General features: G+C 43.5%; 1 protein-coding gene across 1 annotated transcript; it reads left to right on the forward strand.

Annotated features, from left to right (window-relative positions):
* The first annotated feature begins 23,789 nt into the window (after positions 1–23,789).
* LOC147627417 (putative cytochrome c oxidase subunit 5C-1) lies at positions 23,790–43,513 on the forward strand. The gene is made up of 2 exons (XM_086816052.1): positions 23,790–23,953; positions 43,144–43,513. The coding sequence occupies exons 1-2, from the start codon at positions 23,860–23,862 to the stop codon at positions 43,245–43,247; spliced, it is 198 nt and encodes a 65-aa protein (XP_086672178.1). The 5' UTR covers positions 23,790–23,859; the 3' UTR covers positions 43,248–43,513.
* Positions 43,514–72,089: the final 28,576 nt, after the last annotated feature.

The raw sequence follows: 72,089 nt of genomic DNA on the forward strand, positions 1-72,089 counted from the left end.
TCTGAAAAAGGGCTTTGGCTCCTCCGACCTAACTCGTGTTTTGCACTATGAAGGAATTTGGGCTTCCACTTGGTTGTTGTGCACCCTTAGGCTTGATCCTACGTGATCTCAAGAGGGATTCGGCTCCTCCAACCTATCCCATGCTCTGCATTCTCGAGAAGTGGGGGCTTCTGCTTTGCTACATCTACCCAAGATGTGATCCTTGATGATCTAAAGGGGATTCAGATCCGAGGGCCTGATCGGTTTATCGTGAGATGAGAAGTGGTGGCTCCATTGCCACAAGGCGCATCATGGCCTTAGCAAATGTTGCTTGCGGGCATCTTGCCGCATACATCTTCCCAAAAGATTGGCTTGGCGACTTGCGTTCTGCTCTTTGAATCCTAGGCACCATACTTGTGTCACAACGTCCCATTCCGCACATCTAGTTTCTTAGCATAAGCAAACCCGACCCCATAACCGGCGTTGTCTCTGCGCATGCATGGCTCCTTTGCTTGCATCTTTCCCTTTCTCGGGCGGGTAGCTACTTTCCTTCTACGAGGCTTCTTGTCTGAACGAGATTGAGCTGGGGGTAGCTGTTAACGAAGCTTTTGGGACCCATTTGTATATACTCTTTGGTATATAAAGAGGAGCCTTGGAGACCACACTGCCTGTTTCCACTCTTGACATTGAAGCGTTAGAGGCAAACAATCAAAGATGGTTTTGCCACTTGACTTTGTGATTTCTAGCATTTTGTTTAGAGTTAATGACTTAGGTGCGGGATTTTGAGCAGTCAGACCGAGAGCGGGTTCTTGCGTTGTAACTCGCCTGGTTGCCCAGTCAATATTGCACTTGGTGGCTAACATCCATTTGCGCCCTAAGTTTACAGTCCCCTCCATGGTACCAGTAGGCATAACCAAAAAGCTTTGAATTACGGTCCCCTTGTCATAGGCAACCGGAGTGTGCAGAATTCCTGAGACAGGGGTTTTCTTCTTGTTGATTCCTTTAACTTGGATAGCATTCTTTGATAAAGGTGGTTTTCCAAGTTGACACCACACGCCATATGATAGCAAATTGTGTTGAGCTCCTGTGTCCAATAATGCATTATACAGCACCTCCCCGTAAGGACTCTGTAACTCAATTGGGTATCTTAGAGGCAGGTCAGATTCCAATGAACCCTCCTCTGCCTCCTGGAAAAATGCTTGCGTAATCCCCAAGTTGGCTTCTCGTTGGCACCTAGCACGCTGTTGACATTCTTTGGCTTCAATTCTTGCTTGTATCTTCTTAAGCTCAGCTTGTTCTTTAGCTACCTTCTTTTGATGGATTGCATATGTAACTCCTCTTGGCTCAAGGGGTCATAGTATCTTTTGAATTTACTCCCATTGAGGAATCCAATAGTTTCAACTCCATCGAGAGTCTCCACCCGAATGGTACCTTGCGGGGTAATTTCACATACTCTATACGGTCCCTTACCAGCATATTTGAGCTTCTTCTTTTCGTTACGCACTCCATACATCAAGACTTTATCCCCAACCTTGATGTCCTTGTCTTTCAAGTGGCGATCAAACCATTTTTTCCTTCTATCCTTCTCCACCACAAGGGCATCGTACACAACCAATTATCTTTCTTTGTTTAGCCACTGAAGGATATACAGATGCTCTACTAAGGGATTACCATCCCAACCCTCTTGAGTAGCAACACGAAGACTAGGAATGACAAATTCCCACGGCATGACTGCTTCTTGGCCATATACCATTTTGAATGGTGTGCAGTTAATAGCCACTTTGTACGCAGTACGATAGGCCCATAGAGCTGTTGTAAGCTTTAGATCCCAATCCGTGCGATGAGCCTCAACAGTTTTTGTCAGAACAGATATTAAGGTCTTGTTGGTACTCTGGGCTTGGCCATTCGCTTATAGATAATAAGGGGTAGATTTATGATGGGATATCATGAAATTTGTTGTGAGCTCCTTAATCACTTCATTTATAAAATGCGTACCATTGTCGCTCACAAGTTCAAAAGGACAACCAAAGCGTGTGATTATATTTTCAAAGAGGAACTTGGCTGTTGTCCTCGCATCTGCCTTATGTGTCACTTTCGCTTCAGCCCATTTGGTCATATAGTCAGTGGTGGCCACAATAATATAGCGAGATTGTGTGTTGCGGGCCACTGGGCTAATTGGACCTACAAAGTCTAAACCCCACTTTTCAAATGGTTGGTTTACTTTAATTGGGTGTAGGGGCATCTGATCTTTCCGCTAGGGTTTCTTGTAGTGTTGGCATTCATCTCGCAACCTTTCACAAAAAGTGATGCATCTTGGAACATAGTGGGCCACCAATACCCTGATTGTAAGATCTTTCATGCAGTTAAGTCAATTGAGAAGTGACCACCGGCTATGCCCATATGTGCCTCTTACAAAATGTATAGATACTCATCCTCTCGGGCACAACGCCTAAGAACGTCATCCTTTCCTCTTTTATATAGAGTCTCGGCTATCGGGCAATAGGGTTCTCATTCCTTGATCAGCTTTCGAGCTAGATCTTTACGAAGTTCCTTGGGTGGAAAGCCATTAACCAAAAAGTTAACAATCTTCTCACTCCATTCAGGCAGCATTGTCTCTACCATGAACAGGGGAAGTGTCATGTAAGTCATCATCAACTCCCGTAGGAGCTTCACCATTAGGTATGCGAGACAAATGATCAGCCATGACATGTTTTTTGCCAGGTCTCATAACAACAGTGAAATCAAACTCAAGAAGAATCAATAGCCATCATGTGATTCTTCTTGTGGAGCATGGTTTGTTTACCAAATAATACAACAATGCTTGATGATCCACATAGAAAACAAACTTGGTGGCAAAGAGGTAATAACGAAATTTCCTTACTGCATATATCATTGCCAACCCTTCTCGCTTCGTAGTGGTGTAGTTCATCTCAGCCTCATTCAACTGGCTAGCAAAGCTAATAGGATAGTCTAGTTTGTGTTCTCCAGGTTGAGTTAACACACACCCAATAGCAAAGTTTGATGCATCAATATGCACATGGAAGATTAAATCCCAGTTAGGCATTCTCAAGATTGGAGCACTCGCCAAGGCCTTCTTTAATAGCTCATAGGTACGGTCACAATCTTCGGTCCAAATAAACTCGATGAGAAGCTTATACAACGGTCGAGCTATATCAGCGAAGAATAAAATAAACCTTCGATAATAACCAACATGGCCCATAAAGCGCTGGACTCCCTTATAGTTGGTGGGTGGGGGCAATTCCAGAATGACCTTGATTTTACTCTCGTCGGTGGAAATCCCATTTTTGGACACTTTATGCCCTAGAATAACTCCGTGTTTAACCCAGAATTGGCATTTGAAAGGATTCAATGAGATGCAATATTTAAATATTTTTCGTAAACACATCAAGTGCTCGTCCCAAGAGGAATGAACACAAAGATCATCTAAGAAAGCTTCACAAAAGTCCCTTAGATATTCCTTAAAGGCTGTGTTTATCAATCGTTGGAATGTTGCAGGTGCATTGGTCAAGCCAAAGGCAATGACGCGAAAGGCAAACACTCCAAACTCCATGATAAATGCTGTTTTAGCTTGGTCCTCTACTGCAATTGTGATCTGATTGTAACCAGAGTACCCATCTAAAAAACTATATGCCTCCTTGCCTCTGCAACTCTTTCAAGCACATGTTCAGAGTACGGCAAGGGGTAATGATCCCTTCTGGTGGCTGCATTAACCTTTTTGAGATCAACGCACACTCTGAGTTTCCCATTCTTCTTTGGTAGGATGACTATCGGAGAAACCCATTCTGAGTGCTCAATAGGGTATATGAATCCACATTTTATAAGCTTTTCAATTTCTTCTTGTACAATCTTTGCATACTTAGGATTCATTAGGTAGGGATGTTGCTGGACTGGTTTAGCAGCGCTAATCATTGGAATCGTGTGTTGCACCACCGAGGGTGGAACACCCTTCATATCATGATATGTCCACGCAAATATGTCTTTGAATTCCTTAAGAAGCTTCTTGAGTGTAGCTTCCTCCGTCTGGGTGAGGTCTTGAGCAATAAAAACTGGGTTAGACTCCTCACCTGGATCTGCTAGTTCTATCTCCTTAACTACCGTCGGGCCATCGTAGACACCGCTACTCCCATTGGTAGGTGTTCGTTGGGCTTTTGTGTAGACGACTTTACGTTCCCCTGTGGTAAATGATTTGAAATGCTCGGGTGCGGGGTGTAAGTCTACCGGTTCCTGTTGTGCCAGGTTTTTTTCTTTTAATTCCGCATCCTTTTGTTGCTGAGCTAACTCTTGGTTTTGCCGCCTTCTCGCAGTACGACTTAGTTTCAGTTTCTCTTCGATTTCTAATTGGATGACGTCATGAGGTTGCGGAATACACCACATGACACTTTGGAGGTATTGTCCCCAATTATCCGCTAACTTCCGAGATGAGCATCAATAGCTCCTACATAACTAAGCCATTCTACAGTGGATCTCTCTTTGTTTATTGTAGTTCGTACATTAACTCGATAGCGTTGTCGCTTATGTCTCGTTTTCTTCTTGCCAAGTTTTTGATTTTTGTTTCTATCAGATTTAGACTCACTTGGTCGATCTTCACTTGTGTCCCCCTCACTCTCGGTACAGGAGGTCACCGTCCAAGGCCTTGAGCACCTTGCTTCCACACTTGGGTGAATATTTGATTCATCCCCCCCATCAGGCTCAGAGTCAGTTTCTTCTTGAGATTCAGATGACTCAGAGTTGCATTGGTCAGAGTCGCTACTGTCGGTGTCAAGGGAGTTTGCCACTAACGGTGCCATATCTTGCCCCTCAGGCGTTACCCAACTTGTGCCTCTATTTCCCCATGTGTCTATGGTTGCCACAGTCTATTTGCTTGTGGGGGAAGGGTGAAGGCTTTATCCCACATGCTCACTTCACTCCTTGGGGGGTGGGCTACATATAGAGCTCCACTTCCCTTAAGCTCTCACTTGAAAGAAAGCTATGGAGGCTCACTCTCCTATATATATATATCAAAAGACCGAGACGACCGAGGCCGGGGTCGGGGTCGATTGGGGGTTTTTTCTTTTTAAAATTTTTTTCTCCAAATACAAAATTTCTTTCTTCTCACGGTTTTTTTTAATTGATTTTTTTTAACACTAGTTCTGTAATTGGACACTTAAGTGTCCTGAGACACTAAAGTGTCCTGAAAAGTTCTTGAATTTTTGTGGGCAATCTATTAAGAGTTTTGAAATGCTTAACATCCACAGATGTTCCTCAAGACCCAAAAAAATCCTTGAGATTTTTTAAATTGCACTTTTCTTAGCTTTTGCAAGGCAATATTTTAATTTTCTTAGACATGATTTTTGCTAATAAAATGCATGATTTTTGCTGATAAAATGCATGATTTTTGCTGTTTTCAAAAATTAGCAGTAATTTGGACATAACTGTTAGAAGGGACATAGTTTTATCATCATGAAACTTGGCTTGATGGAAAGTCCATGATGTAAACTAAATCCTGGAATCATCAAACGACAACTATTGAATAAATTTTTGACTCGCTCTAATATTGAAATGACGTTTTTTATACAGGTGGAGCATGAATTTTTCTCCTTCCATATGCAAGCTAATAATGTAAAACTTGAGGTACTCCCATGTTATATAGGGTAAATACTACTTTGTTTTGAATTTTTCAAAACTTTAGAGCCACTTTTTGGGCCTCTTCTCATACATGGCCTTTTGCGCAACCTGTTTTTAATACATAAAATGTCTAATTATGAGCCTAATTTTGATTTTCATCAAAGGGGAAAGCTGTGTAAGTGCATTATTTGTTGTAACTATAGGTGTAGACTACTTGTGCAAGCATAGTTATGATTAGTTTTTGATAAAAGATGATCAAATTTTGTATTTTTATTTTTTACAGTTTTTTTAGAACTAGGCGATAAGAACCTACTTAAGTGGAGGCTAAGTTAGTGTCATACACATCAAATTATGGCTTATTTATCTCATCTCAAGCATGAAAACCAATAATCAACATTCTCATTGATAGGGCTACATTATTTTTTAGTGGCGTGATTGAGTTTTGATAATACGCATTACTTTTGCTGATTTTATGCAACTTTTTTGGAAAAAATTCTAGGAAAGGAAAATGATTTTTTTGGTGAACTTCTACCTCCTTGGACTGATGTATGCTATCAAAATATCTTGGGAAAAATGCTATTGATATCATTGGATTTTTTTTTTGAGAGAATGATGCTTGCATATTTGGAAAAATCCTGAAAAATGTTCATTTTCAAGACATGCTACTTTGTTGCTTATGTACTTCCAAATAAAAAGGCATTTTATATGTTTAGCATTTTTTACATAAGCATAGGGTTATGTTCTACATGCCCAATGAAGCATTTTGGTTTTTAAAGACTACATTAGGAGTTTGATTTTTTTTTGCAACCCCCAAAAAAGGACACTTAAGTGTCCTTTTTTGGTACCAAACTAGTGTTAAAGTTTTTTTTTGTTGGGAACAAAAAGTTTTCTAGGGTTTGCTAGGGCTTGATTTCTAGGACTTGGGCCTGGCCGTGGGGCCTTGCTGCTCACACACAGCGCGGACTTGGGGATTCAGAAATCCCCTCGTCCGTGTTCACGCACACGCGCACAGCGCAGAAAACCAAAAAACAGAGCGCGCACGCACTGTGCGCGGAACAGAGAAATAACCAGTGAAACCAGAATTGCGAAAAATAAATTGCAGAAAGCAAAAAATGTCAACACCATACACACAGTCGCCTTTCCTACAGTATAAATTTCACTTCACGCAGAAGCCCGAGCTACAAACTAGAGCTTGGTGCAGGGCATTTCCCCGACAGCGGCGCCAAAAATGTGCGCTTTTACCGCACGAGTCGGATCTGGGGACTTGCCGAACACCATATGCGATCCACGAATGGCTGCAAGCATACAACCAGAAACTAGCAAGCTCAAACAGAAAGCAAAGGTGTGTCACTCACCGCTCAAACCGCTGTCGTGAAGGATTCTCGCGTCGCAGTAGTGAAGAAGGAGCCGCCGTCGCCGCTCTATCGCCTCGCCACCGCCGTGCTGCCACACAGTGCTCGATCGCTCTCTCTTCTCTCTCTCTCTCTCTCTCTCTCTCTCTCTCTCTCTCTCACGCAGGAGAAGGGGACCGAGAAGATAAGGCAAGAGCACACTTTGTATTCAACACATTGAGAATGAGAGTTTTAGGGTTACATTTGACTCTTATATGAAACCTAACCATTCACACATGGGCGTCCACACATGGCCGGCCGATCCTAACCCTTATCCTGCTGATATTCAAGGTGCGCCTCTCATCGGCGATCACGCAATCCCTTTATCCTTTACATATGGTGCCGACAAGCCCGGCCCATGACTCAGAATACTTAAATTAATTACATCACGTAAAACATAGTACGTCTCAATGTCCGTCACATAGGTTAACACAACTACTTTACATGGTATAGATGGTCAATTAACCTCTAGTGTTCCTTGTCGACTGTGAAAGCACTTGAGGCATCAAAGTTAGCCTTATCTTTGGGTTTTAAAGAAAAAACCATTATCTTGATTTACCTTCCATTGAGGCCAAAGGCACTTAACTTCTTATCATTATAACCCGCTAATTTGGTTGAACATCTCCATATGCAATATAGGGTCAGTAGTTCCATCAAACTCGGATATCAACTTGGAAATGTGGAATGAATTTACTCTCTCTAGTGGTCTAGGTGTTGGAAAAAGTGTTGATATAGGTGTAAGTCATGTAGTAGTGAGCATCCTCTCTATTTTTGCAGCTAGTATAAACCTCCTGGTGGAAGTTTTTAGTATGGATATGGCATTATAGTAGTATGCAAGGGGTATTGTATGTCTAGTAGGTGTACACAACAGATGCCCATGAATGGTTAAGTATAATAGTAGGGGTAGTGTATGTTTAGTAGGGGTTGAGACTTCGTCATGTGGGCTTCATAAATTTATGTAAAGTGCATTTTAACATATTCCAACTCATTCATCATCTTTGATTCAAAAATATTTGTTGACTTCATAAATATTGCTCTTTGCAATTCTTGCTATCGATATATATAGATGAGTCATTCATTACTTTGCTTAACCTATAATCCTAAGGGATTATTTTAAGCCCATAATCATGGATGGAATAATTATACTTCTCAAAAATTCTTAGTCTTTTGATCTTCACCTCTATCAAGATTGCGGCACCATTGTGGAAAGATTAGGAAGCTTTTCACACCAAGCAAACCCAATTTTAAATCTACTTGGTTTAGCAATGAATCATAAATCCAAATAAACAATAAAGTAAACCAATAATTGATCACTCTTAAACAATAAAGTAAACCAACAGTTGATCACTCTTAAGCAATGGCTTATGAGACCAAGCATAGTTATCTTGTCTCTAGCAAAAGATGCTACATGAGAGTAGTGAAATGAAACTTGCACAAAGAATAAACATATGACAAGAGTGTTGGTACCACAAAGGTTCACTACTATCTCTCCAAAAAGGAGTACACCACATAGGATACAATAAGACATGTCTACCCACATAGGGCAAGGGGGTATTTATACAACTAGAGAAAAGAAGGCACCTAGAGCAAGTTGCCATGCCACTTGCATCCACTTGCTATGCCTAGTGGTCCTAGTCCACATACTACTTGAGTTCCTAATGTTACCCAATTGAACTATGATTAATAAAATCATAGTCTGTCTCCAAGTATAAAATCCACCATCCTAAGGTAGTGTGCCTACAAAACTAATGTAGATCACATCTTTCAACACCCTCTCTTGATCTAGATGCATACCTCGCAGGGTGTGTAGACCAAGATACTCGCACAAAGTGAAAAAATAAAGACAGGTTGCGCACTAGCTATCACAAAAAATAATTTATCCCACGACCTAATACTAAGGCCTTAGGCCCATTTCTAGAACAAGCTTTCTACAAGGTTTGCTTCATGCCTTGTAGTTTCTTCCTTCTTGTCTTTAGCTTCATTTTCCTCATCTCTCTTCTTCTTGTAGCAATCCTTGATTGCATGGCCCTTCTTTTTGCAGTAGAAATAAGACCTTGGAGTCTTGAACAAGCTTTCTACAAGGTTTGCTTCATGCCTTGTAGTTTCTTCCTTCTTGCCTTTAGCTTCATTTTCCTCATCTCTCTTCTTCTTATAGCAATCCTTGATTACATAGCCCTTCTTTTTGCATTAGAAATAAGACCTTGGAGTCCTAAACTTTTTCTTTTAACCATCCATCACAAAAGCTATCTCTCTTGTGTTTTGAGGGGTTGTTGTATCATTGACAGGAGAAGTAGTTGAAGTAGAGGCTTTCCTTCCTTCCAATCTTGTATACTCTATAATGAGTGAAGACGACACTGTGACAAGGGTTAGACTGGGTTGATTTGCAATGACACTAACACATTGCTCATATGCTACAAGCATACTTGCAAGCAAAATGAAAACAACTGCTACACTGACACATTGCTCATATGCTACAAGCATACTTGCAAGCAAAATGAAAACAACTGCTTCTTCTTAAACTACCACACCGGCTCCAGTAAGCTGGTCTATTAGGCACCTTATGTCATGAATATGAGAAGCCAATCTCTTTCTCCAATCTATACAATTTCTTCCTTAAGAAGAGATGAGATGCAGCATTGACTTGACCAAAAATTACTCTTAACCTTAACCAAGCATCATTAGAGGCAGGGGAGGAACTAACTTGATGTATTTGGTTATCACTTAAACCATTGATGATGTATGAGAGAGCTTTTGCATCATTGCTCTCCCATTTCACATTGGGTTTCCTTTCAGTCCCATTTATATTTCCCCAAAGCTCTCTATCTGTCAAAGCCATTTTCATCTTGATGGCCCGTGTGATACATAGATCCATCAAATCTATCTCCATTTTTAAAATACCCATTCCCATTTCATCTTGATGGCCCATGTGATACATAGATCCATCAAATCTATCTCCCTTTTTAAAATACCCATTCCCATTTCTCCCCATTGCTACAAAATGAAAGAGTATCCTCTCTGAGTAGGAAAAAAATCCTTTATAGATGAGGGTTTGTACAACAAGAGATATACTCAATAAATGCTAGAAAGCACCCTCCCCATACAAATGCATGTTCTTACTCAGGAATTTTGAGAAACCTAATTTCCTTACTGCTTTGGTAATAATGGGGTTTCTTGCTCACTTGAGTTTTGATTTTTTTTAATTTTTGGTTTAATGTCCAACTTTTACACTCAAGAAACCTCTCTTTCACTCGGGGAAAAAAAAAAGGATGTACCTCTCTTATGTGACTCAAATGTGGGTGTTGCCTTCATAAAATAATATTATGAAGGCAACACCCACACTTGGTTCCCAAGTCCACCTCATCCAAATCCTAACCAAGATTCCCTTTTTTACTTGGGACCTAAAGCGTGTCTACATTAAATGCGACCACCTAAAAGTCTTACAACTTGTGGCTCAAATTACAAGTGGATTAAGCTAGATTAATCTACGTAATTTACACTGATGCAAAAATACAGAAAACTTGCAAACACAAAAATTAATCTGGTTTGCTAATCCTACCCCAAATCATTGTTTCTAACCCAAATTCTTTGTGTAAGGAGACAAATTGGAATAAACCCTATGTCTCAAAACCAATTTCAAGATCTGTTTCACCACGTGCTAGTGTAAATCATTAATGAGCTTAACCTTATTGGATATATTCCTGAGAATGCATGACGTCTTTAGTTAACCTTGGAATACGATTGTCTTAGGTCTAGGATCAAACCATCTTAATGTTTGACCCCTGGCTGTGTGTGTGTTGACCTCTAGGACATAGCTTTTACCCCTTGTCGAAAGGATGTAAGAACACATTTTAGTTCAGGAGCGAAGATCAAAAGAAATTTAAATTTAAAAAAAAAAGCCTACAATAAATGGCAATACAAGTCTATGATGTGCTTTAATGTTGGCCTATCGCCTTATTGATACTTGGTAGGCGAGGAGTATTCTACTTCAGACCGATGCCGTGGTTGGTAGGGGGTAGCCTTGCCTAAGGTGAACTAATAGATTCCTGGATAATGCCTTGTGTTAAACATGGTACCAGGATCGATGTTAGTTTTGCCTTAGGAAGGTCGCCATTGTGTGTAAAAATTGTCACGTGCCAAAAAAAAAAAGGCAAAAAGCTCCTGTAACTCTGATGTTTCTTGTTTCCCTAGGCTTGTGGTATTAACTTGTTCTTAGAATAGACACAGTGTGGTCATCTGTTTATTTATTAAGCTTGGTTATTTTCCTTGACTTAGACCAGTTATAAACCTTGATTAACCTTTGACACCTTGCTAACTCTTGATTTACTTTCAATAATTTTAAACTCCTGTTAATTTACTACACTAGCTCACTCATGTGACCCTTCAACTAAGTTCTCATAGCAACATCCATTGTGGTCTAACATGCTTGAATTTATACACTTTATATCTTTTGAATTCCAGCATACCTTCACTCTACTTCCCTGTTTTGCAGACGGTCTACCACAACAACCCTCTCGAGCTTACCATACCATAGCTTCCGAGGACGGAATCTACATCAGGAAGGGGGGCATGTTAACCCATGGCGGACATTGAGACGTACTATGTTTTACGTCATTAATTTAAATATTCTGAGTCATGGGCCGGGCTTGTCGGCACCATAGGTTAAGGATGAAGGGATTGGGTGATCGTCGATGAGAGGCGCACCTTGAATATCAGTAGGATAAGGGTTAGGGTCGGCCGGCCATGTATGGGCGCCCAAGTGTGAACGGCCAAGTCACCTATAAGAGTCAAATGTAACCCTAAAATCCTCATTCTCATGTGTTGTGAATACAAGAGTGCTCTTGCCTTATCTCCTTGGTTTCCTTCTCCTGCGTGTGTGTGAGAGAGAGAGAGAGAGAGAGAGTGAGAGAGCGATCGAGCGCACTGTGTAGCGGCACGGCGGTGGCGGCGAGGCGGTAGAGCGGCGACGGCGGCTCCTCCTTCACAGCTGCGACGCGGGAATCCTTCAAGGCGGCAGTTAAGCGGTGAGTGACACACCTTTTGCATTCTGTTTTGAGCTTCCTTCCCTGGTTGTATGCTTGCAGCCATTCGTGGCTCGCATACGGTGTCCGGCAAGTCCCCAGCACGTCAACAGCGTGCTAGGAGACAACGAGAAGCCAACTTGGGAATTACGCAAGTATTTTTCGAGGAAGCAGAAGAGGATGCACTGGAATCTGACCCACCTCTAAGATACCCAATTGAGTTACAGAGTCCTTACGGGGAGGTGCTGTATAATGCATTATTGGATACAGGAGCTCAACACAATTTGCTATCATATGGCGTGTGGTGTCAACTGGGAAAACCACCTTTATCCAAGAGTTCTATCCAAGTTCAAGGAATCAACAAGAAGAAAACCCCTGTCTCAGGAATTCTGCACACTCCGGTTGCTTATGTCAAGGGAACCATAATTCAAAGCTTTTTGGTTATGCCTGCTGGTACCATGGAAGGGACTGTAATCTTAGGGCGCAAATGGATGATGGCCACTAAGTGCAATATCGATTGGGCAACCAGACAAGTCACAATGCAAGAACCAACACTAGGTCTGACCGCTCAAAATCCCGCACCTAAGTCATCCACTCAAATATTAGATAACGAAAAATCACAAAGTCCAGTGGCAAAACCATCTTCGATTGTTGGCCACCCCTCTAACGCTTCAACGCCAAGAGTGGAAACAGGCAAGGTGGTCCCTAAAGCTTCGCTTACTATGCCAAAGAGTACATACAAATGGGTCCCCAAAGCTTCGTTAACAGCTACTTCCCCTGCTCAATCTCGTTCAGCCACCAAGAAGCCTCGTAAAAGGAAAGCAGCTACCCACCCGAGAAAGGGCAATGTAACATCACGATGGATCCCTAAAAAATTATTAGTAGCCCAAGGGTACTACGAGGGGAATGACCAGATTTGGGTCCCTAAACATAAGTTGAATCCCTCTACATCACCTGTAAAACCTTGCAAACCAATTGTTGCCACCCCAATGACAATTCAAGACCGTGGTAAGGGAAAGGTAATAGAGTGCTCCGCACCACTTCTTCCAGAGTTAGTTTGGATTCCCAAACGATATCGATCATTACCACCTAGCTCAGGAAGGGGGGAGCCACATGAAGCTTCTAGCTCCTCATGCCAGGCACACACTCATATAGAAGTTTCTACATACTCTACACCTACTCTTGTCAACACCCAACAAAAAACCGATGAGTCTACGTCTCCCCTTGTAATAGTATCATCGGAAACCATTTCCTCCATTCGTCAATGGGAGCGTACACTACCATCTCTGCAATTGGGGATGTAGCCACAAGGGTCATAAAAAGCTATCTGCCCACATCACAACCGATGACCCACTGGACAAATTGGTTCCAAGAGGCTGCAACATCATTGCAAATAATATGATCTACCCAAGGAAAGGGGGAGCATGTACTCACGCTCGACATTCTAATGCTTCCTCCTTAACCTTCTCCCCTGACCATGTAATTGCCAAATTCAAGGGGATGTATATATATAGCTTCATACATTTTTTTTTTAAAACAAAGAAAAGAAAAACAAAAAATAGTAAAAAGAGCAAGAGCACAAAAACAAGAGAAATATCCGTATACAATCAAGAACTAGATTGACCTGTCATAAACCTGCTGATGCTATATCTGTGTTTGCAGATATGGCAGATGCCCGATCATCATACACTTCATCCACTCCTACCTTTGGTGAGAGGTATCATCTGTACCTTTCTCAGATATTCCACATGTGCTATCCTGTAATTGAAACTGAATGGGATCATATAGATGTACTAGCCAGAGAAGAAAATGTTGAGGAATTAGAATGGCTAATTCGCCTATTGACCATGACTGACCCCTACTCCGTAGAGGACATATCCCCGATAGCCCAATGCTTTCCTTTTCCACAAGATGACTATCCTCGCATGGTTACATTTTTGATGAGTTTATGTGGATGGGAAAATGAAAAGGAAATATCTGACAATGATGAATGGACGGATGAAACTCATGGCACTACTGAGGTTGAGTTTATTTATTTGGATGATGCAGATAGAGGCTTAGCCTTAGGGCTAGAGCCAGGACTCTACAACATCCTCTTACCGTATCCTCAGTAGTAGTGTGGTGACTGGTAGGTAGGTTAGAGTTTTCAAGTTTTTTCTAGTTTGGATTCCTTAAACGAGTCTTTAATTTTTCACACTGATGTGCCTCTCGAGGTATAGTGCTTGTTAGTTGATTGTACAGGTTAAAAAGTTTGAGGTGGGTTCGCTTTCAAGTCTTGAGACTGTCGCAACGTTCATCAAAATATATCTACATCAAATTGGAAGCTGTCTCGTCAAATCAAGGAGATCTCCAAAATACAGGTGTAATTCTTCCATACCCACTCTCTTCCGTTTTTTCTGTTCAATTAATTGCATGAACTATAATGCATGACCACATAGAATTGTCAATGTAATACTTAGTTTGTGAAGTTGCTTGACGTGCTAGTGTAAACCATTAATGAGCTTAACCTTATTGGATATATTCCTGAGAATGCATGACGTCTTTAGTTAACCTTGGAATACGATTGTCTTAGGTCTAGGATCAAACCATCTTAATGTTTGACCCCTGGCTGTGTGTGTGTTGACCTCTAGGACATAGCTTTTACCCCTTGTCGAAAGGATGTAAGAACACATTTTAGTTCAGGAGCGAAGATCAAAAGAAATTTAAATTTAAAAAAAAAAGCCTACAATAAATGGCAATACAAGTCTATGATGTGCTTTAATGTTGGCCTATCGCCTTATTGATACTTGGTAGGCGAGGAGTATTCTACTCCAGACCGATGCCTTGGTTGGTAGGGGGTAGCCTTGCCTAAGGTGAACTAATAGATTCCTGGATAATGCCTTGTGTTAAACATGGTACCAGGATCGATGTTAGTTTTGCCTTAGGAAGGTCGCCATTGTGTGTAAAATTTGTCACGTGCCCAAAAAAAAAAAAGGCACAAAGCTCCTGTAACTCTGATATTTCTTGTTTCCCTAGGCTTGTGGTATTAACTTGTTCTTAGAATAGACACAGTGTGGTCATCTGTTTATTTATTAAGCTTGGTTATTTTCCTTGACTTAGACCAGTTATAAACCTTGATTAACCTTTGACACCTTGCTAACTCTTGATTTACTTTCAATAATTTTAAACTCCTGTTAATTTACTACACTAGCTCACTCATGTGACCCTTCAACTAAGTTCTCATAGCAACATCCATTGTGGTCTAACATGCTTGAATTTATACACTTTATATCTTTTGAATTCCAGCATACCTTCACTCTACTTCCCTGTTTTGCAGACGGTCTACCACAACAACCCTCTCGAGCTTACCATACCATAGCTTCCGAGGACGGAATCTACATCAGGAAGGGGGGCATGTTAACCCATGGCGGACATTGAGACGTACTATGTTTTACGTCATTAATTTAAATATTCTGAGTCATGGGCCGGGCTTGTCGGCACCATAGGTTAAGGATGAAGGGATTGGGTGATCGCCGATGAGAGGCGCACCTTGAATATCAGTAGGATAAGGGTTAGGGTCGGCCGGCCATGTATGGGCGCCCAAGTGTGAACGGCCAAGTCACCTATAAGAGTCAAATGTAACCCTAAAATCCTCATTCTCATGTGTTGTGAATACAAGAGTGCTCTTGCCTTATCTCCTTGGTTTCCTTCTCCTGCGTGTGAGAGAGAGAGAGAGAGAGAGAGAGTGAGAGAGCGATCAAGCGCACTGTGTAGCGGCACGGCGGCGGCGGCGAGGCGGTAGAGCGGTGACGGCGGCTCCTCCTTCACAGCTGCGACGCGGGAATCCTTCAAGGCGGCAGTTAAGCGGTGAGTGACACACCTTTTGCATTCTGTTTTGAGCTTCCTTCCCTGGTTGTATGCTTGCAGCCATTCGTGGCTCGCATACGGTGTCCGGCAAGTCCCCAGCTACGACCTATGCGGCAAAAGCGCACAGCACCCATTTCATGCACTTCTTTATCTTCATTACCTTGTTGCTCTGATATTAGGAAAGCCACATCTGCCTCTTCTTCACTAGAAGCAGTAGTCGATGAATCCATCTCCGATTCAGAAGTACTGGTGGTAGTTTCCTCTTCACTCGAATCCTGTGGCCTCTCCCACACATCATTCAAAGATCTCCTACTATGCATCTCAAAAGATTTTTTATTACCCCACTTATTATGCAAAGAAATGGTCCCATACCTCTAGTCTTGTACTGCACCCACCACTCGCAACCAGGGTCGTCCAAGAATAATTGGAAAAGCACCAAGACCCGCAGGCATCACATGAAAATCTACAGTAGCTTTGACATTAAAAGCTTTAATTTCCAACTCCTTCACCATACCAAGACATTTTACCTTTTGATGATTAGCCATCCTGATTCAAAAACCAGAAACCCCATGCACCCTCAAGCCTGACTGCTCCACACATGATTGGGTAATCCTATTAGGACGCCTTGGATGTGGCCATCCAATCCTCAATAAAGTTCCTTGAATGTGGCCATCCAATCCTCAATAAAGTTCCTTGAATGTGGCCATCCAATTCTCAATAAAGTTTATTGAGGATTGGATGTGGCCATCCAATCCTCAATAAAGTTCCTTGACATGATCAGGATTTTCTTACAACTTTAAGGATGAGAAGGGAGTCATGCAGTGGCACAAGTATGATGAGTCTTCTGTATAGGGCCTCACCTTCAACCTTAATCTCATGCCTACACTATGCTAAATCTATGGGATTTTTGCTAAAATCTAGTTTTTGGAGGCTTTCCAATCCTCAATAAAGTTCTTGGACATGATCAGAATTTGCTTACAACTTCAAGGATGAGAAGGGAGTCATGTAGTGGCACAAGTACAATGAGTCTCATGTGCAGGGCCTCACCTTCAACCTTAATCTTGGGCCTACATTGTGCCAAATCTATGGGCTTTTTGCTAGAATCCAATTTTTGGAGCTTTTGAGGAGATGTTTTCTTTTGGATTCATCCTCCCGGGCTACTCGCAAAAACAATGCAACGTGGTCAGCAGAGAAAATGCATTTGCTCTTTTTGGCAAAGAGTTGGTGCTTCCTTAGAATCTCAAGAACTTTTCGGACATGAGTCTCATGGTCAGCTGCATTCCTTGAGTAAATCAGAATGTCATCAAAGAAAACTAGAACAAAATCATCCAAGTATTCTCTGAGGATGTCCTGCATTAGGCGATTGAATGTAGCTGGGGCATTAGTTAATCCGAATGGCATGACAGTAAATTCATAATGCCCATAGCGAGTATTGATGGATGTTTTCAGTATATCTTGATCATTGATCCTGATCTGGTAATACCCGGATTTGAGATCTATCTTTGTGAAGATCTGGGCTCCATTTAGCCTGTCCAAAAGCTCATCAATTCTTGGGATAGGATACTTATTCTTAACTGTCAGCAGACAGCAGCTGATTTAGACCTCTGTAGTCCACACAGAGTCTAAGCATTCCATCTTTCTTTTTCTGAAAGAGAACTGGCGCACCCCAAGGTGAAACACTGGGTCTTACAAACCCTTGTTCTAACACAGCTGTCTAAGCTGTTCCTTGAGTTTGATGGCTTCAGGAACTGGAATTTTGTACGTGCGCAGAGCTAATGGGGCTGAGCTCCGGGGGTCAATTCAATCACATGATCTACTTCCCATATTAGAGGCATTTCAGTTAGCTCTGCCTGCTGGGAATAGATCATCAAATTCATTTAACCATTCTGGTTCTTTAGCCTTAAGCTTTGAGTCTACTGGGTTCATTTTGATAGCATAAATTTGCTGCTTCTTTCCAAGGATGGAAGTAGATATAGGCAGAGGGTTTGTTAACTCTTTACCAAGGATGGAAGTAGATATAGGCAGAGGGTTTGTTAACTCTTTTCCAATCGCCTAAACCCTGCCTCTAGCCTTACTTGTATTCATATTACGTTTGTTAACTCTTCTGAAGGACGGAAGTAGATATAGGTAGGGGGTTTGTTAACTCTTTTCCATACACCTAAAATCCCTACCTCTAGCCTCAGTTGTATTCATATTATGTTTAGGCCATGGTGGGCCACATTTATATTAAATGCTACCACAACTATAAACCTTATATATATAGGTAGAGATAGGAGTTGGGCACCCACTTAAGTTGGGTGGCTAGGCAAAGCCCTCTTGTATATATATAACTTTTGATAAATAAATGTGAATGGGAGAATTCTATCATTTCTCAAGTGCAAAGATTTCTTCTTCTCTTGAGCTTTTTCCTTTTTTCTTTCTTGATTGTAGTGTGCATGCTTGCATGTGTTGATGGTGTGTATGGAATGTGTATGCTTGCTTGCATGTGTTGATGGTGTGTATTGAATGTGTATGCTTGCTTGCTTAAGTGAGAGAGTGATGAGCATGATTGTAGAAGAGGGTGGTTCAAGCTTCCTCACTTAACCATTACCTTTAGGAAGGAATTCTTAGTTGATTAGAGAGAAGAGGAAGGGGTGAAACAAGAGGGCTTGACACATCTCTTGGCTTCTTTAGCCTCTCCAAAGGGACTTTCATAATCCAAGACAAGTGGTCTAACCACTAGCACTATGATTCATTGACAGAGAGCAAAAAGGTTCTTGACATGAACATATGTGTAGCTTCTCACCATTTTGTGTCCAAGTTGCTTGAATTGGTAAAGGTGAGTTATTAAGCTATGCTCGACACCAATCTTAGAGAATCCTATTGTAAACGCCCAGATAGCATCGATGTTTCTTATCGTTTCCAAGGTTATGTGATTTCTAAACCCAATCTCTATTGGTTCTATAATTGGCCCTGGTAGGTCTGATTAATGCCAAGACAACATTGATGTTTCTTCTCGTTTCTAAGGTTATGTGAATTCTAAACCCGATTTCTGTTGGTTTTATAATTGGCTCAGGAGCCATTGCAACCAAGTGCTTCTATTCTTGAAGGTACCACGTATCCATAGGCTGGCACCCCAAAAGATGATTCTCTTGGTTATTCACAGTGGTACATAGTTAGAATGCATCATTGGGTATCCATATACTAGTTCTCCCATGAGCTGTTGATGCACTTAAGACCCTATTGTATTATCTCCCAACTCTCGTGGTTCCTCGTCCTAAACTGAATTGGTAGCGCTAGTTCAACTAGGGTCATCAACTTGGTTCTATCGACTCTCGCCTAATGGTTCCATCCCTATGGAAGCTAAATGTTCTCTCCCACACATTACTTGTCTCCTCGCTAGAATCACGCAACCTTTCAGAACCCTCTGCACACAGGTCATGGAGAGCCCGGATGGTTCATTCACCACTCACAGCTCGACGAAGAAAATGAAAATCAAAGAAGTAGCCAAGGCTAGATTATATTAGCTAAGTAAAATGGAGCTGAACCAGCTGAAGGGCACACTACAAAAGAAGCCCGAAGGATCACGGATGGAGATAGATTCAAACATTCAGCCTTGGAGATGCTAGACGACAAGATCCGATTATAGGTGGAGCTGGAAAGGTGTCTCTCTCTTCTCCTGTGAAACTCATCCGAGAATGGCAAACCACATACCAGACTAGGGCTTTGATTGGATTGTGCTATGGGCCGAGACCCGTAGAAGAGGTGCTCAAAGTTTGGATAAGAGCTAATTGGACCTCGAGGGGGATCATAGTGGAGCACACACAATATCTCCCTGATAACTATTTCTATTTTCTCTTCAAGGATGAAGATATGGCCCTAAATGCACTAGGTGCAGGGTAATGGATCCTCATGAATTCTCCCCTATCTGTATTTTGATGGACCCCAAGCATTTCCCCTACTGGCCCAAAATCAACACTCTACTTGGTATGGGTAGAGTTACCCAATCTTCCCCTGCATCTCCATATCTAATCAAACGTACTCAAACCATTAGGGAGAGTGCTTGGTATGAGAGAAAATACTAACCTAAACCCGAGTTGGCACCCTCGCAAGCCCTAGTGGAAGTACATTTAAGGAAGGAACTCCCTAGCTCTTTATCTATTAATGCAGGAATGGGAGTCCTCCTTGAACAACCTCTAGTCTTTAAAGACATCCCCAACACTTGTTTCCATTGTGGAGCAAAGAACCACTTCATCAAGAATTTCCTATTAAATTGTGCCCCCCCCTTAACCAACCCGACCCTAAAGAGAACATCCAGGGGTTTCAAACTGTTGGGAGGAGAGGTAGAGGACAAGGGCACAATCAAGGTGGTAGAAATTTACCTAGAAGGAGAAATTATAATAGATTCTGCCTACTATTAATTGATATTGCCGACCCTACCCAGACTATCAAAGAATCCTCAAGTGAGGATGAAGAAGAAGAGGTTCATAGTATGCAATTTCATGATAGTGACCTAGAGGAGGAGGTTGAAGATATGAATTTCCAAGATGCCTCCCTAGTTAACTTGGGTGCAGGCCCCTCACAAACTGAGGAAGAATCCCTACTAGGAGGGGGAAAAAAATCTCCTTCCGTATCTTCTGTTAGATAGACTGTTAGAAACTCAGGACTGTCCAAAGTTGAAACCCTTGCCCTTAAAAGGAGATAGTCCAAGGTAGGTGGGATAAACTCCCCCCTTCCCCCATAGAGAAGAGAACCCAAGACTTTGCTAAACCTCCCCCCAAAAATCAGAGAACACAAGAGACATGACCCTTATCTCTTACAATACCAAAGGGCTAAATGATCTCAACAACTAGGTTAGAAATGTAAAAGAGTGGATGTGTCAAATGACCATCCATCCAGATTTCATCTGCCTACAACAAGAAGTAAAAATTATGGGGAAAACATTGGCTAAAAAACTTGAGGGGATCTCTAAGAAACATTCCTAGTTCAACTCTAACCATCCCCTTGGAGGGGAACATCAATAGGAATAGGTGAACAATGGATCCTTATAGCTAAACAACATGAGGTGGACCCCCTAAACAGATGGGTAGCTATTCATTTGGAAGCGAATAATTTTAAATTGGTGATTATCTCAGTCTATGCTACTCGTACCTATGCCTCAAAACCAGAATTGTGGAGCTCAATGATGTATTTTGTTGATCCAATAATTCTGGGCGACTTCAAAATGGTAGATTCCCCCAAGGATAGGCTAATGGGTATGTGACAGACAATTAGAGGCGTAGAAAGAGCAAGTGGATGGACCTAAAAGACATCCACGCTCTACAAGACATGGCCTCTAATAATGACTTTACTTGGGGCAATACATATTGGATGCCATCATAGCCTTGTGGGAAGGTGTTGAACATGCTTAACAAACGCAACAGGACTACATGTTCTTCAAGATAGACTTCAATAAAGTCTATGATAGGCTAGATTGGAAATTCATCTTTCAATCCCTTAGGGATATGGGTATGGGATCGAACTTCATCCAAATGATTAAAGTCCTTTTTGGTAAAGCGTAGGCTAGAGAGTGACAATCAATCATCAATGGTCATCTCACTTAAACATTTGATCTAAAGAGATCCATAAGGCAAGGACACCCCTTGGCTCCCCTACTATTTGCTATTGCAGTGGATGCCTTAGACCGATTGGTTCAAGATGCAATGGACAAAGGTTAGTTAAAGGGTATATCCCTACCAGACAATAAAGGTCAAACATGCCTTTAGTAGTTTGCAGACAACACTAATGGTCTGATTCATAACGACTAGTCATCTATTCTAGCCTTCTGGGAATGTGTAAGACTGTTCTACTTGGTGTCAGGTTCAGTTATTATCAACCATGAGAAAATAGGAATTAAAACCATGCTCAATGAGCCTCTGCAGTGGCTCCTAGAACAACGTTGTAAGATTATAAAGGAAGGTTAGATTTTCTGGCTTCTTGGTATACTGATGGGATTTGGTGTAAATATGCACCAGAGGTGGATGTGGGTTATGAAAAAATTCAAGAAGTGGAGTGGACTCCAACATAGTTTTGCTGGAAGAGTGATTGTTCTCAAACACATTCTCTTCCCCACTGCCATCTATTGTCTTTCATGTTGGCATCCATCCAACTCAGATCTTAAACAGCTGGAGAAATTGTGTCGAAATTTTATATGGTCTGGGAAAAAATCCTAAAGTGGCATGGCATGTGTGCATTTAACCTAAAGTGGCATGGCATGTGTGCATTTAACTGAAGAATAAAGGGAGCTTGGGTCTACCAAACATTATTGATGTAGCAGACAGAATGGCTGATACGAAGCCTTCTCAATCCTTAAGGAGATTGGGCAATACTCCTCAACCAAAACCTAGACAATTTGAGATTGATTTTCTTTCATGCATGGAAGAAGCTCCCCAAATTGTTATTGTATTTCAGTCCTGTAAAAGAATAAAAAGTGAAAGGTAGACCAATACTTAGAAATATTTGGCAAGCTTGGAATAGATATAAGCCAAAAAGCAGATTGCACAAGAAATAAGGAAACACGCCCACACTTTGCACCTGGACTCCATCTAGTTTTCCATGGCAGTGGGGAACTGCATAGATGAAAACTCATATAAACAAGCTCTCAAACTACACAAAAAGGGAATCCATATGCGGGACCAAGTATGATGTAGGAATATCCAGAGATGGTTGACTTATCAAGAGCTCAAGGATCAATTTAGGTTATTTGGATCAGATGTTTGTCTGATCACAGAGATGATAAGTCTTTGGGCGGGGGAGAGGATAGCCTTGCTCCAAGTAAAGGGACCCCTGTCATTAAAGGCTTTCTCGAGGAAATCAAAACAAAAGTTATTGCCTATCCCACCTCTCCCTTCACAAGGCACTCCGCCACTCCGCTACAGTGTAAGCTTAATAAGCAGATGAAACCTACTGTGGGATAAAAAATAATGGGGCTTTAAATATGGTCTCCAGTGATACCACCAAAAAAATCCTGCCTACTGTGGTGGTTGATAATGCACAAAGCACTCTGGATTAATGCAAGAGCCAAGCAAATTGGGTGTGGGGATGGATTATGCCCTAGGTGTAAAAAGGAACAAGAAACCATTGCACATCTCTTTATTGGCTGTCCCCATAATAGAGAAGCTTTGCAATTCTTGAACCAATGTGTGTCCCCACTACGGGAATTGAACTGGCAGGAAGTTCTTTTAGGCCAACAATTAGAATGATCTGCAGTAGTGTGGAATGTAATTCAGATAGAATATTTGTGGGTTGTATGGATTAATCGTAAATAATAACTGCCTCTTTAACCATGCAAATGCCAACATGCTCCCTAGTTTGAGATGTGTGTGAATTGCATGTGCGGATGAAAATGTTGAACAAAGCCACCATTAAGTCTTGTGAAGCATAGTATACAAAGAATGAACTTAAAATGTTGCATATGGGGAAAGCAAAGGAAGAATTTAAAGAAAAGATTAGCCAGATTCAGAAAGACCAGCTAGAAAAGGATGGACAAGTAGCCGCGAAGGAGGTTGATACAATGAGAAGGGACACTGAGCTGACTTAATATATTCAGAACCTTACATGTTTGAGAAATCATACGATATAGGAACTTAAAATTTGAAGAACTTTATGCTTCTTCTACTAAAAAGCAATACATTTTATAACTGTGTATTCGCTCCCTTTATAATATAAATGTGCGCTTTTTAAAAAAGAAGAAGAAGAAGAAGATGCTATTACTTTGTTGATAAGAAGTCACTATCAATTTCTCTTAATGTAGTCCTTATCCATTACATCTTCTTAGTTCCTTCATAGCAATACTAAAATAAAATCATCAATCAAGAAACCAAAGTCGTAACGGCCCCAGCATTCTAGTTGCCCATGAACCGTCCCAACTTGACCCTTGATGTGTGAACACGCCAATTGGTATTTAGTGCTTTCCACCTTGGAACCAATAGGTTTGTTTACCCCTTTTTCGCAGAGAGAAGCCTAGTGTCGTTTCAAAGGCTATGGCTTTACCTGCTCATGCTGTTGCAGCAGCCACGAAGAGCGCCCCCAACGTCGTCCGCGAGATGATGTATGGCCTCGCCGTAGGGCTCTTTGGTAAGTCAATCGCACGCCCAGATCTGCTGTGTGTGTGAGAGAGAGAGAGAGAGAGAGAGAGAGAGAGTTTTTGTTTTTTGGGGGGTGACAGAAAAAGAGAAGAGGTCTGTATCATCCTCAGGAGGCCCAAAAATGACCTCGGACAACAGTCAAGGGAGGGGAGAAGTGCACATAAAAGCATGATGAATCATATCGAAAGCCTAGCGCTCACTTCTAGACTGGCTGGGAATTCTCGCGATCATGATGTGCGTATGTGTGTGTGTGAGAGAGAGAGACAGAGAGAGAGAGAGAGAGGGGTGGCAATGTAGATCTTGACAAACATAGTGTTCCTATGATGTTCTCTTTCATGCACTTGGTGATGGGTAAGCTGCTGTTGAAGAGCTATGGGTAACATCGTTGCCCAATTTAACAATAGCAGACAGAACTGTAGGGTGCGGGAAGCTGCAAGGCTGTAGAAGGAGACTAATTGTGAAAAGTGAGTCTGGTTTGCTGCCAGCCAATCAGCCTTCTGCCAATCTTCCCATGCTTTGTGAAGCAAGGATTTTAATGGACATAGTGGCTCTCTGTTCTTCAGCCTTACCTCCTACCTCCAAGTTTAGAACTGTCATGAAATTTTAGGATTAAGCGTTGATGCATGGTGGGAAAGGCCATTCTACGCATTGGATCCTCCTATCCTTAATAGATTGTAACTGTCACATGCATCATATCAGCGGATGCATGCGTCATGCTGTTTGGGATTATGCAGGCGAGTTTTTCTGTTTGTGGCAAGGGATCAGCAGCATGCAGAAAATTGTTGCCATATGGTGTGCTTTGCATGTGTCCCTCAGCATGAGTTAGAGGAAGCCTTATAATCGACTATAAGATTTCCTGGTCTTTGGCATTGCTATTGTGCACTCTCTTGACTCTATTTGTTGAGTCTGGCCATGGATGAGTGCCCTTGTCTTATCCTTGAAATGTTGGGTTCTAAGAAACCCTAACGTTCGGCAGAAATACATAGAAAACAGAGTAGGGAGCAAAAGAGAGCTAAGAAGTGTGGATATACTAGAATGAAGTGATAAGATGTGTACAACCACAAGTACCCTAAGTACAAACCCGAAATGTAAAAGTATAGGTGTCTGGGCACACAAAATGTTCAGGGAGAAAAAACCTCTATTATGTGCATAGCCCTCGTATGCGTGTGTGAATTCTCACTTATGTGAGTAAATGAGTAAGTGTGTGTGAACAACCTCTTATAGGCATTTATGTGTGTATGTGATAAGCAATGATGTCAATGGCCTAGCCATGCGTCATTGCCCCCTTTAATGTGATGTGTTAAAGATAAGGCTTTTAGCCTATAACATGTACTTGATGTAAGCTTATTCAATCAATAAATAAATAGATCATTGAGTGGTTCTATTATTTCAGTTTTTTACTCTCTCTCTCTCTCTCTCTCTCTCTCTCTCTCTCTCTCTCTCTCTCTCTACTACACACTCCACCGTTGATATCTTCAAGCCTCCATAGCTATCGGCTTTGCTAACCCTATCCAAATTTTTTCACAATTGGTGTTAAGAGTCAATTGCTTGTTGCTTTTTCTACACTTGTTGCTGTTGTTGATGTTGTCGACTGTTCAGTGTTAGCACTGATGGAGTATATTGTTGACCTGATGTTCGCCTTTGGATCCTACACGTCACTTGTGCCTGCTGTCGTAGCTGTCACTGTCACATCCTCTTGTTGCGATTTTGATGTCTTCGATTTGTTGACAGTGTCCCTTTGCTATTGACAGCCGCTTGCGAGATATCACCACTTACTGGCGTTGCATAGACTTGCTACCAGTGTTGGTGCCATTGCTCGCTGACAAAGACTCTCTTGTGAGAGATTGTCACTTGCCAATTGGGTCTGGTTTGTGTACGCCCGCCATCCACACTTTGCTACCTGTGGTATTGGTGTCTCGCTCCTGGCAGTGACTTTGCTTAACGATTGCCTGGCTTAACGAGATTTGCGTGATCTTAGAGTTGCCATCGCCCATCACGTGCCTATTGCACCACTCTCCAATAGCCATTGGAGCATCTTGCCATCAGTGTGCTTTGTGTTTGTGCACGGCACCTTTGACACTTGTGCTTGCTACTCTCGGTCTGCCTTCTCAACATTGGCTCCCCCTATTTCTGATGTTAAGAGTAGCCGGCTGTAGAGATTGCTTATGCGCTCCTCTGTGCATTGTTGTTGAACTCAGCTATCTTCGTGCTATAGGTGCTCTCCTCCGATATGTGGCTCCACTTCTCCTTGGCCGCCTTGTTGCACTACTAGTACCTGCAAATGTTACATCAGCAATTATATAAAGGTAAAAAAAAATTGTCTAATTAGTGTACCCACATTCCTTAAAATTTAGAGCTTTTGGAGAAATCAATTAAAATCATCCAAGTTGAAGAGCTTGTGTTCTCCAAAATTTGGGGTTTTAAAAAAATCAAGGCAAAAAAGCAAATTGAGGCCATTTCAATATGATTAGTTTGGAGCTTTTCCATAGATGTTGATTAAATCATCAAATCGGAGCCATTATTTAGAGTTTTTGCAAAATATGGAAAAAATCAACAAATTAGAGCTCCCAGAGCTGCAAGAAATTGATTCTTTTTCAAAATTAGACATCTTGCATCAAATTGAAGCCTATGCATCACGAAAACGTTGGCTTCTTCATCTACGGCTTCAAATTGTACATATCAAGGTTCTCTACCTTGGCCCTTGAGCCTAAAAAGATGGCCCACGTCTCCATTGCTTGGCAACGCCATCACAAAAGATATTTATCGACACTTCACCAACTTCTTTTCTGTGTTTGTATGTTTCATGCGTCCTTTGCCTAGGTCATCCCCCGAAATAGATTTGTAATACGCGTTCGTCATGTATGTCAATTTTCTATGTGTTTGTATCGCCTTATGTTATAAAAGGCTCCTCTATCTCAGGCTATCCCTATTTCGGGGACAGCAAGACTTCATCGCATGTAAGCATCTTCAGCATTCATCCTCAGATTTCAGCATAAAGACATCTCTCATACTCCTACAGAGAGGGACAACCAGCAGCATAAGGGTTTACCTGAGCATTGGAGTAGGGATCAGTCTTCATTCCTCATTCTTTCAGCATGTTTCCCTCTCTTCCAGGGGTAGACATCATCTAGGACAGCATAGATCCATTTGGATCTCATTGTAACCGCATTCATCATCTAATATAGCTGCACTGCATTGCATTGCATTGCATTGATACTCATATCTCTTGTGTCCATCTCAGTTAATCATCTCTTAAGTAAAGTGTGGCACTAATCCAAGGTTGCTTAACATCGATCAGTTCCCCGCATGTCACATTGGTATCAGAGCATAGGGTAGGCAACCTTAGCAGTCAGTCAGTGCATGTTCATTCTCTAAAGTCATTCAGTCATCATGTATCACGTTTCCGCACAGTTAAACCCAGTTCTCAAAATCTTGCAGGCCACCCTTAGGGATTTTCCCTTAGGTATGCATTAGTAACCCATCCATCTGCATTCTTGCACAGCATATAGGGTTGCACATGGCTTGCATAGCAGTCATCTTAGCAGTCAGTCTTGCATCTGCAAGGCATACATGTTTGCCCATGAATTCTCTGGGGAAGAATGACATCCATCATCAAAGGAGTACATAAGGTTTGGGCTTCAACTGGCAGCAGCAGGGGGTTCTCTTCCAGAGAAGAAGGAACATCGCCTCAGGAGGTTCAGAGCTTCAGGAACGACGGAGATGGTAGGTGAAAGGTTTCCACAGGCAGGTCAGGGGTGACTCAGGTATTTCCAAGCAGTTTTAGCAGCATTTGCCATTCAGTTCCGGCAGTAGATAAAGTCTTTGGCTCAAAGGATTCCACTCCTACAGACGACCTCAGTCCCGGCAGCAGAAGTCAAAAGGGGGCAGTGGTTCGGTGGAGAAGGATCACCAGAGGAGTCGAAAGGTTGCCAGGTATACCACCCAGCAATAGTTTAGCAGAGGGGAATGTCACATGCACACCCTTCAGGTGTACAGTGACATGGCATCATTTCTAGCATCAGAATCATCATCAAATATTTATCAGATATTTATGTATGATTTATCAGGCATTTTACAGGCATTAAAAGCATTTAATTCAGCTTGTACATCATTGTATGGGGCTGGAATGGCACCTACAACAGTGTACACATCATCTGCATCTCATGGAACATTTCAAGCATTTAAAGCTAAGCATATAGGCGAGCATGGAGGCAGCCGACAGCAGTATTATGGCCTTTATGGGCTGTTATTCAGGTCGGGTTGCTGGCCGACAGGCCCTGATGGCCGACCAGCAGCCCTACACATATATATAGCCTTGCGCCTCTCATTCCAAGATATAAGTCAGCATTTCAGCAGTGGTCTTCAGCGTTTTCCTTCCAAGATCCTTGGGGACAGCAAGACTTCATCGCATGTAAGCATCTTCAGCATTCATCCTCAGATTTCAGCATAAAGAAATCTCTCATACTCCTACAGAGAGGGACAACTAGCAGCATAAGGGTTTACCTCAGCATTGGAGCAAGGATCAGTCTTCATTCCTCATTCTTTCAGCATGTTTCCCTCTCTTCCAGGGGTAGACATCATCTAGGACAGCATAGATCCATTTGGATCTCATTGTAACCGCATTCATCATCTAATATAGCTGCATTGCATTGCATTGCATTGACACTCATCTCTCGTGTCCATCTGAGTTAATCATCTCTTAAGTAAAGTGTAGCACTAATCCAAGGTTGCTTAACATCGATTAGTTCCCCGCATGTCACAGTCTCGGTCGCCCTTTCGCTTATCTTCGAGCTCTTGGCTAGTGATTGCACCAACCGAAGAACCGGGGCCGAAGAACTAGAGGTGACCGCTAGGGTTTGTGTGGGAGTGGGGCTCACTGAAGACTTAATAGGGTTAGGGTTAGGGTTTACAGAAAGAAAAACAGGCATGGAAACCAAGGTGAAGGAGTGAACACGACTGCAGTACACTTCAATAATAAAAAAGTGAAGTACAAGCCACATGATAGTGACCCCTAAAGGATAAGTGTTCACATGACCGGCCATAAATGTGCCGGGTGGACCAAAACACTTATAAACTGCATATAAGTGAAACTGAACTAAACTGGGGGAAAAAACCTCCACTAACTGAAGTAAAAAGTGCCCCAGTAACCTACTGATGATCACTAGCACTCCTCTGGGTGCATACACAGCATAAAACCCAACAAACTCCCCTGGAGTGATATGTGATCACTGTACATCATCCACCAAAAGGAAACAAATTCAAAGCATTGCGGAATGCTTCAAATTTCGGACGTGGTAATGCCTTGGTGAAGATGTCTGCCACATTCTGATCTGTAGGACAGTAGATCAGACTGATATCTCCTGCCTGGAGTCTCTCCCGAACAAAATGATAGTGAATCTCAATGTGTTTCGTGCGAGCATGAAACACAGGATTCCTGGCCACAGCAATGGCACTCTGACTATCAGTATAGATAGGTGTAGGCTCCTCCACTGAAATATCCATATCAGTCATAAGACGACGCAGCCAAACACACTCAACAGTAGTAGTGTAGGCTGCTCTGTACTCTGCCTCACAAGATGAAGTGGCCACCGTGGTCTGTTTCTTGCTTAGCCAAGAAATACATGAAGCGCCAAGGAAGAAACAATTCCCACTAGTGGAATGTCTGGTATCAAAATCACCAGCCCAATCTGAATCACTGTAAGCATGTAACTGCATGTCACCCCCCTCAGGATAAAGCAACCCAAGAGACAAGGTACCTTGCAAATAACGGAATACACGCTTCACAGCTTGCCAATGTGACAACCGTGGGCTGTGCATGAATCTGCTCAACTGAGAGACTGCATACTGAATATCTGGCCTTGTATTACACAAGTATATGAGGCACCCAACAGCCTGAGCATATGTAGTGGCATCAAAGGAAACACTGTCATCTTGTAGTGACAGTTTCATCCCAGGCTCCATAGGAGTACTAATAGGCTTGCAAAAACTTCTCCAGAAGTTTAGTAACATAACGTGATTGCAACAACCCAATGCCTCTGTTATCCTGCACAAACTGTATGTCCAAATAGTAATGTACAAGGCCCAAGTCAGACATGTCAAATGTCTGTTGCAGTATCTCTTTAAATGCTGCAATTTTGTCATCATTTGATCCCATGAGCAAGAGATCATCCACATAAAGACTGATGACCAGCAGATCTGTCTCCTCTTTCTTCACATACAAAGTGGTCTCTGATGAACTGTTCACAAATCCCTGAGTGAGTAGAAAAGCATCTATTTTTGCATACCAAGCTCGTGGAGCTTGTTTCAAACCATACAAGGCCTTTTTCAGCCTGCATACTTTCCCCTCATGACCATGTTCTGCAAATCCCATGGGCTGAAACACATAAACTTCCTCCTCGAGGTCCCCATGTAGGAATGCAGTCTTTATGTCCAACTGATGAACAACCCAACCACGATGTGCAGCCAATGCAATGACACACCTAAGTGTCGACATACGGGATGTAGGAGCAAATGTCTCCTCATAATCAATGCCCTTCTTCTGTGCATAGCCCTTTGCAACTAGACGGGCTTTGTACCTGTCAATGGATCCATCTGCATGTCTTTTCAACTTGTAGACCCATTTAGTACCAATGGCTTTCTTGCCTTTGGGCAGATCAACCAAATCCCATGTTTGATTCTTTTTAATAGAATCAATCTCATCCTGCATGGCTTTGTTCCAATGCACATTATCTCGTGCATCCACGAATGAATCAGGCTCATCATCATCCTGTAAACTGGCTGCCATAACCAGATTCAAATCCATGATGTGTGCATGCTCATTGGTCCTTGTCTCCCTACGAGTACGACCAGCAAGAGGACCTTCTAAATGGCTGTCCTGTAATGTCCTCAAATACCATCTAGGTATATGTCTGACCTGTGGTGCCTGCTGTCCCATATTTGGTTCAGCTTCTGGCTCATTTGGCTACTGAATTTCTGCACCACCTACATCATTTGCTGGCTGTCCAGTACCCTCATGAGTTGGATCACCAACTGTGGAATGAAACTCCATGGGTAGTAGACCTTCAAACACATCATTTTCAGCCTGATTTGCCTCATAACCAGCCATGGATAATTCTGATTTTTCATCAAAAATCACATCCCGACTGATGAATATCTTCCTGGACAGTGGGTCATATAACCTGTAGCCCTTGCTCTCACGGCTATACCCAACAAAAATGCATTTTGTGGCTTTATCATCAAGCTTCCTCCTCAACTCTTTGGGTATGTGTGCATATGCAAGGCACCCAAAGATACGAAAATGCGATACAGAAGGCTTGCGGCCATGCCAAGCCTCAAAAGGAGTAATAGAAACCAATGCCTTTGTGGGACATCGATTCAAAATATGACAAGCACACATTACTGCTTCCACCCAAAAGATATGTGGTAGTCTTTTTGCTTTTAGCATACATCTGGCCATCTCCATGAGTGACCGATTTTTCCTTTCTGCAACCCCATTCTGCTGTGGAGTGTAAGGAGTAGTATACTGATGTTTTATACCTCTACTCCCAAGAAAGGAATTCAGCACATGTGACATATATTCCCCCCCTCGGTCAGAACGGAGAGTCTTCACTTTGCATCCTGACTCTGTCTCAGCAAGTGCTACAAAGGCCAAAAATGCATCATATACCTGTGATTTCTGTGTCAAAGGATAGACCCAGCAAATACGAGAGAAGTCATCAATAAATGTTGCAAAATAAAAGCAACCACCTAATGACTTCGTCTGCATGGGACCACAAAGATCACTGTGTATAAGTTGCAACTTTGCAGTTGCTCTTAGAGCCTGATCACGTGGGAAGGAAAACCTGTGCATTTTTCCCAAAATACATCCTTCACAAATGTGATCTGGAGGCTTCTCCATGAGAGGTAGATCTGTAAACATATTATGTCGCTGCATAAGCATAAGACTACCAAAATTTACATGCCCCATGCGAGCATGCCATAACTCCGCATCAACCATAGCTGGAGTAAGAGTGAATGCATGATAAGCAGACTGATCCACTGGCTGAAATGCATCCAACTCATAAAGTCCATGACATAATGTACCAGTAAGCATCAAGGTCAAGGCATTTGCTTTGTCTCTGACCATGCATTTATCATCATCAAAGTGGACTTGCATTCCACAATGTGCTAAAGAAGAAATGGACAACAAATTCTTCTTTATCCCTGGTACATATAAGGCATCTGTAAGGCGGAGAATGGAGCCATCAATGGCTGTAAGCTGAATCTCCCCAATGCCACACACTGGATATGAAGCATTGTTGGCACACTGAACAGTTTTGCCAACAGGGGCAGGGCCAACATGACTAAACAAATCCCTGCGAGATGTGATATGCTTTGAGGCACCACTATCAAAATACCAAGTACATGCATGCTCTGTCAAACTGAGTGCCTGTGAAGACCAAGAGGCATCATAGCTGCATGTAAAAAAACAGTAATCCCTGTCCTCAACAAAAGAAGTAGTCTCTGGAGGAGCTTTAGGAGCATCATTAACAGACATCCCAGCTTCCTTTGCCTTCTCTTTGGCAATCCTCTTCCTACATTCCGTGATGTAGTGACCTGGCTTCTTACAGTAATGACATTTGCCCTTCTTCTTGGGCTGTCCATCACCTTTCTTGGTATCCTGTGAAGAACCACCATCACCTGAATTTTGATTTGCACTCTTTGGCTGAGATTTCCCTTTCCCCTTTTGACCTGTAGTAAATGCTTGTTCAGCATTTGTGTTCATATTCATATTCTTCCTCATTTGCTCCTCTTGTAGTAAGAGAGCAACAAGTTCCTGATACTTGAGGGGTTCAACAGCATTCCTCATGCTGAGGTTCAAAGAGGTATGGAAAGCCAAGTAAGATCTTGGCAAAGAGTGCAAGATGGTGGACACAAGCTGTGTCTCAGGAATAATCTCATCCACATTGATGAGTTGCTCTCTCAAATCCTGCAGCTTGTTCAAGTGGCTAGACATATCATCTCCTTCATTCATTTTCTGATTTTCCAGTTCTCTTTTCAAAAATGAGATCCTAGCCTCATTACGAGCAGCATACATTTGCTCCAAAGTCACCCATGCATTCTGTGAAGAGCCAGCTGAACGAATATGAGGTATAATGGACCTCTGAACTGACAATGCAATGAGTGACAATGCTTGTGCATCCCTGGCATCCCATGTCTTTTGAGCATTTGTTCTCTGAACAGGTAATGGCTGTCCTGGAGCCTGTACCTGTTGTCCTCGTCCACGAGCACCCCCTTGGGGAGGAGTCTCTGGAGCCAATGGACCTGGACGTGGTTCATCACCACTAACAAAATCCCACAGACCTTTTGCCACAAGCACATTTTTCAGCATAAAACTCCACAAGGAGTAGTTCGTGCCATCCAATTTGTCTTCCTTAGACAAATATGTGAATACATCACTTTGCTGTTGATTTGCCATTATGCTTTACGCACAATGTTGTACCTGTTTACCAAAAAACCCAATAGCAAAAACCCTGATAACAACTGTACTCCACTGAATACAGTTCACCCAAATCTGCCTGCACTCTCAATCCTCTGAATGTGCAGCTTAATGCACCAATGACTGAGTAGAGCAGCAAATGGCGTACACAATGCCAAAATGCCCCAAAAATGCCCAAATTTGCTGCACCCAAACTTCGCAAAAATCTGTATATTTTCTTGCTAGAAAATCTGCCTGTTGTGCCTGTATATTTTTCACAAAGAAAAATAAGAATGCCCAAAACTCAAAACCTGTAATGCTTACCAGCTGAGATATGAGTTGATTGTTGTACTCTGCAGGTACTTTACGAAACCAGTCCTCTGTAAGCAAGCAGGTACAGTCCTCAAATCATAGTCACAAGGGAACGTCGTTCCAAGCTCTTGGAACGGGGGAACACGTTCCATAGAGATAGCCGTTTCCGTTCCCGTTCCCGTTCCAAAATGGCACCGCAGACCATGTAAGAAATATAAGTGAACTATGTATCATGTAGAACACATCTATGCATTATCATGGCCACTACTGAGATGGTTTGAGGTTCTTTCTTTACTATGCCTCTTTCCAAAGCATTTACAGATATATAAAGTAAATTTATAAACACATTTATGCAATGATGTGGCGTTCCCGATTCCGTTCCCTTTTATTCAAGCTTTTCGTTCCCGTTCCAAACAGTCATCCGTTCCCCAAAACGTTCCCATTCCCTTGTGACTATGCCTCAAATACACAGCACTGAATGCTGCACTGAAAGTACACAGTGCACGTTTCTCTGTGCAGGTGACAAAAAAAAACGCTGACTGTACAGAAGCTAGTCGAAGGCGGCGCTGTATGTTGGGGTAAAGGCGTTATGCCCACCCTTATAGTGTGTACAAGCCCATAAGTTATAGTACATAGTACACTTAGTACTTTTAATGTACTAAGTGCACTATGTGTACTAGTGCAATATACATGTGTGATAGGGGAGTCACACACTCACTTGATGAGTTGACTTATCCCCACAACTCTCTCTCTCTCTCCCTTGCTTCTCTGTGTATGTCTCCCATGAATGAACTCTAAACCCTAATTCAGGTTTCTCCCCATCAACTGGTATCAGAGCCCTTAGTGATCCCTCCCTTCCTCTTCTCCTTGATGATTTCTGTCCACAGTCTGCTGGTCGCCTGCTTCAATCAACTGTTATCATCCTGCGTTTTTCTTCTGTGTGAGCTCCGCTGCCCCAAAGCCTACTGCTGCCAGTACAGATAAGCGCTTGGCTTGGCCGGAGGCGCCCCAAGCGCAGGCAGGTTGCTGGTGGTCACTGGGCCCGTCAACAGAGGCCAGCTAGTGGCCCTGCATGGAAGCGCGCCAGCACTGGTGACCTGTAGCGTGGCTGAGGCAGCACACGTCCATACTCAGGCGGACACGGAGGCTGGTGAGCGAGTAGAGCGAAGGCAGCATAGCGAAGGTGACTTGTCGGCTGGCTCTCGGTCGTAGGCTGCGTCAACAATAGCGCTAGGCGAGTGAAGCGCATATCAGCCAGGCGAAGCGTGAGCGACTCTAATCGTGTAGGCGCTAGGCGAATACATTGAGAGGAGCCTCCGATAATTGTTGGCGGTGGTCATGCAGCAAGCCTGGCCGTTCGTGCAGTCAGAAAAGACTTGATCAAGGCTCGAGCAGTTGCATCTGTGTCTCCTACCTGGGATGGGCCAGTGCCTAGAGTCTTCCGTCGAGCGACTGACATAGAAACAAGGGCATCAACACTCTGCTGTCCCTACCTGCACAACTGCAAAAGCATCAGCATCAGCATCAGCATCAAGCATCAGCACCAAATTCGCCTGCAAATCAGAGAAAATCAGAAAATTACAAGGTATTTGCCTCAATTTTTTTTTGGGATTTGCAATTGAGCAAGTACAATCAACAATTGAGCAGGTACAGGTACCCAATTGCTCAATTTTTGAGCAAAATTGGCAAAATTGGGTGACATTGGTCACAATCAGGCTAAATTTGCAGGAAATTGGTCAAATCAGGATCAATTTGCAGGAAATTGGATGTCGAAATTTGGGGCTTTTGATGTAATTGTGCAATTAAGCACTCATACATGCTGTATGATGTGAGAAATCGCACATTTAGGCAAAATTGCAGCAAATTGCAGCAAATTGCAGTGCAAATCAAGGGGCTTTTGTGCCGATTTGGTTGATTTGCATGCAGGCGATCGCATTTGATGCTGTGGTTAATGTGCTGATGCCTTACAAGCACTCAATGTGCCTGTAAATCAAGGGGCTTTCATGTATTTGATGTATATGTGGCCAGGGGGAAGCATCGTGAACACTCTGGATGCCTTCATGTGCGTCAATGTACCATGTATGATCAGAAATTGATCTTAAATCAAGGGGCTTTTCAAGTTTGTATGCTTGTTGAGCTTGGCAAAGCAGCAGGCAAGACATTTATGCCTTGAATCCTCAAAAATCAGCTTGCAGTCAAGGGGCTTTTGCCCAATTTCTGTTCGGGACTGTTTTATGCAGTGTACAGGACTGTAAAAGTCTGATTTTCACTCATTTGGACAGCCAGGAGAGCATTTATTGCTACTGTACCTACTGGTACAGATTTGGCACAACTTTGTGCATGTTTTGGCATGGCTGTACACTGTTTTGAGTGACCAAAAGGTTCAAATTCAGCTGCTGAAATTGCCGATACAGGTTTGGTACATCATTGGTGAGCACTTGGTACTGCTGTACAGTACTTTGGAGAGGCAAAAGAGCACATTTAAGGTGCTGTCCAAAATCTGCAGCAACCAGATTTTGGTGTTTTCATCACATAAAGTGGGAGAAAAGTTGCATTCTTGCTTCCGCAGTGGGAGATAAAGCTTGGGAGAACATTTGTAAGCACTTTGTGTGCTTTGGGTGCAGTGTTTGCACATCTTGGTGCAGTGTTTGCACATTTGCAGGGAGTCAGGCATTGACAGGTTGCATTTTGCTATGGCAACCACAGGTGAGAGCTCTTCATTGCTTCACATCAAGAAGCTTGAAGGCTCGCATAACTATGATATTTGGCAAACCCAGTGCTACAATGTGTTGCTCCAGAAAAAGCAGCACAAGCCTATCAAAGAAAGGGGTGTAATGCCCGCTTCTCTTACTGCTGAAGAGTGGGAAGATATGGATGAGCTGGCAAGATCTACTATCATGTTGTCTGTGTCAGACTCATTACTTTTCAGCATTCGTGAAGAGAAGACAGCTTGGGGAATGTGGCAGAGATTGCAGGACTTGTATGCCCAACAAAGTGCCTCAAGCAAAGTGTATTGGTTGAAGAAACTCATAGGCCTTCAGATGAAGGAAGGGGCTTCTATGACAGCCCATCTAAATGAGTTTAATGGTATTGTCAGCCAAGTTATAAATCAAAAGTTGGCAATGGACGATGAGTTCAAAGCCACTTTTTTGTTATGCACTTTGCCAGAGAGTTGGGACACATTCAGGACAGCCACTAGCAATTCGAATGCTATGCTGTCATATGCAGATGTTGAGGGTGCTCTTCTTCAAGAAGAGATGAACAGGAAAAACAACTCTGTTGGAAAGTCCAATGCAATGAATGCACGTGGGAGATCCCAGCAAAGGGGGAAAAGCCAAGAAAGGGGAAGGAGCAAGTCTCGCTCCAAAAAGGATTTGGAATGCCATTATTGTGGCAAGAAGGGACACATTAAAAAGCAATGCTACAAATGGAAAAATGATCAAAAAGAAAAGGGAAAAGGCAAAGACAAAGAGAAGGATGAAGCCAAAGATGTAAAGCCAAAGGGCAAAAGTGGAGTCAAGATGGAAGAAATCAATGTGTCACATGCAGGTGGCAGTGAGGATGAGGTCCTCTTTACGTCTTCACTTGATGCCCATTCACTTCTTACAGGTGGTCATGGTATGCACTCATGGATCATTGATTCAGGTGCCTCCTTTCATGTCACAGGTTGCAGAGACTTGTTTGTCAGGTACACTGCTGGCAATGAAGGAGTGGTTTATTTGGGTGATAACCATGCATGCAAAATTCTTGGCAGAGGTGATGTGAGGCTTGTATTTTCAGATGGCTCACAGCTTATGCTCCATGATGTCAGGCATGTGCCTGAGATCAAGAAGAATCTGCTTTCTACTGGACAGCTTGATGATGCTGATTATGTTACCACATTTGGTAGTGGAAAGTGGAAAATTAGTAAGGGCTCACTGGTTGTTGCCAGAGGCTCTAAGGTGGACACTCTTTACTTCATGCATGCAGGTGTTTGTCACCATGCTAATGTAAATGCAACCGAGCTGCCGGAAATTTCTATGTGGCATAGCCGGTTGGGACACATGAGTGTCAAGGGAATGGAGCAATTGTCTCGTTTGGGTTACTTGCCTTCTCTAAAGTTTTCAAGTTTTCAGTTTTGTGAGCATTGTATATATGGTAGGCAACTACAGTGCCCCCACAAGAAAGCTCTTGGACAGAAAGATGCTCAGTTAGAGCTTGTGCATACAAATGTATGTGAGATGCCTCAGCTTTCTTTGGGAGGGGCAAAATATTTTGTGTCATTTATTGATGATGCCACACGCAAGGTGTGGGTCTATCCTCTTCGTTTGAAGAGTGATACATTCTCAGTGTTTGAGAAGTTTGTTGCTCTTGTTGAGAATCAAACTGGCAAAACACTGAAGGCTTTGCGTTCCGACAATGGTGGAGAGTATATGTCCAAACAGTTTCAGGACTTTTGTGATGCTAAAGGCATCAAGAGGGAGCTCTCTACTCCTTATGATCCTCCACAAAACGGGACAGCAGAGAGGATGAACAGGACCATACAGGAGAAGGTCCGTTCTATGTTGTCACATGCTGCATTACCTCATGGTTTTTGGGCTGAAGCTGTTATGACAGCCGTTCACCTTATAAATAGGTCACCTAACACGAGGCTTGGTGGGAAAGTGCCAGAAGAAGTATGGACAGGGAAGCCTCCGTCATACAAGCACTTGAGAGTGTTTGGTTGCGTTGCGTACGTGCACATACGCAGGGAAATGCGCACCAAACTTGATCCCAAGTCTCACAAATGCATATTCCTAGGATATGGTGACAGAGGTGAAATGGGGTATAGACTTTGGGATCCCATGAATAGAAAGATCATACGCAGCAATGATGTCATTTTTGATGAAACATGCATGTATAAGGAGCCTGCAAGGCAACAGGAGCCTGGCAGAGTCATCTTTGATGATGATGGACATCATGGACAACAACCAAGGGCTGTAAATCAGCCATTACAGCAGGAAAACCAGCCCTTAAATGGTGCTGAAAATGGTCCAAATGGACAGCCAGATATGGCAGAAGATATCCATATGGATATACCACAGTTGGAGGAGATACCGGGCATGATATTTCAGCCTTATGGCATGGAACAGGAGCCACCAATGGGTGATATGCAGGCTGGACAGCAACCTGCAAATGATGGTCATTGGGTACGGAGGTCCACTAGACCCTCCAGAGCCCCTGACAGGTTTGTTCCAGGGGTTGACTACTTGATGCTCACTGACTGTGGGGAGCCCTCATGTTATAAGGAGGCTTTACAAAGGGCAGACAAGGCTCTTTGGGAGCGTGCCATGAAGTCAGAGATGGATTCTCTGCATAAAAATGGAACTTGGAAGTTGGTGCCTTTGCCTGCAGGCAAGAAGGTTTTGCCATGCAAGTGGGTATACAGGCTCAAAGTTGCATCAGATGCTAAGCCAAGATACAAAGCCAGGTTAGTGGCTAAGGGCTTCAAGCAGGAATATGGTGTGGACTTTGATGAGATCTTCTCTCCAGTGGTCAAAATGACCACACTTAGAGCTGTGTTGGCTTTGGTTGCGCATGATGATCTGGACTTGATTCAGATGGATGTGAAGACTGCTTTTCTTCACGGTGATCTCCATGAGGAGATATATATGCAGCAGCCAGAGGGTTATGCAATAAGTGGGAAGGAAAAGCTTGTATGCAAGCTGAAAAAGAGTCTTTATGGGCTCAAACAGGCACCAAGAGAATGGTATCATAAATTTGATACATTCATGAAAACTCAGAAATTCAGGAGAAGTGACATAGATCACTACTTGTACACCAAGAAAGCTTTGGATGGCAGTCTCTTGATTCTCATTTTGTATGTTGATGATATGTTGATTGCCGGGAAATCTCGTAAAGAGATAGATGCCTTGAAGCAGAGGCTGCATCAAACCTTTGATATGAAGGATTTGGGTGATGCAAATCACATCTTGGGTATGCGGATACTTCGGGACAGAAATCAGCATGTGTTGTATTTGTCTCAGAAGGAATACATTGGCAAAGTCTTGCAGAGGTTCAATATGGACGGGGGGAAGAAGGCTAGTACTCCTTTGCCTCCATATGTGAAACTCAGTGCTATGGACAGCCCACAGTCAGATAGAGACAGGGCTGATATGGCCAAGATTCCGTATGCTTCAGCTTGTGGCAGTCTCATGTATGCCATGGTTGCTACTAGGCCGGACATTGCATTTGCAGTGGGAGTGGTTTCTAGATACATGGCCAACCCTGGCAAGAAGCATTGGGAAGCAGTGAAAGGTGTCATGAGATACCTGAAGGGCACACAGGATTTGTGTATTTGCTTTGGCAAACAGGATGCATTAGTGCATGGTTACACGGATTCGGATTATGCCGGTCATCCAGATAACCGGAAGTCTACTACCGGTTATGTATTTACATTCACAGGAGGTGCTGTGTCATGGATATCCAGGATGCAGAAGTGCACTGCCTTATCTACTACAGAGGCCGAGTATATTGCAGCCACAGAGGCTTGCAAGGAGGCATTATGGCTATCTCGGTTAGTGGTTGATTTGGGCTATACAGGGGATATTCCATTGTTGCATTGTGACAGTCAGAGTGCCATCCAGTTGGCAAAGAACCCTGTCTTTCATGCAAAGACGAAGCATGTGGATGTGAAGTATCACTTCATCAGAGAGGTGATAGAGAACAAGCAAATTCAGCTTGTTAAGATTCATACGGATGACAACCCGGCTGATCTGTTGACGAAGAGTTTGCCTCCGGAGCGGTTTGCTCATTGCAGACACTTGATGGGCATTGGATGAGGCCAGTTTCAGCCTTGATATGGCCTTGTATATTATCATGTACATGCTGATTTTTCTTTTCCTTTACTTAAGGGCACTTTGCCTTTAAGTGGGAGGTTGTTGGGGTAAAGGCGTTATGCCCACCCTTATAGTGTGTACAAGCCCATAAGTTATAGTACATAGTACACTTAGTACTTTTAATGTACTAAGTGCACTATGTGTACTAGTGCAATATACATGTGTGATAGGGGAGTCACACACTCACTTGATGAGTTGACTTATCCCCACAACTCTCTCTCTCTCTCCCTTGCTTCTCTGTGTATGTCTCCCATGAATGAACTCTAAACCCTAATTCAGGTTTCTCCCCATCACTGTACTCAGCTGGTATATACGGGCAGGTACAGTATTGTGTTGGGCGAGCAGGTTCACTGAAGACACGTCAGGTACAGTCGCCAGGTGCAGTCGCCAGGTGTGTACAGTCGCCAGGTACAGTCGCCTGGTACGGATGCAAGTGTACGGGCAGCAGGTGATGGTGGCTGCGCTTGACTGTACAGTCTGAAGGCGGCGCAGTACTGTAGTTGTAGGCGACGTGCAGTATGGATGTACGGGCAGTAGGCGCACAGCTGAAGCTGAAGGCGGCGCACTATGGGTGTACGGGCAGCAGGCGCACAGCTGTACGGCGCTCAGAAGTACGGGCAGAAGGTACTGAAGCTGCTGTACGGCGCACAGATGTACGGGCAGCAACAATACTTGTACGGCGCAGTGTACGGGCAGTGCTAAGCAGAGCTTCAACAGCTCTGATACCAATTGAAGACTTAACAGGGTTAGGGTTAGGGTTTACAGAAAGAAAAACAGGCGTGGAAACCAAGGTGAAGGAGTGAACACGACTGCAGTACACTTCAATAATAAAAAAGTGAAGTACAAGCCACATGATAGTGACCCCTAAAGGATAAGTGTTCACATGACCGGCCATAAATGTGCCGGGTGGACCAAAACACTTATAAACTGCATATAAGTGAAACTGAACTAAACTGGGGGAAAAAACCTCCACTAACTGAAGTAAAAAGTGCCCCAGTAACCTACTGATGATCACTAGCACTCCTCTGGGTGCATACACAGCATAAAACCCAACACTCACCACGTGCACGCCTGTGCCATGGCTTAATCTTTAGCATGAACATTCTTAATCCCTAATTAGTTAGCAGTCAAGTAGCATCCGAAGTATCTTCATCGGAATCAGTATCAGGAAGCACAAGCATCAGCATCAGCACATTTAGCAGCAGCATCATCACATGGAGGTTGGGGCCTCTGTTGGTGTTGGCTGGCTGTAGACAGTTTGTCGGCAGCCAGCAGAGGACCCAACAGCAGGCGGTTGGATGCCCAGCAACTGGCCGATAGCAAAGGAGATGAAAGCGCATCATTTATATATATTAAGCGGATTTTATGTCCGATCAGTACTGGCTGACTGCTGGATGCTGGCCGAACAGCACTCCACACTCTTATATAAGCATCACATCATTTTCAGCATAAGCACATTCAGTTCATAATTCAAGCATTCAGTCATAGCATTAGTAGAACATATGTAGAAGGGGCCTAGGTCACCCCTATGGGGCTGACCATAGCCCTACATCATGTACAAGGCATACTCAGTACCTCATTAAGCCCTCAGATCATTTCCAAAGGTCTAGCAACAGGCATGATCAGTTCCGGTAGGTGACCCAACGTTGTGTCAAGGGACAACAGTGAACAGATGCTGAGTTCTTCATCAAAGCCTTGGAAGTGGAGATCAGGAGTGAAGGTGTTCAGACCAAAAATATCAGTCAGTTAAAGTCAAAGTCAGTAAGCAGTAGCAGTTCAAGGTCAGTAGAAGTCCAGGGAGGAAGGATGACAGAGGCTCCACCCTGTCATTAAGTTTAGCAGAAGGGAATGTCACGTGCATGCCCGTGCCATGGCTTAATCTTCAGCATGAACATTCTTAATCCTTGATTAGTTAGCAATCAAGTAGCATCAGAAGTATCTTCATCAGAATCAGTATCAAAAGTAGTATCATGTAACATGCCCTTTTGCTTAGCTTGTTGACTGGAGTCAACGTGCTTTTGACTAACAAAAACTCCAGATATTCCTCAGAAAATACTTCTTGCCTTGGATGATGCAAGACAGGACCAATGATTAGACAAGGGGCTGTGATTGGTCCGAGACATTGTGTGGAAGGGAGTTTTTTCTGCACCTAGGCCTTGTGTAAAAAAAAATAAAATGTAAAGAGGCTGGGCTGACTGAAAAACTTGATACCAAGTATAAGCCCACTGCTGTAACCATGTAACTAATAGAGATTCTTACACGCTTCGCAAGGAAGAGATTGAAATAAAAATTGTATATATAATTCTTTTGAATGATTACAGGGTCGATTACAGGTCGGCAGCTTCATACTGTTGGCGGGCGGGTCTGACTGCTCTGCCTGCCTGCTCACGTGGCCTGTCTGCCTGTCCTGCTGCTTGTCCAACCTGCACTGACAGCCTGGATTTTCCCAGACTGTCAATTGGCATCACATTGTTATTACATGACATGAGCACCCAAGTATTTGCTCCCCTTTTGTACGTATTACTCAGCAGCGCATGGTTTGACCTTTTGCAGGGGGTGCTCTCTGGAAGATACACCATTTAAACGAGAAGCGGAAGACTGAAGAGTTCTATGCTATGTTGGAGAAAGGGGAAATCACAGTAGTGGCGGAGGAATGATGTTCTTCAAAAGCACTGGTAGTCCACTTAGGAATTATGATGGACTTTATTGTGGTACTTGAAAGTCTGCATGAAGGGATGATGATATTGAGTGTTAGAACATGTAGGATGATTGCAGGATGAGATTACACCAATAATAATTGTGTTGAATGCTTAATTCTTTGAAAGGCTGACACAAACAGCCTATCTGTGCCTGAAAATGTTTTAAGTGCATGTGTTTTATGTTTTTAATTAGTTCGTGACATGCAACCATGCAATATTACTGGTCTTCATCTGGTAGTCCTCCCCCCCTCTCTTTGTCTCTCTCTTTCTCTAGCAAACAAACTCATAAAGAAATTTCAATGGGGTATTGAAGATAATCCGACTCTTGGCCTAATGGGACGTCTTGCCTAGGATTTGGAGAAATATTATACATCTTCTGCCATAGTATTCCTATTGAGACATCATACTACTCTTGGTCTTATGGACTGATTCTGCCTTGACTGGCTTATTGTATTATATCATATTTCTTTAGGATTTGGAGAAATATTATACATCTTCTGCCATAGTATTCCTATTGAGACATCATACTACTCTTGGTCTTATGGGCTGATTCTGCCTTGACTGGCTTATTTTCTTTATCTACATCCTCAGTGCCCAAACATAGCTAAGAATGGAACATGAGTACATATTCATTGTCCACATGCTGCTGCATCCCCATCCTTGGCAGCATTTTAATTGCTAATGGAGCTTAGTACTTTTTTTTATAGTTGTGTGCTGGTATTTCTTTCTTTAGTTTTCCTTGCTTTGTGCTTGCACGGATGCCATCCTTACGATATATGAATGTTGGATTGATATGAGTTTTAGGGTTGTATTCAAGTGTAGACTAGGAGCATGCCTGCATTGGGAGGAGTCAATGCCTAGAGGAGTTGGGCTGCAAGAATGAGCAGGCTAGGGATTGGGTCAAGCTTAGTTGTGCATTCAGTCGTATCTCAAATCAACTCTTCGGCCCTGCCCTAATATCATGAAGCAGAGGCTGAGGATTATTCCTGATAAAGAGTATATAAGATGGATGTCTCTAGCATTCACACGCCCAAGTTTGTTTCTGAAATGAGCTTGCCTGAAGACGAAGGCCATAAATATATTGAGCTTGAATTCTACGTATCAATTTACTGAATTGGGTTGATTATTTGAGACTCAAGCAATCAACACAAATAAGTAATGTTGAACTTGTTGCAAATAATCACTAATCCTGATTGAAGCAGTACTCCAGACTTTCCAACAATCAAGCCTCTGTTCTGCCAGCTAAACCATTTTTTACTAGAGGAAAATTTAACATGATCCAACAGCTTTGGTAGCAATGGTTGTATGTACATTTGCAGCTGCCTCCCAGCCTACAGTTGGTTGATTGACACATCACCAAGTGTTCCTCTCGGGACACGACCCTCTTGTCTTTTCCCTTCTCCATCATAATATTCATTACTACTCCATCATAGTTGAAACCGATCCCGTCAAGTGGGAAAGACTCCGTTGGACACCTACACGCTTAATAGCACAACTTTAAAACCACAAATATGAAATGGACAACTTAAAACAACTTGAAATTTAAATGAAATGAAATGGAAAGATGGACACCAGCACTGGGGCCGGAACGGGCCGACCCCCCCCTCAATATATGATATATTTCTTGGGAGTATTTAATGAATACAATGCTCCATGGGTTCCGAGAACAAGATAATGTCCATGTACATATGAAAACAGTACCAAACAAGTAGGCTCGAATTTCGATGTAGAGAACTCGAAGCAGAACGACCACTAGTGTGGTCCAATCACTACGGTCCTGTGCTTTCACTGGACTCCGCAGAGAGCGCCTCACTGGTGTTCCGAGACCACGCACAAACAGGCGCTCTCCTACTAACGCCTGGCTCTCCCGATCTCAGCACCTTTGGACCGAGGTTCGCCAATACAGCTTGGACAACCCGGCACCGAACGGGTGTGGCCGTAGAGGGATGAATCCCTTACCAGATTTAAACATTAAATGCTTTACTCAAATCTGAAGATCACTTACTTGTAGATGGTCGATAGGAAACCAGTACTCGTAGTATGATGAGGCTACCTAGGAGATGCAAAGTCCCCTGCAAGAGAGCATGGGAAGGTGCAACCGGTAGAAGATGGGCAGCCTGCAAGTACAGTCGCCTGACTGCAGCCTGAAGAGGTGATACGCCTGGAGGAGCAGCCGGCTATAGCAAAGCCTTGAGGTGGTAGCAGCCGCCTTGGTGTAGGCAAAACAGCCTGCAGAAAACTGGCGCAGCCACCTGTATGGAGGAAGTGTCACCACTGTGCAGGGAAGGAGAAATAGTCGCCAGCAAGGTGTAGTCGCCTGTATGAGCAGCAGCCTGTAGGGCGGATGCAATTGTAGAGCAGCCAGCCGCCTGCAATGAGTGCTAGCCTGTTGTTGGTGGACAACGTCCTGAATACAAAACACCACTTGTTGGAGATGTACACGCAGCCTGCTGGTGATGGATACCCAGCCGGCTGCTGTGCAGCACAGCACTAGTGGTGCAGCTGCCTGAGGGAGAAACACCGTAGGCTGGTGATCATGCGCTCAGCCACCTGAAGCATGAATAACGCAGCCTGGCAGCCTGCGCAGCCCGTATGGGAGATGAAGTTTGTGCAGCAGTTTTGGATGCGGGTGGAGCGCACAGCCGCCTGGTTGTTTTTCTCTTACGAAGGATGGTGGAAGAGTTCGCCCGGTGCCCTCTACGCTAGAGGAGAAGACGTTTTAATAAAATTTAAAGTGAAGATAACCTTAGTGTTGTCCACGCTTGCATGTGGGGGATTAGTGGGGGTAGGTGACCATGCCCACCCCCACACTCACTTAAAAGTGGGGCTCCCCACCTTGGCCCCAAAGTGGGTGCCCAAAGGGGGTGCCCACTTTTAAATAAGTGTGAACCCCTAACCTTATAAATGAAAGGGTTAGAATTTAAAACATTAAAACAACGTGTACCATATACTTACCACCTGTTCACATGCACTGAAACTCGTCAGAATACAGGGCAGACTTCACGACTCACTGGCAGGCGTCCCCGCTCAGTAAGTAACACGTCAAGCAGGCAAACACACGAATACATGTCATGCGAAAACAGTTTCAAGCATGCAAATCATGTGTGCATGTGCAAATAGTAACATGGACATATCTCCCGTTCATGGAACATGTACAAAATATCTGTCGGCACAAAACTGGCACGACATAAAAACATAAAATCTTGGTCTTCCTATGGAGTGACAGTCCCATAGGTAAGACACAGTTCCAGGCACGAGTTTCCCTAGGTGTGACAGTCCCATAGGTAAAACACGGCACGAATACTGGCTCTTCCATGGCGTGACAGTCCCATGGATCGAACACAGTCCAGGTCATACACGGGTGGCACTGATCTGGCTCCCGTCCATACGACACCATCCTGCTAACACACGGGTGGCACCAGTCTGGCTCCCGTCCATGTCAGCAAAATACTGGCCTCTTCACATGAGACACCGGCCTGGCCTCAAGTGAATGAGACGCAAAAACTAGGAATGGACGAAATGGTCGGCCAATTGGTGACATCCCCCCGGGCTTCTAAAGAGTTGACCTCAACTGAAAAGCCTCAAGATATGCCTGCAACAATTGCGGATAATCTGCAAAATAATCCTCATTTACCCATTTGGCATCAATAGGCAAATAATTTTTAAACTTCACAAGGTATCTCCTGGAAAGCTTTCCTGCAGGTAGCTTTCTCTCCTTGTGAAAAACAATCTGTTCTGGCTGGAGGATCTCCTCAAGCTCTTCAATTTCTGGCGGATCTTCTGTGACAGGCTCATCAGGATCTGGCCCCACATATTTCCGAAATAGACTCACATGAAAAGCATTGTGAATCTTCCAGTGACTAGGTAAAGCAAGCCTGTATGACACTTCATTGATCTTGTGAATCACCTTGAAGGGTCCATAATAGCGAGGAGAAAGCTTAGGATATGATCCTTCTCGTCCTGGCCTCTTCCGAAGCCTAGCCTTCTCAAATTTCAGCAATACCCAATCACCTTCTTTGACTTCCATGTCCCTTCTATGCTTGTCAGCAGCCTTTTTATGCTTATCCTGAGATCTTGCAATGGCTGTCCGCACCTGACTAAAGGGAACATCCAAGTCACGAACATATTCATCAGCTGCAAAAATCTCATCCTTTGTTCGAAGGATGGGTGGCAAGACCACTCTGCCATAAATAATCTCAAACGGAGCCTTTCCTGTGGAAGCATGGATGGTATTGTTGTAGGCAAACTCAACAAGTGGAATATACTTCTCCCATGCACTCTTTTGATCTGCCACATAACATTTCAACAAATCCAACACAGCTGAATTTGCAGCTTCACTTTGGCCATCCGTTTGGGGATGATAAGCTGATGAAAACTCAAGCTTAGTACCCATATTATCAAACAAAGCCCTCCAAAATAGGCTTGTAGTCCTGGGATCTCTATCCCCAACAATGGATTTAGGCATACCATGATGCTTGAAAATATTAGCAAGAAAAAGCTTTACCATATGATCAGCTTTAATGGTTTTCTTGACGGGCAAGAAGTGAGCTTGCTTGCTAAACCTGTCCACAATAGTCCAAATGGCATCATTCCCATGCTGGGATCTAGGCAAATCCATAATAAAATCCATCGTGATACTTTCCCAAGGTTGCGAGGGAATAGGCAATGGCTGAAGCAAACCTGGAGGCTTTTGCCTATCAAATTTCACCTTTTGGCAAGTAATACATGCACGCACATAAGCCTCAATGTCTTTACGCATGCTTGGCCAAAAGAAGTACCTCTGAATCATGCGAGTAGTAGGCATAATACCTCTATGACCAGCATATGGTGGAGCGTGACATTCGTCCATAACCTTTGGACGCAAATCCTTCTAACATAAGAGGCATGTGAATGACCAGCCATCAAATCAGTCCATATATGGCAAAAATCAGCATCCAAATGATACAAATCTCTCATAGCAGATAGATCTCCATGAGAGGCCACTGAGACTGCAGCAACATAAGGCCTCCTAGATAGTGCATCGGCCACCACATTTTTCTTTCCTGGAGTATGCACAATCTGAAAATGAAACATGGAAAGAAAGTTTGCCATTCTCATCTGCTTCTCTGAAAGCTTGGTTTGAGATAGAAAATATCTCAAGCTTTGATGATCTGTCTTGACTACAAATTCAGCCCCAAGAAGATAGTGTTTCCAAATCTTTAAGGCGTGAATTACAGCCAAGAGCTCTTTCTCATAGATATCCATATGAAGCTCGGCATCATGCAAACGACGGCTCTCGTATGCAACTGCATGCGCTTCTTGATTTAGGACAGCTCCTATGCAATCACCACAAGCATCACATTCAACCACGAATGACTTGTGCAAGTCAGGAACAATCAATACTGGACCACATATGATCGCATGCTTGAGCTGCAAGAAAGCATCCTATTCCTTTGAAGTCCATTTGAAAACAGTTTTCTTCTTCGTGAGATCATGTAGAGGAGTGGCAATCATAGCAAAATGCCTTATGAAACGCCTGTAATACGAACATAATCCCAGAAAACTACGTACTTGATGTACGTTTTGCAATTCGGGCCAATTCCGAATAGTCTCTATCTTTGCAGGATCCATTGTAACTCCATCTTTGGATACAATATGTCCCAGATAATGAATCTCTGAAAGGAAAAACTCACTTTTCTTGGCATTGACGAAAAGTTTATGCTTCCGCAACTCTTCGAACACTGTGACCAAATGAGTTCTGTGTTCCTGCTCATTCTTGGAGAAAACCAAGATATCATCAAAGAAGACTCCTGTAAACTTGCGATGGGGTCGGAATATCCTATCCATCATACGATTAAAAGTAGCAGGAGCATTGGTGAGACCAAAAGGCATTACCAAGAATTCATATAATCCGAAGGCTGTCCTGAATGCAGTCTTATGGACATCTTGTGGCACCACGCGAATCTGGTGATAACCACTCTTCAAATCAAGTCTGCTAAAGCAAGCTGAGCCATCAAGCTTATCCAAGATATCATCAATACGTGGAATAGGAAATCTGTTCTTGATGGTAAGCTTGTTCAAAGCTCTATAGTCTACACACATACGGAATGATCCGTCCTTCTTTTGAACAAGAAGCACAGGAGAGCAGTAAGGTGAGGAACTGGGCTGAACCAAACCTTTCTCTAAAAGCTCGTTTACCTGCTTCATAATTTCTTCTTGTTGTGCAGCACTCACTCGGTATGCGGGTTTGTTAGGAGGAGAACTACCTGGCACAAGATCTATGCGATGATCTTCGGGCCTTTGGGGAGGTAATTCACCTGGCAACGAGTCAGCAAAACAGTCATTGAATGCATTAAGAAAATTCAGCCTATCATTAGACATAGCATCCACATTTTGTTGATTTGGCACAAGACTATCACGCACAAAAACCAAGTACGCTGAAAGACTCTTTTTCATTGCTTTATTAATTTGGATGTGTGATACAACTGGGATGGAATCCCCTTCTTTGCCAGCATCAATAAAATGCATGCGGCCTTTATGCATAAAAGAAATCATATTGGACTTGTAGTCTTTGTGGGGCTCAAGCCTATGATGCCACGGCTTGCCCAACAATACATCACATCCATTCAAAGGAGCAACTAAGAAATGCTCATTATCAAGATAGCCCTGTATATGGATACGCAACTTCCCAATCAAAGAGGTAACCTGCACCTCTTTACCAATAAATGCAGCTTCGGCTTCAATCTGAGGTCCAATGTTTTCAACCTCAATTCCCAATGCAGCTGCCATTTGCATAGAGATGAAATTGTCAGTTGCACAGTCATCAAACATGAATAATGCGGGTTGATCCTTGATTTGCCCCCAAGCCTTGCAAACCATACGCTCTTTTGCATCATGACCTGTATTACCTTGCACATCAGGAACTGCATGAACATTTGCTTTGGTGTGCTTGTCCTCGTGCTTTGGTTTGCGATCTGGGCATTGCCGAAACATGTGGTCTTTGCTACTACAAGAAAAGCATTTTCCATCCTTAGCATATTGCTCTCTTTGCTCCGGAGTTAATCCAAATTTGTTCTTCCTAGGGCCCTGTTCTTTGGATGTGTTATTTTCAGCTTTACCACCCTTGTAAGGCTCCCGGAAGTTCTTTTTAGATGGCTGTCCGCCCTTTTGCTGATTTGGGGCAGCCTTGTCCTTCCCCTTGGAACCTCCTTGATCCTGCTTGATCTTGAGCACCAATTGCTCCGTAGCAAGGGCAGAAGCTGTGAGTTGTTGCAACGTATGTTTTGGGTGCAATTCAATACCCGATCTATAAGCAGGTTGCAATCCAGAACGAAACTTCCTCTTTCTTTCCTCCTCAGAGATTAGCATGAAGGGAGTCACTTCCAGCAACACTTTCCAAAATTTGTTAACATACTGTTGCACACTCTCATTATCTTTTTGTTCCAGCCTGTCCCACTTTTGAGTGAGAGTTTGCTCCGCGTTGGGTGGCAAGAACTGAGCATAAAATCTATCTTTGAATTCCTTCCAAGTGGAGATGGGATCCTTGGTGATCTTTTCGGTGATCCACCAATGGGCAGCAGTGCCTTTCAGAAACATGCTAGCATGGCGCACCTTCGACTTTTCTGTAAAGTCCTCATCGCTAAAAGCAATGTCGAACTGTGCCACAAACGCTAACACCTTAGAAGCATCATGTTCACCATGAAAGACATCAAATTTGACAGATTTATCACCTGCTTTGAACTCCTTGAGCTTCCTGGCATGAGGCTCATGGTCCTCTCTTTTTCTTTTCCCCTTATCCAATGGGGTAGCCCTGTCTGCATGGGCTCCATGGGCCGTCAAAGAAGCTTCATGGGGCACGGTGGCATGTGCTCCACGAACTCGAAGCTCAGATGCATGTGACTTACCTGCATATGGCATCCATGAGACAACTCAGAAGGCAAAATTTTTCTGGAAGCAGACCTGTCACCATGAGATACATATCTTGCATGCATGTGACTTTCGTGCCCTCCATGAGCACTGGCATACATAAATCTGTCAGGCTTAGTGCCTTGGGGAGAGGATGCATGACGAGAGGTGACAGTCACCTCTTCCTTTTGCATAAAAGATTTCAGCCTCTGGGATGCGGGATCTCCATGCTTCAAACGAGGTGGATTTCTGAAAATCAGCTCTCCGTCATCCCCCTCTTTGATATCTCCTTTGCGAAGGAGATAGGCAAGTGCCAACTCCCTTGGTTTCTTGCCCACTTCACGAGCCATTGATTCAAAGGTTACATCAACCATAGCATCAGCCTTCCTGGCTTCAATAGCACTTTGTAGATGAGGATCTTCATGCAAAAACTTCAATTCTTGCTCTTGAGCCTGCAAAAGTTTTCTCATATGTTCCATTTCAGCTTTCATAGCATCAGGGTCTTGTTCAAGCATAACTGTCTTTCCTGGAGACAGTTGACCCTTGGATTCACTATCAAGAACCCTTTCAAGGGGCTTGTGCCTACCACGCAGGGCATCAGACCCACGAGAGGCACTAGAGGGACCCCTCGAATTTGGTACTTCCAAAGGGTTGCCTTGGCTGTCCATTGTGTTCAAAGTTTGCTAAAAGCGGGATGTCCAGTACACAGGTTCGTTTCCCCACTAGGAAGAGGGAAACAACCGTGCTCTGATACCAATGAAACCGATCCCGTCAAGTGGGAAAGACTCCGTTGGACACCCACACGCTTAATAGCACAACTTTAAAACCACAAATATGAAATGGACAACTTAAAACAACTTGAAATTTAAATGAAATGAAATGGAAAGATGGACACCAGCACTGGGGCCGGAACGGGCCGACCCCCCCCTCAATATATGATATATTTCTTGGGAGTATTTAATGAATACAATGCTCCATGGGTTCCAAGAACCAGATAATGTCCATGTACATATGAAAACAGTACCAAACAAGTAGGCTCGAATTTCGATGTAGAGAACTCGAAGCAGAACGACCACTAGTGTGGTCCAATCACTACGGTCCTGTGCTTTCACTGGACTCCGCAGAGAGCGCCTCACTGGTGTTCCGAGACCACGCACAAACAGGCGCTCTCGTACTAACGCCTGGCTCTCCCGATCTCAGCACCTTTGGACCGAGGTTCGCCAATACAGCTTGGACAACCCGGCACCGAACGGGTGTGGCCGTAGAGGGATGAATCCCTTACCAGATTTAAACATTAAATGCTTTACTCAAATCTGAAGATCACTTACTTGTAGATGGTCGATAGGAAACCAGTACTCGTAGTATGATGAGGCTGCCTAGGAGATGCAAAGTCCCCTGCAAGAGAGCATGGGAAGGTGCAACCGGTAGAAGATGGGCAGCCTGCAAGTACAGTCGCCTGACTGCAGCCTGAAGAGGTGATACGCCTGGAGGAGCAGCCGGCTATAGCAAAGCCTTGAGGTGGTAGCAGCCGCCTTGGTGTAGGCAAAACAGCCTGCAGAAAACTGGCGCAGCCACCTGTATGGAGGAAGTGTCACCACTGTGCAGGGAAGGAGAAATAGTCGCCAGCAAGGTGTAGTCGCCTGTATGAGCAGCAGCCTGTAGGGCGGATGCAATTGTAGAGCAGCCAGCCGCCTGCAATGAGTGCTAGCCTGCTGTTGGTGGACAACGTCCTGAATACAAAACACCACTTGTTGGAGATGTACACGCAGCTTGCTGGTGATGGATACCCAGCCGGCTGCTGTGCAGCACAGCACTAGTGGTGCAGCTGCCTGAGGGAGAAACACCGTAGGCTGGTGATCATGCGCTCAGCCACCTGAAGCATGAATAACGTAGCCTGGCAGCCTGCGCAGCCTGTATGGGAGATGAAGTTTGTGCAGCAGTTTTGGATGCGGGTGGAGCGCACAGCCGCCTGGTTGTTTTTCTCTTACGAAGGATGGTGGAAGAGTTCGCCCGGTGCCCTCTACGCTAGAGGAGAAGACGTTTTAATAAAATTTAAAGTGAAGATAACCTTAGTGTTGTCCACGCTTGCATGTGGGGGATTAGTGGGGGTAGGTGACCATGCCCACCCCCACACTCACTTAAAAGTGGGGCTCCCCACCTTGGCCCCAAAGTGGGTGCCCAAAGGGGGTGCCCACTTTTAAATAAGTGTGAACCCCTAACCTTATAAATGAAAGGGTTAGAATTTAAAACATTAAAACAACGTGTACCATATACTTACCACCTGTTCACATGCACTGAAACTCGTCAGAATACAGGGCAGACTTCACGACTCACTGGCAGGCGTCCCCGCTCAGTAAGTAACACGTCAAGCAGGCAAACACACGAATACATGTCATGCGAAAACAGTTTCAAGCATGCAAATCATGTGTGCATGTGCAAATAGTAACATGGACATATCTCCCGTTCATGGAACATGTACAAAATATCTGTCGGCACAAAACTGGCACGACATAAAAACATAAAATCCTGGTCTTCCTATGGAGTGACAGTCCCATAGGTAAGACACAGTTCCAGGCACGAGTTTCCCTAGGTGTGACAGTCCCATAGGTAAAACACGGCACGAATACTGGCTCTTCCATGGCGTGACAGTCCCATGGATCGAACACAGTCCAGGTCATACACGGGTGGCACTGATCTGGCTCCCGTCCATACGACACCATCCTGCTAACACACGGGTGGCACCAGTCTGGCTCCCATCCATGTCAGCAAAATACTGGCCTCTTCACATGAGACACCGGCCTGGCCTCAAGTGAATGAGACGCAAAAACTAGGAATGGACGAAATGGTCGGCCAATTGGTGACAATAGTACATTCATAATGGGTGGAAATATTTCATTTAAATGAGTTGGACACAACAAAGATTTCTTAAAGTTTAAAAGAGAACTCCTTAAAATGAGTATGTGTGGTAACATGCCTTGGCATGCAACTTGCTTGCTAATGTGCCGGGAAAGATGTTGCGTATGAAGGTCCAAATGACATAGGAATAAGCCTTACAATCACTTGCCACGGCTTGTGAGGAGATCCTTAGAATGAGGTAATTGAGGGCCTCATTGCTTCACATGTGGGTGGATTGGTCACATGCAAGAAATCCAAATAAGAGGGAGAATTGAAGTGAGTCATAACATCCGGGTAGAATTTAGTGAGATCATTGAATATCAGGAGCCAATTGTAACTAGATATCAAAGGTCGATAAACATTCAAGCGATCGAGGTGGAGGCAAACGATAAGAAAAATTGGAACACAAAGCGGTAAAGATCACCAAAAGAGAGTTGTAGAAACTAAAAGAATAATTGAAACTTAAAGATCACTAGAGTTGTAGAAGAAACTAAAAGAAGAGTTGTTAGTAAATTTTCAAAACAATTAAGAAACTAAGAAGGGGAGATCCTAAGAATAGGAGAGTCATTAGAACTCGGATTTAAGGACCACTAAGAAAAAAGCAACCAAAAAGGTAAGCATATAAAGACACCGACAAATCCAAATTGGGCAACAAGCAGTTGATCAGACTAAAGATTAAAGAGATTAGGGCAAAGAAGACTCAATACGAGCCAAGGTTTAATCTTTGTGTTAGGTGGGGATCAAGTCAAGGGCTAATAGGAAGATGCCATTTGCACATAAATATGACATTGGTGGTCCCTTCTACTTGTGGAGCTACCTTTGTTACCCCTTAAAAGTTTCTTCCTAAAATGGTGTGCCAACCTACTTACTCCCTAATAAAAAAGATAGTCTAGCCTATATGGTATCTTCCTAAAATGGTATAGTGATAGCTCAGTTTTAGTTTAGTTCTTGTTTCATTTTCAGTTTGTTATTCTATGATTCAGCTACTCATGGATTCATTGTAACTTTTGGTCTCATAAACTCTTGCGGTCTTTTGCAGACGTTAATATATCTTCCTTCATTTCTCTCTCTTCCTCTCTCTTCCCCCTCTCTCCCCCTCATTCATCTACTATTGGACCTGTGTGTGTGTGTCTCTTCCTCACCATTGATTGAGCTCTTCTAGCCTATGGATATGGTAAGATCCTCTTCCTCCTCCTCTCTCTCTCTCTCTCTCTCTCTCTCTCTCTTTTGAGAGACCTAAGCTCTTGGACCGTGCAACTTGCAACTATTTCTCCCTATCTTCCGCCTCACCCTTTCTTAATTGGAGCTCTATCGCAATGGCAAGCTTAAGCTCTAGAAGGACCCCTAACGTCAAATCTTTATGCATCTTATAGAATGTACGAGAAGAGGGTGTGTGGAAGCCTATGAACCTCGAGCTTCATGATTGGGTGTGACTGTGCATCCCTCATGTAGAGCCCTCATCAGGTGAAGAAACAAAGAAGAGGATTGCTGCAATACCATTGGAAAGGACACATTTTAGAGTTCAAAATAGGACGTGATGTAGGGTAGTCGGCCAAGGTGCAACAAGTGTACATGGCTAGGGACATAGACTTGGAGCCATCTACACTAACAACACTACACTCCATGCTCAAGCTTCTCCACAATGATGTTCACTATTATACTTTGAAAGTTTTATGTATGTTTTACTTATATTTTCCTTCTCGTGTGGTGTTGTTGACATGCTTTCACATGTGTGCCCAACTATTGAGTGGCCAACCAATGGAATCCTTCATTTTGGGACATTGAAATCCATGCAAGCTAAATTTGGGAAGGTCTTGTTTCTAGACCAACCCACTTCCTTTCAAAGGCTTATTTTTGTATAATTCTAAATACATTATCCCTCCGAATTCCCAAGAATATGCTAGACTTGAAAGTCTACCTAGGTCTTACTTTTACTGATTGGGAATTGCCGATCAAGGCTACGTTAGCCTCATTCGAATCCAAGATAGTCTTGGATATCTAGAAATCCATGAAGATTGGAAGGATTTCTAATAGGCTCAAGCTATCATGGTTTATTCTACTTCGGGTCTGAGGTGCAAATATGTATGAAGGAATATGCTTTAGAATTATTTGGATAGTGTTATTGGAGTAGAATGGAAGGTGAAAGAAGGCATGCATAAAGGTGATAGTTTGAAGTGTAATGGTTGTATTGACCACTTAGTGGTGGTAATGTCATACCACAGCTCTCAACATACCCTATATATGGGTCTAGAGTACATGCCATGGAAGAAGGCTAGAGAATGTTGGGCTGCCATTAGATTCAGAGGAACTCAATATTTAGTAGAGTTCCAAAAACTCTAGGGTTCTCTTGGTCAATCCCAAATAAACATCAAAGGACGTGTGTGAGTCTATAGATTTTCTTTAACATGGCACACCAAATAACTCAAAATTTATAGTTAATGGATCTATCATAGAAAGAAGATAAGAAAAGCACCTTAATTGTATGAAATGTCCTACCCTTGTTACTTGGACACTTGAATCTTAATTTGTCAATACTTGGACATTTGAATCTTAATTCATCCCTAGGACTAATTATAGTGATAGATGTGATAAGCTATTCTAAATCTTTTCACAAAAGGTTGATGTGTTTAGGATGGCTAAGAGGAATAGCGATGTGCTAGCTGACCACCTAATTGAAACATGAACACACATGCTATCCCCACAGCTTGTTCATTTTGATGATTTTGCGAAGGGATGAGTTTCATTTGACTTTGTAGTTCATCTTTATGGCAATGATATTGCCTTTCGAAAGCACTTGGGGTATTTTTTCAAGCATTTTGACTCAAAAAGATACAATGAGATGGAGAACTAGTTCTTAGAGTCCAAAGGGATTAAGAATGCGGGGGTTAAGTTTCTCTTATGGTGGGAAGCAACTTTCATCCTATTTTTACAAGAGGCAGAAGTTGAGGACGATATTGAAAGTGCATCAACATCGAGTGCTAAAGCATTGCCATTGTCCACGTCTGAGCCAATGGATGTGTTCAAACCAGAGGATGCAAAAGAGGAGGTGAGATATGGAGCTTTAGCACATTGATAAGCATTCAAGAAGGCCTTAAGAAACAAGTTCAAGAGGAAGAGGCATGGGTAGGGGCAAGGGAAGTGGCAAAGGTACAAGAACAAGAAATGGAAGAGGAAGAGGAGAAGGATACTCGAGAGACGAAGTACAATACTCCACTCCATGGTTGTTGATCGATGGTAAAATGTTTTCCTCCTCAACATTGAAGAATTGTTTAGCTTTAGGGAGGATTGAGCTCTAGGGTGTAGTGGGCCAATGTCCTTAAAGCATCGCCAGATGGACTTTGAGATGCAAGATGTACAAGAACCATCGAAGGAAAAAAAGGACTTATTACCATATGTCGAGGGCTTGATAAAAGACATACAAGAGGGAGATCCATCTACTAGCATGGAGCCCCAGCTCCCAAATGTCCAACCATGTTCAAAGCATGAGGAAAGCCAAGGATCAATCAACCTCTTCCTTGAAAGCCTTGTCAAGGCATATGACAAGAGATAGTAATAAATTTAGGTCATACGCAATACTTCTTCATGAAGTAAACAAAAAATCCCCCTATTAACCACTCCATATGTTAACATGGTTCCTATAAGGTACTTTACAATCTTACCACCTCTGAGCTAGTTTCTTATTGGTCTTTATAATCCCTGTAACTGTCATTTGATCCCATAGATTTTTGATCCGCATGTTAAATGCGTCAGGAGCTTCTCCTTGATCAAACTTCTTAGCAAGCTGATTCTCTAAGTTTTTGAATCCTAGTCTGATTCTGGGCCCCATACTGATTTTGGGACCATATAGATTCCTCAGTATAGTCCAGGCCTCCCAATGCCTTAGTTATGTGTTGAATTAGAGTAAGAATAGAATCACTTATGCTGGTGAAGATGGCATAAAGTGCATTGACATTATGCCTCTTCCATGCTCGAAGAAGTGTAGCATTTGGTGGAAATGTGTTCTGGCAAGTGATGTGTAAGAAAGCCGACTAGCTTGCCAACCTCTCACCACCAATCACACCAAACTCTCGCCTTTGATTGACAGATCGTGCCCACCTCTCAAAACTCATAACAAAAATCCTAATACATGTAATTACCATTAGAGTTTGCAACCACCCATCTCATCTAATATCCTAATATATATAATTGAAGTTGAATATTATAATGATTGGATACTAAAAATTAATAATTCTCTACTTAGGGATCCTTCGTTCATTGAATTATAGATTGAGATTTGGAAACCAATGGCATTGACCTCCATAATTATTCTAAAATTTTTAAGCATTGATTAAGAATTTAGGGATGTTGTTTTATGTTTTAGCACAGGAAGGTGCTCGTTCTTGAGAGGGTAAGATGGCGAGAAAAACTATGTTAATGAGTGAAATGGTTAACATAACCCCTTCCTAATGGTGATATATGGTGTTTTTGATGAGGTTAGTTGTTGTAGGTGCATGTGTAAGTGCACATACATGGGTAATGAGCAGAAGGTGCGCCCCATGTGTGTACTCCTCCAATCTTGAAGATATCTTCAACTCAATTTCTTTATTCAACTCTCTTGACTCTTCAGGCATTTTTTGAGAGAAAAATGAGGGGATTTTTCATGCCAAGGTTTATCGTTTGAGGACTTGGTTGCAAACGATTAATGAGATTGGGCTATCTAAAAGCATGTTAGAGTGATCACTTGTGCATGCATTGTTCAATGAAATCTAGGTGTGATGGTGGGTCATACCATGGGGCAAGTTTGCACCCACCATGGTCCCCCTATCCATATCTATATGCCTCAAAATATGTCCATGGCAAGGATATGGTGCATGTTAGAGTGATCACTTGTGCATGCATTGTTCAATGAAATCTAGGTGTGATGGTGGGTCATACCATGGGGCAAGTTTGCACCCACCATGGTCCCCCTATCCATATCTATATGCCTCAAAATATGTCCATGGCAAGGATATGGTGCATGCACACTTTGCAATACTATAGGATCAAGTGAGTGAACAGCTGTGGTGTTTGGTTCATCGTATAGTTTTGGTTATTTGATCAAGAAGAACTGTGAGCTTCTACATTAAAGTGTGTTTGGCCTCAAGAAAATTTTGGCATTGTTGGTGGTGTACCTGCTTTCCTTGTGTGAAGGGGATTATGTCCTTAGTTTGAAATTAGTGCTCATGTGTTTTAAATGAAATGCTCATTTGTTTTATGTGTAATGCTCATGTGTTTTATGCAAAGTGCTCATGTGTTTTATGTGAAGTGCTCAAGCGTTTTATGCAAAGTGCTCGTGTTTTATGTGAAGTGCTCATCGGAGAAGCGGGCTGACCTGCTACAATGATTCTATGAATGGACGGAATAACAATGAGAAGAGTGTTATGAGTGTGTGGCTTCTTGTGGCCCAATTATTAGTGCCAAAGGGAAAGAAAATTTATTTTTAGTGTGAACGATAGGTTTTTTTCCTTTGTAGAGTGCTGGTGGAGAGGTTGCTAGCCCAAATCTATTTAGGTGGGTTTGAAGAAGATTCATGCAAAGTGATAGACTAAAGAGATTTGGAAGCTGTTGCTTGTTGTTGCTTGATGGTGGTTTTGAGTCGGCTTTACCTTTGTCTCCAGCTTCTTGTTGGTTTTTGTTGTGCTATTGGGCTTCCAATTGCTTATTTTCCTTTTTTCGAAAAGATTTGGCAAGATTTAGTAAGGCATGTCAAGGACCTCGTTGATTTGGCATGAAGTTAGGGGGGGTGGTGAGGGAAGGTTATTATAGAGAAGCTTTGATTGTAATTGAATGAGTCTATGGATCTTGCTTGGTGCCTTTGGTTGCATGGTGGATGTGTAGGGGATAGCCTCCTAATAGCTACTCAGTAAAAGTATTCATGTTCCTTGATATCAATTATCTTATCTATGCCTTTCCTTTTACGAGGACGAAGCTTTGGGGACCCATTTGTATGTACTCTTTGGCATAGTAAGCAAAGCTTTAGGGACCACCTTGCCTGTTTCCACTCTTGGCGTTGAAGCGTTAGAGGGGTGGCCAACAATCGAAGATGGTTTTGCCACTGGACTTTGTGATTTTTCGTTATCTAATATTTGAGTGGATGACTTAGGTGCGGGATTTTGAGCGGTCAGACCTAGTGTTGGTTCTTGCATTGTGACTTGTCTGGTTGCCCAATCGATATTGCACTTAGTGGCCATCATCCATTTGCGTCCTAAGATTACAGTCCCTTCCATGGTACCAGCAGGCATAACCAAAAAGCTTTGAATTATGGTTCCCTTGAATTAAGCAACCGGAGTGTGCAGAATTCCTGAGACAGGGGTTTTCTTCTTGTTGATTCCTTGAACTTGGATAAAACTCTTGGATAAAGGTGGTTTTCCAGTTGACACCACACGCCATATGATAGCAAATTGTGTTGAGCTCCTGTATCCAATAATGCATTATACAGCACCTCCCCGTAAGGACTCTGTAACTCAATTGGGTATCTTAGAGGTGGGTCAGATTCCAGTGCATCCTCTTCTGCTTCCTCGAAAAATACTTGCGTAATTCCCAAGTTGGCTTCTCGTTGTCTCCTAGCACGCTGTTGACGTTCTTTGGCTTCGACTCTCGCTTGTATCTTTTTAAGCTCAGCTTGTTCTTTAGCTGCCTTCTTTTGATGGATTGCATGTAACTCCTCCTGGCTCAGGGGGTCATAGTATCGTTTGAATTTACTCCCATTAATGAATCCAATGGTTTCAACTCCGTCGAGAGTCTCCACTCTGATGGTACCTTGCGGGGTAATTTCACATACTCTATATGGTCCCTTACCAGCATATTTGAGCTTCTTCTTTTCGTTTCGCACTCCATACATCAGGACTTTATCCCCAACCTTGATGTCCTTGTCCTTTAGATGGCGATCAAACCATTTTTTCCTTCTATCCTTCTCCACAAGGGCATTGTATACAGCCAATTGTCTTTCTTCGTTTAGCCGCTCAAGGATATACAGACGCTCTGCTAAGGGATTACCATCCCATCCCTCTTGAGTAGCAACACGAAGACTAGGAATGACAAATTCCCACGGCATGACTGCTTCTTGGCCATATACCATTTTGAATGGTGTGCAATTAATAGCCACTTTGTACGCAGTACGATAAGCCCATAAAGCTGTCGTAAGCTTTAGATCCCAATCCGTGCGATGAGCTTCAACTGTCTTTGTCAAAACAGAGATTAATGTCTGGTTTGTACTCTCGGCTTGGCCATTCGCTTGCGGATAATAAGGAGTAGATTTATGATGGGATATCATGAAATTTGTTGTGAGCTCCTTAATCACTTCATTTATAAAATGCGTACCATTGTCGCTCACAAGTTCAAAAGGACAACCGAATCGTGTGATTATATTTTCAAAGAGGAACTTGGCTGTTGTCCTCGCATCTGCCTTACGTGTCGCTTTCGCTTCAGCCCATTTGGTCATATAGTCAGTGGCCACAATAATATAGCGAGATTGTGTGTTTCGGGCCGCTGGACTAATTGGACCTACAAAGTCTAAACCCCACTTTTCAAATGGTTGGTTTACTTTGATCGGATGTAGGGGCATCTGATCTTTCCTCTGGGGTTTCTTATATCGTTGGCATTCATCGCAACCCTTCACAAAGAGTGATGCGTCTTGGAACATAGTGGGCCACCAATACCCTGATTGTAAGATCTTTCGCGCAGTTAAGTCTCCTGAGAAGTGACCACCGGCTACACCCATATGTGCCTCTTGCAAAATGTATAGATACTCATCCTCTCGGGCACAACGCCTAAGAACGTCATCCTTTCCTCTTTTATAAAGAGTCCCGGCTATCAGGCAATAGGGTTCGCATTCTTTGATCAGCTTTCGAGCTAGATCTTTACGAAGCTCCTTGGGTGGAAAGCCATTAACCAAAAAGTTAACAATCTTCTCACTCCATTCAGGCATTGTCTTCACCATGAACAGGGAAGTGTCCGGTAAGTCGTCATCAACCCCCGTAGGAGCCTCACCATTAGGTATGCGAGACAAATGATCAGCCATAACATGTTTTTTGCCAAGTCTCACAACAACAGTGAAATCAAACTCAAGAAGAGTCAATAGCCATCGTGTGATTCTTCCTGTGGAGCATGGTTTGTTTACCAGATACAACAATGCTTGATGATCTACATAGAAAACAAACTTGGTGGCAAGGAGGTAATAACAAAATTTCCTTACTGCATATATCATTGCCAACCCTTCTCGCTCCGTAGTGGTGTAGTTCATCTCAGCATCGTTCAACTGGCGACTGGCAAAGCTAATGGGGTAGTCTAGCTTGTGTTCTCCAGGTTGAGTTAACACACACCCAATAGCAAAGTTTGATGCATCAATATGCACATGGAAGAGTAAATCCCAGTTAGGCATTCTCAAGATTGGAGCACTCGCCAAGGCCTTCTTTAATAGCTCATAGGCACGATCACATTCTTTAGTCCAAATAAACTCGATGAGAAGCTTATACAATGGTCGAGCTATCTCGGCGAAGAAGAGAATAAACCTTCGATAATAACCAACGTGGCCCATAAAGCGTTGGACTCCCTTGTAGTTGGTGGGTGGTGGCAGTTCCAGAATGACCTTGATTTTACTCTCGTCCGTGGAAATCCCATTTTTGGACACTATATGCCCTAAGATAACTCCATGTTTAACCCAGAATTGGCATTTGAAAGGATTCAAGGAGATGCGATATAATCTACACCTTTCAAATATTTTTCGTAAACACATCAAGTGCTCATCCCAAGAGGAATGAACACAAAGATCATCTAAGAAAGCTTCACAGAAGTCCCTTAGATATTCCTTAAAGGCCGTGTTTATCAATCGTTGGAATGTTGCAGGTGCATTGGTCAAGCCAAAAGCCATGACGCGAAAGGCAAACACTCCAAACTCCGTGATAAATGCTGTTTTAGCTTGGTCCTCGACTGCAATTGTGATCTGATTGTAACCCGAGTACCCATCTAAAAAGCTATATGCCTCCTTGCCTGCCACTCTTTCAAGCACATGTTTAGAATATGGCAAGGGGTAATGATCCGTTCTGGTGGCTGCATTAACCTTTTTGAGATCAACGCACACTCTGAGTTTCCCATTCTTCTTTGGCACGATGACTATCGGAGAAACCCATTCTGAGTGCTCAATTGGGTATATGAATCCACATTTTACCAGCTTTTCAATTTCCTCTTGTACAATCTTTGCATACTTAGGATTCATTGGGTAGGGACGTTGCTGGACTGGTTTAGCAGTGCTAATCATTGGAATCGTGTGTTGCACCACCGAGGGTGGAACACCCTTCATATCATGATATGTCCATGCAAATATGTCCTTGAATTCTTTAAGAAGCTTCATAAGTGCAGCTTCTTCCGCCTTGGTGAGGTCTTGAGCAATAAAAACTGGTTTAGACTCCTCACCCGGATCTGCTAAGTCTATCTCCTTAACTACCGCAGGGCCATCGTAGACACCACTACTCCCATTGGTAGGTGTTCGTTGGGCTTTTGTGTAGACTACTTTACGTTCCCCTGTGGTGAATGATTTGAAATGCTCGGGGGCGGGGTGTAAGTCTACTGGTTCTTGTTGTGCCAGGCTTTTTTCTTTCAATTCCGCTTCCTTTTGCTGCTGAGCCAACTCTTGGTTTTGTCGCCTTCTTGCAGTACGACTTAGTTTTGGCTTCTCTTCGATTTCTAATTGGGCAACGTCATGAGGTTGCGGAATACACCACATGACACTTTGGAGGTATTGTCCCCAATTATCCGCTATCTTCCGATGAGCGTCAATGGCTCCTACATAACTAAGCCATTCTGCAGTGGATCTCTCCTTATTTATTGCAGTTCGTACATTAGCTCGATAGCGTTGGCGCTTATGTCTCGTTTTCTTCTTACCAAGTTTTTGATTTTTGTTTCTATCCAATTCGGACTCACTTGGTCGATCTTCACTTTCGGATGAACTGCAGGAGGCCACTGTCCTAGGCCTTGAGCACCTTGCTTCCACATTTGGGTAAATATTTGATTCATTTTCCCCATCAGGCTCAGGGTCAGTTTCTTCTTGAGATTCATACTCAGAGTTGCATTGGTCAGAGTCTTCGCTACTTTCAGTGTCGGTGGAGTTTGCCACGTTCTCGCCATCAGGAGTCAAGTGCATAACACCTATCATGTTTATTGGCACTAACGGTGGCATATCTTGCCCCTCAGGTGTTACCCAACTTGTGCCTCTATTTCCCCATGTGTCTATGGTTGTCGCTAGGTGTACCCAATCCATGTTATCCGACTCAGTCATACCCGGTAGGACATCCATATAAGGAGAATCTTTTCCATCATCAGTCTCTTTTTTGCATGTATAGTAATACCTTAATGGGGCGGAGTGAATAGTGGTATCCGATCGATTATCAATGATAACCTTGCTTCCTAAAGGATGTGCACGACCATTCTCAAGATCAACTCGAATGACAGAGTCCTGGAATTGTAGGTAGACATGGTTTTTCGACCAGTCATGCACCATTTGTGCTTCCCTCATGAAAGGACGTCCTAAGATCATTTGATATGACATAGGATGCTTGGAGAAATCCATTACAATGAAGGTATGTTTTACCTTGTACCCCAGGACCTTGATCTTAAGGTCCCTTAACATTCCAATAGGTTTAGCTATGGTTCCGTTTGCCATCTTAACCACTATGTTTGTGACTTCAAGGCGAGGTCTTCCCATAGATTCCCAACAGTTTTTAGTCACAATGCTCACGCCAGCACCACCATCAAGGATTCCCTTTAGAGTTAATCCCTTGGTAGTAATGGGGAGGGTTGCATTAGATTCGTCCCCTTCAAAGTACTGTCCCAACTTGTTAACAGGTATTTCAACGACCGAGTCTTCATCTAGGTTGGGTTGTAGATCCCAATGTTCCCCTTCATCTTGAAGCGTGTCGGGTCTATCTATATTTGCAAATTGTGGTAGCCCCGCCTTTAGTTCTCCATTGAGAAATGCCCGAAGAGCTAAGAATAGCTCAGGATCTCCATATAATTTGGATATGATCGTGGTTCTGATCTCAGAGGACATGAAATCCATTAGCTTAGACACATTCAACGGTACTTTTCGAGACATCGCCCCTTGACTAGGGACTGGTGAAGATGGAATCACTTCCTCTTCAATGGGGTCAGGCATTCCCTCACTAAACATTCTTTCCAGCAAGAAGGGTGTTTGCCCACTTTCGGATGTTCTATCCTCACTTTCTTCCCGAATGATACTAGGTATAGCTAACGGTTTATGGGTCCGGTGAGGCTGAACTTGCGTAGGAAACACTGTGTCTGGAATTTTGATTTTGCTCGGGTTTGGCTCCAGTTCTCTTTGTGTTTCTTCCACCAAACCCCTTAAGTGTTGCACTTGTTCAATCTCCTCAACTGGGTTTGGGTAAGTACCAATCTTTTTCTTGAGGGTTTTTGGCCCACGTGGCTTGTCTTGGGGAGTCTCAGTCAGTTTGGGTGGTCGAGAGGGCATTAACTGACTTAGTTGTGGGGCCGAGGAAGTCTCCTTCTGTTTCTCCTTATTTTTGTACTCGCTTGATTCTCCTTCATTGAGCTCCCGAGTGGGTTCCTCCCTTAAGGTAGTGGCTTTGGTCCCCATGGTTTCTATTGAATCAGAATCATCTTCAGGATCATTCATATACACGGGGTCATCTCCTGTCCCTATGTTAGTCTTTGAACTGGGCTTGGAGCTCGTGGCATTAAGCGATCTCTTTCGTCGTGTTTTCTTTTTCTTTGCCTGAGCGATTGATGCAGTATCCCTCTCTTCAAGAATGTAGTTTTGATTTTAAAGCATTGACCGTGTAACTACATTCGCGGGTACAACGGGTGTGGTTCCTCGTGCTTGGTTGGTGACCTCAACCAAATTCAATGGCGTAATCTTGGGTGCATTAGGATTATGTGGACATTGAGCGATCAAATGATCTATGCCACAACGATTACATGTAAGTACCGGCATTCCCAATGTGCTCCCTTGATTTGGTTGCATTTGAGTAGCGTTCTTCTGTAGCCTATTAGGGCACTCCGCTACACGATGCGGTCCACCACAATCATAGCATTGAAGAGGTGGTTTCCTCGGCAAGGTATTAAGGTTTTGGCCTCTTGTGGCGAGAGCAGCCGCCTGATATACAGGCTTGACTTGCCCGAAATGATCATCCATGTAGTACTGGGAAATCATTTCAAACGTATCAATCCCATATGGAGCAGTGGGGTCTATCTCCTCTTCATTTCAAACGTATCAATCCCATATGGAGCAGTGGGGTCTATCTCCTCTTCATAATCCCCACACGCACTATGTGACTCACAACCCATCTGGTTTATTGGGGTAATCCTTGGGATGTGGAGGTTGTGGTCCTAGCACTGGCGGTGGTAACGGCACAGACTGGACTACATTTGGATTCCTTGGAACTATGTGCTGTGACGGTTGCTCGACAGATTGTGCAGGCATTAGCGCGGGTACTTGAGGTGTGTTTGACCAAGCTAGTGGTGCCTGGTTTGCCAACATTCACTTAAGTGTTAGGCAATCTTTAGATTGATGGCCATACTTACCACATGCATTGCAATTCCCATTGAATTTAACTCTGAATGTGGGACATTCACTCGTGCTATGTGGTCCTAAGCACACCGAACACCATTGTTGCTCTCTTCTTGGGTACATATGGCTATTCTGAGGAGCTCGATTACCCCTAAAGTATTCTTGGAGAGCCTTAGTAAGGTCGGTCACAGACATTTCAGATATCTTGGGCTCCTTGGCAATAGGTTTTACCGTCATTGGCTCGTGCCCAGATACTTGCGAACTAATGGATTTTGTTTCTGAAGACACCTTTTTACCTGCAATCATCAAGTTGTCTTCTAACTGGATTGCATTGGCAGTGACTGCTTCCCACGTTGTAAGACCTCTTATGACTAGGCCATTGTAAATGTCCTCGTGGCGCAATCCTCGGATGAATCTATCGAGGAGTTGGTTGTTATTGAAGCGTTCATCAGGAGTGCAGCGAGAATTTAGATGCTTCAATCGACTTATAAAGTCTCTCACTGACTCCCCTTCCTCGCGTTCAGCTTTTTGAAGTTGAGATGCTACCCCCCAAAGCACACCCTTGCGTATGTATTCTTTCAAGAACAATCTCTTGAGAGTGGGGTAGTGAGTGCGCTCTTCAACCCTTAAGGTTCGATACCAATCTCCGGCCTTCCCACTCAAGGTTAAGCCTAAGGCTTTACACTTATGCAACTCGTTGTGCTCTTCCAAGGAATCACACACGTGTTCAAAGACTTCAATGTGCTTTCGAACATCCTCGCTACCACTGAAGTTTTGAGTGAGCTTAGCCACTTGTACTGCCTTGCTTCTAGGTTCTCTCTCAGGCATGCCCCGCATGTTTTCCGCAATAGATCGTCCGATCGTCTGAGCAAACGCGGCGAGATCACCTAGGTGAGCAGGCATAGCTGGTGGAGGCACTTCTGGGATAGCCTGGCTGATAGGAGTTGGCGTTGGTCTGAGTATGTTGGCAAATGACGTAGGATATGATATGTGGCTAGGCCTAGCTCCTATTGGATAAGGGTGGTGATAAGGCGGTCGTGGAGCATACGCCATTGGCATACTAAGAGGCGTAGGAGCTACATGAGCATGAGTAGCGATAGGTACATATGGTTGATAGGCACTGGCACGCACTGTTGTAGGTACTGTTCCACTAGGTAGCGGTGTCGTACTAACTATAGCGGTAACAGGTGCACTTTCAGCTATGCTCATCATTGGGGTAGGCATTGCGGATTCCCTGAGCCAAGGTTAGAAAGCTAAAGTTACTACTCGTGGGCTCAACCTGCATTGAGACTCCAGGCGAAACAACATACGAAGGGTCTATGGGACTCACCGAGGGAGTCTCCAATTGTGATAGGGTTGGTTGTTTGGCCTTGCCCGTATCCAAAAACCTCATAGGGCCAGTGGAAACTAGGTTCACTCCCCTATTTTGCCTCTCAATTTGGATAATTCTATGAATAACCTCACATATCATTTGCTGTTGCTCTTCTAGATTAGTGGCGCTAGATGTAGATCATAGGACTTCTAACCAACCCACATGGTATGTGTAACCCGTGTATAGGTCCGTTAGAGTCTCTGTGTATAGATCATATTCCCAATTTTCATTGAGAAATATCCCATCTAGACTTGGTGTGCCAAACGGTTCTCTTGAAGTGGACGCAATGTCACTTCTTATGGATTGGCTTCTAGGGACCTCTACTTTAGGAAGAGCATCGGAATGTCGTAGCTCAGTAGGGCCCTCATTAAACGAAGTGGGTAGAATATCCACATGGACACTCTTTGGGAGGGTAGGGTCTACATAAGATGTGAATGGCGAATCTACTACCCCTCCTTCCTCATTTACTTCGCTTGTCGCATGTTCAGAGCGTGTAGCTCTACTAAAGGTCTCTATTAGACGACTAAACATGCTAGATCCGAGTTGTGGGGCCCACACTGGCATGTTTTGGCTTGTCTCCTCAGGGTTCTTGGTAGGGTGCCCTTCCATGGCTTCTGAGTCAGAGGATGAGTCACTATCCCCTATTCGTGGATCTTGGGTTGCACTCCCTTGGGTTCCAGCCGAAGGCCAAGATGCTAACGTGGAGGGATGGTGTGAGCCTGCGTAAACTGAAACGCTTTCTAGTGGCTCAGGCTCTAGCACCCGACCAGAACGTAGATGCATGTGACGTGGGTACCCTACGTGCGTTGGCAACTACCCTTGAAACTCACACAAGTGGTTTCTTAGGTGTTTCGCACCCCGTTTTTACTTGTTTTTAGATTGTTTTTAACTTGTTTTTGACCCCCTTACTTACGGTCGAACTTGGACTAGGGCGTGTGATAGCTTGAAACGAGCGTATCGTTCAAAGGGTCCTAGTGTGCTTTACAGCACCGTGTTCGCCTATCTAGAGCTCCTGTAGTCCTCAAAACAGTCCGTTACCCTTGGGGGGAAGGGGCAAAAGCCTATTTGCTTGTGGAGGAAAGGGTGAGGGCTTTATCCCACATGCTCACTTTACTCCTTGGGGAGTGGGCTACATATAGGGCACGACTTCCCATAAGCTCTCACTTGAAAGAAAGCTATGGAGGCTCACTCTCCTATATATATATATCAAAAGACCGCGAGACCGGGACTGGGGCCGGGGCCGGGGTCGTGGGTCGTGGGTCAATTGGGGTTCTTTCTTTTCAAAAAAATTTTTCTCCAATTAGAAAATCTTTCCTCTCACACGTTTGGTTCTTTCTTTAAAAATAAAATTTAATTTTTTATTTTTTATAATTTTTTTAATTTTTTTAATTTTTTGTTTTCTGTTTTTTTTTTGAGATAAGTTTTCTAGGGTTTCTTTAGGTTCAGCCTTGGCCGCGGCGTAGTCCGCACACAGCACAGGTCTGGGGATTCAGAAATCCCCCCTCTCACGCAGAAAACTAGATAACAGATCACACGCCCCCACGCGGAGCGGAAAAATAACAGAAATGCAGAAGACAAATTACAGAAACAGATTGCAAAAAACAGAAACAACTCAACAACAAACACACAGTCGCTTTCCTACAGTGTAGATTAAACTTCACGTAGCAGCCGAGCTGCAAACTGGAGCTTGGTGCAGGGCAACTCCCCGACAGCGGCGCCAAAAATGTGCGCTTTTGCCGCACAGGTCGTAGCTGGGGACTTGCCGGACACCGTATGCGAGCCACAAATGGCTGCAAGCATACAACCAGGGAAGGAAGACAAATTACAGAAACAGATTGCAGAAAACGGAAACAACTCAACAACAAACACACAGTCGCTTTCCTACAGTGTAAATTAAACTTCACGTAGCAGCCGAGCTGCAAACTGGAGCTTGGTGCAGGGCAACTCCCCGGCAGCGGCGCCAAAAATGTGCGCTTTTGCTGCACAGGTCGTAGCTGGGGACTTGCCGGACACCGTATGCGAGCCACGAATGGCTGCAAGCATACAACCAGGGAAGGAAGCTCAAAACAGAATGCAAAAGGTGTGTCACTCACCGCTTAACTGCCGCCTTGAAGGATTCCCGCGTCGCAGCTGTGAAGGAGGAGCCGCCGTCGTCACTCTACCGCCTCGCCGCCGCCGCCGTGCCGCTACACAGTGCGCTCGATCGCTCTCTCACTCTCTCTCTCTCTCTCTCTCACACACACGCAGGAGAAGAAAACCAAGGAGATAAGGCAAGAGCACTCTTGTATTCACAACACATGAGAATGAGGATTTTAGGGTTACATTTGACTCTTATAGGTGACTTGGTCGTTCACACTTGGGCGCCCATACATGGCCGGCCGACCCTAACCCTTATCCTACTGATATTCAAGGTGCGCCTCTCATCGGCGATCACCCAATCCCTTCATCCTTAACCTATGGTGCCGACAAGCCCGGCCCATGACTCAGAATATTTAAATTAATGACGTAAAACATAGTACGTCTCAATGTCCGCCATGGGTTAACAGGTGCTGAGGGAGAAGACACTTTGGGGTCGTATGAAGTGATCGAGGAATTACTGTAGCCAAAGATAGAAGTGAAGAAGAAGCAGGAGCTGATTGAAGGAATGCTGAGTTCGGATCTCTCGAATGGAGAAAAGGTTAGGTATGTTAATATGCTGTCTCATTTTCCAGAATTGTTCATCACCTCTTATAAGGAGATTCGAGGATTTAAAGGGCCAGATTTGAGGATTGAATTGAAAGAAGGTGTAAAAACAGTTAGGCAGAAGCTTCGCAGGATGGGACGAGAACAAATGCAGGCCCTAAGAGAGGAAGTTGATAAGCTGTTGAGTGCAGGTTTCATTACACAAGTGGACACAGCTGAGTAAGTCCTACAGTGGTGAGTCCAAAGAAGTATGGCAGGTGGCGTATATGTGTGGATTTCAAGCCTTTGAATGCTGCTACAAAGAAGGATTCGTACCCCCTACCTTTTTTGGATGAGATCTTGGATACTGTAGCTGGATATGAAAGGTATAGTGTTTGTGATGGGTTTTCAGGTTATTTCCAGTTAAAGATTGCAGAAGAAGATCAGCGCAAGATGACTTTCATTACACCTTGGGGATGTTTCTGCTACAAAGTTCTTCCTTTTGGATTGATGAATGGGCCAGCCTACTACCAGAAAAGGGCAAACTGGGTATTATCTCCTTTTTTGAACAAGTTTGTGAAGGATTTTATTGATGATTTTTGTATATACAGCTCCAGGCAAGAGCATTGTGATAGGCTGGCTACAGTTTTTCAGCGTTATGATGAGTGTGGTGGTCAATTAAATCCAAAAAGTGTTTTTTGGCTCAACCGAGGGTGAAGCTCTTGGGCCATGTTGTTTCAGAGAATGGTATTGATCCAGATCCTGATAAAGTCAAGTCTCTTCTTCTTCTTCCTACACCAAAGAATACAAGGCAACTGGCTACTTTTGTGCAAAAGGTGAAGTATATGGCTCGATTCATCTCTCTATCTTCACAGTTGTTATATCCTTTGCAGCAAGCAGCAAAGCATGATCCTTTACATTGGACGGAAGAGTGTGAGGTAGTTTTTCAAAAAGTGAAAGAGGTGTTGGGAGCTATTCCTACAATGCATGCACCTAATTGGGAACATGTATTTTATGTCAACCCTTCAGTGGGTGAAGATGCAATTGGAGCTATGTTGTTACAAAAGGGGAAAGAATCACATTATATGCAACCAGTCTACTGTGCTAGCAGGGTAAAACTTGCTAGAGAAAGGTTGTTATCAGAGGTGGAACTTGTTATGGTTAGTGTGATATATGCCTATAGGCGGTTCCGCCATTACTTATTGCCTCGCCCCTTTGTGTTTTTGACAAGCTACACTTTTTTGCCTCAGTTGATAAATGGCACAAATTTATCTAAGGCTATGATGAAGTGGGTGATTGAGTTGCAGGAGTTTACTTTTTCATTCTTGGTGGAAGAGAGTACCAGGGCTACCTTAGCTGATCTATTGACATATAAGGAGAGTCCTCTTCTTATAAAGGAGGAGACCATTAAGAAGCCAATTGAGGATGC

Source organism: Cibotium barometz, chromosome 21 (assembly GCF_041138505.1).
Source record: "Cibotium barometz isolate CiBa-2024 chromosome 21, ASM4113850v1, whole genome shotgun sequence".
Taxonomy (NCBI): domain Eukaryota; kingdom Viridiplantae; phylum Streptophyta; class Polypodiopsida; order Cyatheales; family Cibotiaceae; genus Cibotium; species Cibotium barometz.

Coding starts and splice junctions, on each gene's coding strand:
- LOC147627417 (XM_086816052.1), top strand. CDS start 23,860: ATGGCTTTACCTGCTCATGCTGTTGCAGCAGCCACGAAGAGCGCCCCC. Junction 23,954..43,143: donor CCTCGCCGTAGGGCTCTTTG/GTAAGTCAATCG, acceptor GACCTTTTGCAG/GGGGTGCTCTCTGGAAGATA.